The sequence below is a fragment of the Vipera berus genome (assembly GCF_964194415.1).
Source record: "Vipera berus genome assembly, chromosome: 3".
NCBI classification, from domain to species: domain Eukaryota; kingdom Metazoa; phylum Chordata; class Lepidosauria; order Squamata; family Viperidae; genus Vipera; species Vipera berus.
In genome coordinates, this window is record NC_138204.1 from 108,690,254 (window position 1) to 108,762,342 (window position 72,089).

Sequence of the window (72,089 nt, forward strand, 5' to 3'; positions counted from 1 at the left end):
CAAGGGGTGGGAAGAAGTTTGGAGAAACACAAAAGCTGCTTTGAAAAAGACTTCTGAGACTTATAAAAAGAGAGCCCCTCAAAGAACATTCCAAGATGGGGAAAAGGTTTATCTGTCAACCAAATATTTACGCCTAAAATTACTCAGTAAGAAATTAGGACCAAAATTCTTGGGGCCTTTCCCCATCATAAGGATCATCAACCCAGTCACAGTAGAATTGAAACTCCCTAGGCTTTTAGGGAGAATTCACCCTGTCTTTCATTGCAGCTTGTTGAAACCTTTTCGAGAATCCATTTTAAGACCTCCCCCTAAGAAAGCACCTGGGCCCCTCATAGTGGCAGGTCAAACTCATTATGAAGTAAAGCATATTCTTGATTCTAGAATTTTTAAAGGGAAATTGCAGTACCTAGTACAATGGAAGAGATACTCGTTGTCTGAAGCTACTTGGGAGAAATCTAATGATGTGAAAGATGACTGACTCATGAAAAGATTCTATGAGAAACACCCCAACAAACTGAGAGACAGTCCCTAACATATGCTTTTGTTTATGCTACAGGGTCTATCCTTTTGGTAGGGGGGGATGGATGTCAATGCTACTAATATCAGATGTTCTTGCTTTGACAACATGTGGAGAGGCAGCTTTGCTTCTTTAACTTGTGTGTTACTTTTAGAGTTAGAATTATTTGATGCTGGGGGGGGAGGAGGAAGAATGTCTCTCAAGGCTGTTTTGAAATAAGAGAAGATAAGAATTTGGCTGAAGCTATGCTCTTTTGATTAAAGACTCCTTAAGGTAAACAATGCCTCAAGGTTCTTTGAAGAATTGCATCTGTCGGAACCATGACACCTGTCCTTTCACATTAGTTTTTAAAACTGTTTCAGTGGTTTCAATATGTTTTACAGTATTTAATATTTCATGAAGGATATTTTTTAAATATTTTATCATACTCTTGATTTGAGTTGTCCTATTCTTTTGGGGTTTTTTTAAGTTTAGACATACTTCTAAACAGATACAAAAATAAATAGCTTGTACATTTAGCAGATGTCCTCTTTTCCAATAGTAAGCAATAAAGCCTATTCTACCTTTTAATATCAATGCACTGTATGTGTTTTTTGCACATACCAGTTAATGTTTAGGTCAGAGGTGCTGCTAGGTATTAAAATCAGAGCAAAGGGGAAACTGCCAGCAAACCATTAGGCATTCTTATCAATGCCTCAAAATTATTTCTGGCATGTCACTTGTCAAATTGTATTCAAGCAGTTATGGTTACTGAAGGCTTATAGTTAACTGCATATTCAGAAGCTAATGGAAATGAATATCACGTGATCACACGATAATCACATCTTAATATTTTTTTATAAATTTTTACCAACTTATATATTCCAAATATGTTTTACTATAATTCCAATTTTCACTACCCAGCAACTAAAAAACATCAGATTGGACGCAGCTGACGTACAATGCAGAAGACAATATGTGCAGGATTTTAAAGCATATTATTTGCTGTTACCATGTACTCTTTGATCACTGAACGGACATTAGCAAGAAATTTAAGTCTTAGTGGATCCAAAAGAGAAGGCAAGTGAGCAACTAAGTCTGACTGGTCAATAGAAATACCTAAAAATGTCTCACAGAAAAAGATATATAAATGGTGAGCTCTTGATTTAAAATCCCATTCAGTCATTATATTTAGCTGGCCATTGGGAAGCTACTGTCATTGCACCCTCCCTTCCTCCAGTAATATATTGACCCAAGTATTATATCCCCCAGTATAATAATGGTATATTAATTATGCAAGATTCATTGCAAAGGTGTTCAAAGTAATGTATGCGTCAGAACCCACTTCAGCCCACATCTTAAGAAAGAAGGACTGTTGGAGACAAGATTTTCCAAGCAGGAACTTTTACTAAGAAATAAGAGATAGCAGGCATAATAGACAGGATCTGAGGAATCCCCTCACAGATCAATATTTTTAAACGTTCCCCAAGCAAACCCCACCCCATAGTTCATTCGGTCAGTTCCGGATCAGCCAGGCTCCAGGTGGTAAGCCCATCGTGGGAGAGGAGAGATAACAGTCCGTTTGCAGCAGGATCATTTCCACTCCCCTCACAATTCATTCAGAGAAACAAACCAGATTCCAGAGGGTTTCATTCCTCCCTTTTCCACCCCCTTTCCTAGCTGCCCATAAGATGAGAGGGAATGCCTAGTGAGAAAGCAATTGATTATATTGTGATGGATAGCAGGCAGGTGGAATAAACAAAGGTTACATTTAACGGAGGAAGTGAAAGCCATAAAGCTCTATGCCTGTTCCCTCTCCCCCTTGGGAATGGCAGAATCCAGGGGAAGATGAGATTTGGGTTTAGCTCAGAGGAGATAGTTAGAAATAAAATATAAATGGATTCTGACAGTATGTTTTACTTTAACAACTCCAGAACTATTTATAACCTTGGGCATTACCTTTAAAGGAAGCATAGAAACACACATAATCTAAAATCAGCCAGGAAGAAATAGCTTACTAAATGGAGATTCTCAGCAATCCAGGTCATGGTTGTTCCAAAAGGTGCTTTTTCAAAAGGCAACTGGACTTTGTTTTTCCTTGACTTTTCAGAACTGAAGAAGCTTGGATGAGAATCAAAAACGTATTCAAGGAAAAATAGATTACTAGTTTTAGTGTCAGTTAAGGAGTGTTTTCTCAACTTCTTGCTTTCTTTGTGTTATAATTTCATTTCTCATGAAGTTCAACCAGCACTAGTCCTATCAGATGCCCATGATTTAGGAAAGATCCATTGTGAAAACTGTTGGCAGTAAACCATAAATGTCAATCAATCAAACAAAACAACTGTGTGTGTGTGTGTATGGGGAGAGAATAGGTTGGAATAGTATTTCTTGATTTTTTGTCTTTCAGACAACCCTGCTAGCAATAGTACAATATCTTATAATTCTGTGTGTGTCATTTAGTCGAGGCGGGGGGAATAGATTTTGTAGGTTTAAGATTTATTTTGCTATACAACTTCCAATATATTTTAAAAGGAGATATCTCACAACCAGTTTCTCCCACCACACACCCCTCCCTTACAGTGGCATTGATAAATTGACAGCAGCAACAGAACACTGTTGGAGAGGCCAATATTAAGCTGAACAGCTCAACATCTATCCCAGTCTTTTCACTCGAGCTTTTCCATCCTGTTCACACTCGCTTTCACACAGAGTTAGTACATTTATCTCCATAGGAGCCTTGCCAGTCTCCTCGAATGGGCACTTCCAAAAGCTGTCATCCAGATGAAATGTATTACTGAGGAGCAGGAAACAGAGTCCTGGGGGAAGAAGACAATTGTTTGCATTTCAGTGTTATCTGTCTGTACTGTTTCCACTACCTGGCTCTGAGGTGGAATGAAGAAGCCAGGATTTAAGATCCTGCCTTGGCTGTCTGTGGAAAGTGAGCAAGATGTCTGAGAATGCATAAGATTAGAAGCCAGGAGGAGCCTTTTGGTGGCTTTAACTTCAGTTGTGATGTTCAGCCCAACTCCCATTGGCACAATACTCAAACTCCACAAGCTTCACTGAGCAACATAATTGGAAGAAAATAACTAGTGAATTTTTGCCCTTGGACCTATGATCTACACAGGGCTTTGTCATATACAGCCCAAAGAGAGTTTATTGAAATAGCCTTCTCAGAGTACTGTTAGCTACTGTGTTTCCCTGAAAATAAGACCTAACTAGAAAATAAGCCCTAGCATGATTTTTCAGGATGCTCGTAATATAAGCCCTACCCCCAAAATAAGCCCCAGTTAAGCCCCAGACAGACAGACATTTAGTACCGTATTTCCCTGAAAATAAGACCTAACCAGAAAATAAGCCCTAATGCATCTTTTGGAGAATTAATATAAGACCTGGTCTTATTTTTGGGAAAACATGGGTATTAAGGTCAAAGTGGAATCAGGATGACAGCCATATATTTTTGGAGCAAACTAATTTCCTAAAGACTAATCCATAAGCAAATTTCTTTCCTACTCCTAACCTGCAAAGACAAAGCTATATTCTAAGAATGACATGTGGTTGACAAACCCTGCAATTTTTATAAGCACTCTATAATCCATGGATGGTAGGATGATTTTTTTTAATGACCTCCTTTTGGGTTACTTCTCTAGCCAGTGCTCAATAGTCATGATAGAGAACAGACCTCTATCTTCTCTATCAAAGCGACTCTGATACCCATATAACTCCATTTGTGATTGGGTGCAATGCTGTCACTTGTAAAGATTTGATCTGGGCAAGCCCAAAGCAGTTGTGATATTTTGGGTAAGCAGTGCAGCAAACAAGGAAGAATACAGACTGAAAATTTTCCTCTTATATGTATTCATAGCACAAGCATGCCCTAGGACATTTTTTTTGTTTTTTGCTGTGTCTCCATGATATAGCCTTCATGTATGTATGTAACATCCTTAAATTGTCTTTTGTTATTATTAAAGTGGTGCTTTCTGACTTGGGCTGTCAGCATCAAGGGACAACTGTGAGGTGTGCAAAATCTGTTATGTTTTACCATTATGTTGGAGGTGAAAGCAGGTGATCAGTATGGGGTAGAGTCACAGTAGAGCTGGACATTTCAGATGGATAAAGGCATGCCCAACAGTCAGCATTCTGTTTGGTTTTTTCCCAAGAAGTTCTGGCCACAGCAATATTGTGGCAATCAGAATTGCAGAACATCACTTTGGTGTTCACACCATCAAAGCTGGCACCAGACAGAGCATAGAAAAACTCAAAAGACATAGTGCAAGATTGGAAGATGTGGAGAGATCTGAACTATAGAATCACCAAGAGTCAGACATGACTGAATGGATATCATCATCATCATCATCACCACCACCACCACCACCATGTTGGTGCTCAGTTAGTAGTTACATAAATGTATTACCTCTATCACCTTAACTGAGTTAGCAAAGGGCTGAAATAATGTAACATCTCCATCCTTTTCTTTTTCTCTTATTTTTCTGATGCTGCAATAATTTAAAGTAACACAGAACAGGTTTTTCTTTTCTTTCTACTTCCTCTGTAGGGTTCCAAAGCTCTACAGCAGACATGTCAAACTTGCGACATCACATGACATTGCGCAATGTATCAGGACAGTTTTGCCATTGCTGGCAATGGGGAGTGTGTGGCTTCCACATGACGCATCTGGCCTGCATACTGGCAGTTTGACATCCTGCTCTACAGTAAGGAAGAACTGATAGTTCAGCTTGATAGGAACAAAGGAGCAATGTTCTTATTTGTAACTCAGGAAAGGGAAGCTTTGTGGTATTGTGGGCAGGGGATGGGAAAGCAATAAGAACATGTGTCATTCTAGCCTGTGAAGAAATGGAAAAGAAACTATGGTGTGAAGTAAGGGTTGAATGCCACCTTAGTTTCCAGGTTGAGTATTGTTTATTGACTTAATAGGCCATTAAGTTTACATAGCAGTATGGGACCAAATGGCTGCCCAGGAGAATGGGTAGCTGCTGAATGGATCAGGGAATGGCAGGCACTGCAGTCAATTGGAGCAGAGTCCGCTTGTAGAATGGACAGAAGTATTGGAGACCATTTGCTCTGAAGGGCTTAAGACAGCTGAGGTTGGAAAGGAGCACTTAGGAATTGAAGCTGAAAAATGTAGGCACAGAGTGTATTTGCAAAGGGCTGGAAGGAAAATAATGTTGTCTGTCTTTGTACTCAAGTGGGGAGGGTGGCTTGAATAGAAAGTATGGATCTGCCCTACTTGCCTTCTCCTGGTGCAGCATATCATTTATGATTTAAGCTGGGCCATGAGGAAACTAATTTAAAATGATTGCTTGAGAGATTCACACCTTTTTCGAGGGCATTATTGAAACATTTTTATTATTATGGTTGTGTTATTGAAAACTATTAAGTAGAAGCTGGTTTTGTAAGTTCTCCAGACCAACGAATAAATCAAACCTTAGAGAATGTTGGGGCAGTCTATGTTAGCATTTTCTATATATTATTTTTCTTGCTTCAAAATAACATATCTAAAATATTGGGAAATGCCAATCTGGTTATAGCAGGAGTCTTCAGACCTGGCCCTTTTATGACTTGTGAACTTCAACTCTCAGAATTCTGGGAGTTGAAGTCCACAAGTCATAAAAGGGCCAAGTTTGAAGACCCCTGGGTTATAGCAACAGCAATAGCACTTAGACTTATATACTATTTCATAGTGCTTTTACAGCCCTCTCTAAGGGTTTACAGAGTCAGCATATTGTCTCCAGTAAACTGGTCCTCATTTTAGCGATCTTGGAAGGCTGGAAGAGTGAGTCAACCTTGAGCTGAGTCAATCCTTCAATAAGGATTGAATTTCTGGCAGTCGGCAGAGTTAACCTGCAATACTGCATTCTAACTACTGTGCCACCATTAATTACATTTACCATGAGACTTGCAAATACTTGTGCATCATTTCAATCCTAAGTAACTGTACTCCTAAACTAGTGAAAGTGAAAAGTAAACATTTTGGATTACTGCATAGATATTTTTGTTTAGCTTCCAGGAAGCAAGCTTCCTTATTAATCATTAATACCTACAGATATAAATATTTAATATTTGTGTGACTACATACACACACATACACAAACACATATCACATAATTTTTATGTTTTAGCTTTTAGAGATGTCATTGTTGCCTTGCAAATTTAGAGTTATGATTTGGATGAATTGGCTGAATTAAATACATACAAGAACAGCTCATATCACCAGATCTCTTTGCTTTCTTAGCCCTAAATTTTAAGAACAAATGAGATATGTTGTACGAGCCAGTTTAGGAAGAATGGGAGGAATGCTGTGGAGCAGAGCCCAGGGAGACATGCAGATTTACCTTCATGCTCAGTATGAATTCTCAGTTTAACCATCTTTATCTGCTGTGCTGCCCTGGATGTAATTTCTCTTTCAGAAAAAAAAGAGAAAAGCTTCTGTATGCAGTTTCAGATACATCATGTTAAATTTAGCCCTTTAGTAAGGCAGCACATTTGAAGATTTGGGGAGTGTTATTTCAGATGTAGACAAGGCTCAAATAAATTTTCCATTAAGAAATCCTATATAGAGTGTGTTTTTTTCTTAGTGTAATGATCTTGTTTTATTGTTTGCATGTACTACAGAGGAGCATTCTATATAGACCTGAGATCTTAGTTTCCATCTGAAGAGTTATAGTGCCAACACAGAGTTACCATGAGCACAAGGGCCATCTCTGCCTCCTGCCCTTTCATCCCTTTCTGCCATAATATGACTCTACATGTTATCTTGCTGGTTCAATCCACTGCATGGGAACTGAGTCTCTCTTTGAGATATCAGCCCTCTGCCAGGCTTCCTTTGGTAAGGCACACTGGATAAATTTTGGTACCAGCTTATCATAGGGTGGTGGTGATATCTCTGTCACATTTGTTCCTCTAAGGCAGTAGCTCCCAACCTTTTGAGCACCAGGGACCGGTTCCATGGAGAAAGGTTTTTCTGTGGACCGGAGGGGGTGTGGTTTTGTGTGTTGCCTGCATCCCACCGATGGGGGTTTGCTTTTTTGCACAGTCTGGTTGCTGGCATGCCATGGCCCAGTACTGGTCCACAGACTGGGGATTGGGGACCCCTACTCTAAGGGGTGGCCAAGCTCCTAGGGCCAAAAGGACAGAAAGCTCATGCTGGCTGTCCAGTTTGGACAGGTTTACACTGACTGCACCACAGAAAAGTAGTAGCCTAACGTGGCACTGATCCTTGTGACTCCCTTGCATAACTACCGTAGTATGCTTGCACCAAACCAGCCTAGTTCACCCTCCCACCCCACCATCCCTTTGGAAGTTCAATGGGAACAATAGAGTGTTCTGAATTATCCCAACCACATGTTAGATAACAATGATATGTGTGGCGTGGTTTTTTTTTAGCTTTTTTCATCCATCAAAATCCCATCACTTCTTCCTTGGTTTAATTTAACCTCTGTTTGGGTTCCTAGGTTACTTATGTTGCTTAGACATAGCGTGACTATGTTTGAGTATAATGGGACAGGCTCACTTGACCAAAGCAATGATGAATCTATGAATCCACATGGAGGATTGTGACATGGAATGATAGAGAGGTAAATGGCAAAGAGCAAAAGGGAAAGGGAAAGGAAGCAAACAAGCAAGGAAGATTAATGGATTGTGAAATAAAAAAGAAGGGTATAAAAATATTACTGAAGATGCTCTGATATTATGGAATTGGGTTAATGAATACATGTAGAGGAGTGAAAGTTCTGGTTCAATAAAGAATGAAAGGACTAGAAACGTATATCAGAACAGAATAATTAGTGTCATTTACTTTGTTGTGGGTACATAGGAAATAGTAATCCATAGACTGGAGATAGTTTCATTCTATGCATCCGTGAGTGGTGATGATGAACTGGAGATCTGCAGGTGACATGAGTAGATGGATGGGAATGAGCTGAGAGAGTGCAAAAAAGGAAATTGGGACATCCAGAGTCCTCAAAATGAACAAGAATATTAATCACTATAAATGTACATGCTAAATGCATAATTAAAGAATGATTCTATAAATATGCCAGGGAATTTAATTAATGTTAATCTAATTGACCGGTTTGATTTCAATTATGAAAAATGGAGGCAATTAGTGAAGGATACAAAAGATATGGAAAAATGAAGGTGACAGAAGAAGAAAGTAGAACAACTGCAGGAAGAAAAAAAAGTTCTATATAAAAAGGAGCAATTCATCTGCCAATAGAATGAATGGAAAAAGAATCTGGAAATTTCTTGGATAGAATAAATGAATGAATGGTTTGTGTGTGTGTGTTATCAGAATACGCCTGAGGTTTTTGGAATTTTTTAAATAGAAAATATGGGAAACTGCTTAATGGAACACTAAAGTGAAATATGCCATGAAAAATGTATATATGAAAATGCTGCAAAACTGAGGCTGATAGAAAAATAGTGTTTAATGTAGAGAGAAAATGATAATCAAAAGAATATTGTCAGAAAGACAATCTACATGGAAGGAAGTGTGTAGTGGGGTGCCCCAGGGCTCTGTTCTGGGCCCAGTGCTCTTCAACATCTTCATCAACGATTTGGATGAGGGGATACATGGGGAACTCATCAAATTTGCAGACGACACCAAGCTGGCAGGAATAGCCAATACTCCAGAAGATAGGCTTAAGATACAGAAGGATCTGGACAGACTCGAACACTGGGCACTATCTAACAAAATGAAATTCAATTGTGAAAAAAGTAAGGTTCTGCATTTAGGCAGGAAAAATCAAATGCACAGGTATAGTATAGGTGGTACCTTGCTCGATAGTAGTAACTGTGAGAGGGATCTCGGAGTCCTAGTGGACAATCACTTAAATATGAGCCAGCAGTGTGCTGCAGCTGCCAAAAAAGCCAACACAGTGCTAGGCTGCATTAACAGAGGAATAGAATCAAAATCACGTGAAGTACTAATACCACTTTACAATGCCTTGGTAAGGCCACACCTGGAATACTGCATCCAGTTTTTGTCATCACGATGTAAAAAAGATGTCGAGACTCTAGAAAGAGTACAGAGAAGAGCAACAAAGATGATTGGGGGACTGGAGGCTAAAACATATAGGGAACGGTTGCTGGAATTGGGTATGTGTAGTTTAATGAAGAGAAGGGTGAGGGGTGACATGATAGCAGTGTTCCAATATCTCAGGGGCCGCCACAAAGAAGAAGGAGCCAAGCTATTCTCCAAAGCACCTGAAAGCAGGACAAGAAGCAATGGATGGAAACTAGTCAAGGAGAGAAGCAACCTAGAACTAAGGAGAAACTTCCTGACAGTTAGAACAACTAACCAGTGGAACAACCTGCCTCCAGAAGTGGTGAATGCTCCAACACTGGAAGTTTTTAAGAAGAGACTGGACAGCCATTTGTCTGAAATGGTATAGGGTTTCTTGCCTTAGCAGGGGGTTGGACTAGATGACCTCCAAGGTCCCTTCCAACTTATTATTATTATTATTATTATTATTATTATTATTATTATTATTATTATTATTATTATTATTATTATTATTATTATTATTATTATTATTATTATTATTATTATTATTATTATTATTATTATTATAGAAAGAGCATGAAGCCATTGAGATCAAAGCCCTTAAGAGGCATAGAAAATGCAGGGTGATTTTGAAATGGATGAAAAACCCAGCAAAATGAACTACAGATAAAAGCAATGAAATTATTTGGTATAAAACTGAAATGAGATTTCAGAGATTTAAGAAATTTGCACGAGAATGATGATATGTCAAAGAAGAGTATTAAAATAAATGCTATAAATGACTGTGCAAGAAAAAATTGATGAATAGGTATAAATTCTGGGGGGACTGCTGAAAATTAGTAAATGCAGATGGAGGTGTTCTAACTGGGAATGTTAAAATATAGGTATGGTTAGTTTACTGGACTGGTTGTAGAATGTATTTAATGTGTGTGAAGACTGTGTTTGTGTCTCGTGATTGGAAGAATGCTGTTAAAGGTAAAGGTAAAGGTTCCCCCGCACATGCGTGCTAGTCGTTTCCAACTCTAGGGGACGGTGCTCATCTCCGTTTCAAAGCCGAAGAGCCAGCGTTTGTCCGAGGACCTCTCTGTGGTCATGTGGCCGGCATGACTAGACGCCAAAGGTGCATGGAATGCTGTTACCTTCCCACCGTAGTGGTCCCTCTTTTTCTACTTGCATTTTTATGTGCTTTCGAACTGCTAGGTTGGCAGAAGCTGGGATGAGTAACAGGCGCTCACTCTGCTACGCGGCACTCGGGATTCGACCCGCCAAACTGCCGATCTTCTGATCGACAAGCTCAGCATCCTAACCCACTGAATGCTGTTACTATTCCCCTAAACAAATAGGATGGAGGACTTTTTTTTTGCTGTCTATCAGGAAACTGAGTAATGTATGAATGTGATGAAGAAATCTTCTGTTGCTTCCTGTTCCTGAATTTGGGCAGTAAGATCCCAAACCCCTTCTCTTCTGTTTAATTAGAACTCAGCAGAAAAGGGAAATTCAGGATACAAGGCTCAAAATCTCTACAATGTACAGAATACCTGAACAGGATGTCAGGAAGATAAGCCTAACTGATGACAGTTTATTATCAATTTCTTATCAGGGAACCCTTGAAAAAAAGGGGTTACCAGTGAGATGTATGGGAATGTCTGTGAAAAAAATAAATATGCCCTCTCCCATTAGAAAATTGATAAAATTACAGCTTTCTTCTTCTCCTCATGATTACTAGCAGCAGTACAAACTTTAAAGAACCAATTTTGCAAATAAGTAATTATTAATTTACTAAGTGTCAGAATACATTTATATTTCATTTCTAACTCTCTTTCTGTGCAAACCCAAATCTCACCCTCCCCCTTGGATTCTGCCATTCCCAAGGAGGAAATGGAATAAACAGGGGAGTTTATTGCCTCCATTTCCTCCCCTTAGATGTAACTTTTTGTTTATCTAGCCTTCCTGTTGGCCATCCCAAAAAGATTGATGAAAGGCATTCTCTCTCTCTGATGTTATGAGCAACTAAGAAAGGGGGTGGGGGAATTCTGGTTTGTGTCTCCGGATGGAATGTGAAGGGGAGGGAATAATTGTGCTGCGAATGGACTGATGGTTCTCCCTTTCCCATGAGGGGCTTGCCACCTGAAATTTGACTGATCCGGAACTGACCAAATGAACTGAGGGGTGGAGTTTTGCTCGGGGACACTTTAAAAATATTGATCTGTGAAAAGGCTTTTCAGATCCTGTCTGTTATACATTCTATCATCCATGTCTTAGTAAAAGTTCTTGCTTGGACAATCTTGCCTCCAAGAGTCTTTCTTTCTTAAGATGTTGATTGGAATGGGTTCTGACAGTAAGTTTACAATTTATTTAGAATTGTATGCCTATCCATTTCATTACAATAACTCTGGATGGCAAATTTTAAACAAAAACTATAATATAAAACCATTCAAACATGCAGTTCAGAACATACAGTTGATTAAAAAAATGGTAGCCAAGAGTAAAAGCAATATAATATAAAATCAACCCAGCCAAACTTCAGTAACTTCACAAATCCATGCCTGGGCAAAAAAAAAATCAGATTTTCAACACTTTCTAGAAGGGCAGCAGAAGGCTAGCAGGGACCGATTGATATTAATATTATTGTGCTTTATTCTATCTATAATACCTTCACACACTGGTGACTTTTTATAGAAAGATGATTGGATATAAGGGAACAAAACTCAGTAGTATAGAACAGGGGTCTTCAATCTTGGCAACTTTAAGACTTGTGGACTTCAACTCCCAGAATTCCTCAGCCAGCAAAGCCAAGGTTGACGACCCCTGCTATAGAAGTCTGTATATAAGTTTGCCTTCTTTAAATGTCACATTTCATACACACATTATGTTAAATAAAACTATTATTATTGCTCCTACAATGAAGTTTCCGCCTGTGAAACTCTCACCTGAGTTGATTTGTTTCCTAATCTATCTGTGTTGTATTTTGGGTGGGGTCGCAGTGTCAGTGTCAATGTATACTTTGTATAATTCCTAGAAGTATTTTTGTGATTTGCCTCCACAGTGTGATAATGATGATAACGATAAAACACAATGCTTCAAGAATCTTGTCCCAACTTGCTGGTCTCCTTCATAGCTAATTGCATGGGTATTACAAGATGTTAGTTGTGATGACTTGTGTGTTTGTATCTAGCTCAGCAGCCCCCAACTTGTTGGGCACTAGGGACCGGTTTTGTGGAGAGTGTTTGTTCTGTGGACCGGGAGGTATGGTTTCATGCAATGTCCACATGTGTGCAGATGGGGCTTCACTTGCTTCCGTGGCCTGGTTCCTGGTGGGCCGCAGACTGGCACTGGTGTGCAGCCTGGGCGTTGGAGACCCCTGATCTAGCCTTTGAAATCACACCAGAAAGAAAGGCCAAGCAGAATTTGGACTATTCCTGGGGACTCTTTTACAAAAGAGCCTTGGTGGAGCAGTGGGCTAATGCCTCCTTAAGTAACACCAGCTGCCTGCAATTAGTGCAGGTTCGGGTCCCACCAGGCTCAAGGTTGACTCAGCCTTCCATCCTTCTGAGGTAGGTAAAATGAGGACCCAGATTGTTGGGGGCAATAAGCTGACTTTGTAAAAATGCTGCTGGGGGGGGGCACGAAAGCCCTAATAAGCAGGCATATACATAGAATGAAGGCTATTGCTAAGCACATTGATTTGTGCTTCTTAGATTGTAAGCCGCCCTGAGTCTTCGGAGAAGGGCGGGATATAAATGGGATTTTTTAAAAAAAGCATTATCAGTCTATTCTATATATACAATCTCATCATTTAAACAGGTAGAAATTATTGACTGTCTTGTAAACTGGAATCATGTTGTCTCATACAATATCCATCGTATCAATAACCACATAGATTATTATTGATCATTATTGTCATAGTCTAGTTTTATATATTAAATTATGTAACTGAATCAATAATTCAATTGTTTAATTAATGAATTTTAAGTTTTATAACAATTGTAATTTTTTTCTTTATTTACTGATATTTTCCATCCGCTATGTCCTTTTTCATTTTTTCCTCTTTTATGTACTCACTTTGTTCCTTAAATGTTTTAAATCAATCAATCAATAAATAAATATTCACAACAAAAACTGCAGATTGTTGGTGCATTCAGGATGTTACCAAGCAACCAAGTATGCAACAAATCTGGTTTGATTGAGAACTTAGGTACCAAAACAACATTGTTGGTAGCTTCAAGGCTTGTTTTATTACTCTAAAGGAAAAGACTGATTTTTGAGTTAAGTTTAACCTTGAGTAACTAGATCAAAATGCTTGCTTTGGTCATAGTGCAGGTCAGAAGGGAATCAACACTGCTGATTGGTCGGCAGAATGGAGGGATGAGACTGCTATTCAGTCTTGACTTGAAAAATATTAACTAGGAGAATTACTTGAGTTTGAGCCAGTCTGAAGCCAGTCAGAATTACTTGAATTTGAGCCAGTCTGAGTCCTACCTGTAGGACTCTTTAGTCAGTGATCTTAAATTATTTCTCTTCAAGGACCAAAATGTTTTTCGTTCAAATCTTGGCCTTCTGTTCTTGCTTGTTCAATCCTGGACAAAGCTTCAATTATAGTTCTAACTAGGATGAAGGTATACAACTTCATTGGACTAATGGCAGATTTAGAATTGAAGAGCATGTCACGGGCATTATTTATTTATTTTTATTTATTATATCCCACCATTATTATTTTAATAAATAAATTAAGGCAGTGAACACACACAATACTTCTTCCTCCATTTTCCTCACAAAAACAACCCTGTGAGGTGAACTGGGCTGAGAGAGAGTGACTGGCCCAAAGTCTCTCAGTCAACTTTTATGCCTAAGGCAGGACTCAAACTTACAGTCTCCTGGCTTCTAGTCTGGTGCCTTCGCCACTAGTTCAGACTGGCTCTATCACAGAATGTTGGTATGGAAGCTAACAGAATCTGGCAGGCAGACATTAGAGTGTTGATTTACTCTTAAATAGAGCTACTCCTTGAGTGAAAAGACATCCTTTTATCATCCAATAATAAAATGTTTGACCTAACTATAACAAATGTCTCATCAAGCTTGGATTGTCATTAGTTTGCAGGGTTTTTCTTTCTTTTTAACCCCTTTAACTTTTGCATTATTTTAAGTATTCAGAGCCTGCTCAGAACCGAGTTAATATAAATTACAGAAATAAACAATAACCAAGCAAACTGTAGATAGGGTGAGTGTAGCCAACTGAAAACCCTTGTAAAAAGGCTAAATCTTGGGAAATTCTCTTACTGCAAAGACTCACCATCAGAATTCTTTCCAGTTCTCATTTTAAAAAATAATAATAATAAAAGGAAGAGAAATAGGTGCACCTAAGCTGGCAGGAGATCTGCACTGATGATGATATTCAGGTGAGAGGAAGCATAAGGAAATGTGAGATAACACCAAGCTGAAGTGGGGAGGAATTAACACATTTCTCTTTATTTGACTCTATCTTTTATAAAGAATTGGCTATGCATTTATCACATAGCCGTACCCAATAAGAAACCTTCATTGTGATTTAATAGATGCAATTTGACTTTCCTGACATTGGTGCTGTTTAAGTAAGCTCAGTGATGTTATTCTTCTCTGCTTGGCTCCAGCCTAGAATCTCCATGGATCTCCCATCTCACCCTAAATCCACCAAGGACTTACATTAAACACTGCAAGAAGATGCTTTATTCTAATCACTGGGATAACAATTGCATGGAATGCTTATGGGAAAGGAGAACTTCAGTCTGAATCAGCTTCAGTCTGCAAATGTTTGCCAGGCATTTGGTGAATACTCCGAGCAAAGCCTTCATTTAGCAGAATCAAAACAGATTTGCCATCAGGTGGAGAAGTAAAGAGCAAGATGAAAGAAGATGCTTCAAAAAGCTCTGATCAGGTGGACACTTCTCAAATCCCACCCAGGAAACATGTGAGCCGGCTTTGCAGTGCCGGACCTCAAGCCTGCTCAGTTAAATTGCTTTAGGGTTTTGTGAATGTGATATGCAGACGGGATGATCAGAGCTTTCAGCTGAGCTTTTGCTCAGGGGGAATACTGGGGAGGGGGGGGAACTGGGAGGTGTGTCTGTCTCTCTGTGTGGCTTTTGCCCCTGCTTAAGAGATTGCTCTGTTCTCTTCCTAGAGCCTGTCTGATCACACGCTTGGCAAAGATCTCCGGAGCAGGACAGGTCAAAGGCAGTGAGTATCTTTTCTTCTTCGTCTGTTTATTAGTGTGTCTGAGATGCTGATCTCTATTGAATTGTTTGCTCTCCCTATGTATCAGCCTTTGATACGTTCTCCTATATATATTTTTTTAAGCAGGAGTGTTTGTTACATCATTTTATTCTTCATGCTTCTTTCTGTACAGAGTAATTCCCACTGGATTTAATATGGTAGGCGACTAAATAATAACAACTTGATCTTGTTTAATGGGAAAATTACCAGCAACCTCTCACTCCCCTTTTCATTCCTCTGTCCTCAAAATCAGCACCTGGAATCCACTGGAAAGGTGTCTCTCTGCACCTATTCTGTTTACTACAATGAGGAAAGCCAGTGCTTCTGTTGAGGAAAGGACAGGTCAGAGGGGTGGAACCACCCTGGCCATCACCCAAGCAAAGTTGAAGTGACCTCTTCCATTGTCCTTCTTGTTGTTTTGTGAACGGTGATGGAATGAGCTATATGGAGCAGAAAGAGATTTCATCCAGATTTTAGCATATTCCTGCAGTACCTGAGAAATCAGAAAAAGATTAAAATCCTTATTGAATCCGAGAGGAGCTGGAGAGATAAATAATAAAAAAGGGGGGGGGAATAATACAAAATATGGAGATTATTCACCTGAACCCTGGCAAATAGGGCACAGTTTAGCAGAGAAAAATATGAATGGAAATTATTATGGATGGTATGAAGCAGCAGAAGAGTTCCCCCTCCCACCCCCACTTAGTGAAATGAGACCCAAATGACACCTCAGCAAAAGTTTGAAATGTTTGCAAGCTGATCCTGCAGAGAGAAGAACAAGGTTGTCTCTCTCTCTCCCCTGCCAACCTCCAAATCCAAAACCAGAGTGACAGGGAAGGTCAAATTCTTGGTCAGGCATTTGGAGCACAAATGGAGACATGGCAGAGGAGTCAAGCCAGTTTTTCTCACTGACTGTGGAATCCAGGAAGCAGCATTAGATGCTCCAAATGGTTAAGGTGGGGAGCTGGGTTTATGTTAATGAAGGCTTTCAAAGGGACTTCAGAAATTGCAGGGATTGATTTCAGCTAAAGCCAAGCCAGGGAGTTGGGATGGGGGATTTAAAGAAAACCATTTGCTGGCCAGTAGTGCTCTCTCTCATTAGGTTAGATGGAATGAGCTTCTCTATGTGTGCATGTGTGTATTTTAATTTAATCAGATTTTTAATGGATGTTGGAATTAACCACTGGGAACCCACTTTAGATTTTTTTTGAATGCCTTGAAACCCCATCTCATTACTTCTCTGCTGCCCATCTTTTTTAATCTTTGTTTTTCTCTTGGAGCAGCAAAGGAGGCAAATTATGGGATCATTCTAGCAGAGAGATGCTAAAAATACAGAGTAACTGCATCCATTATAAATTGGATGCAACTAACAAGACAAATAGATTGTTCCATTCCCAACAACTCACCAGTAATAACTCTGTGCCATTTTGAAGCCCTTCACATGTGTTCTGTCAATAATCCCCAGCAAGCTAACCCTCAAAGACAGGCCAAAACCACATTCTTTTTACAGGAAGCATAGCTTGTCTAAGGTTGCTGGTGGTTTTGAACCCAAGGCGAGATTTAAGCCAGGGATTTCTTTTACCTTAATTTGTCTCTATATCTCTCTTTTTTATTACTGGCCCTCAGCTACCGATAAGGGACTGCAGCTGAGAGATACTATTTATTCACCTTTAAAAAATGTCTGCAATGCTCTTCCTTCCCCCACCCCCCCAGAATCTCAGTCTGTCATTCCTGTCTGCAACATTAGCTCCATTCTTAACTTGTTTTTTTTTAAAAGACATTATTTCTTGATTCTTCTTATACATAAGCAAGAATTCTGCACTTGGAACTGCATTTACATTCTGGAGAGATATGATTTAATGTCAAGCATTATTCAACTTTATAAAATATAAAAGGATCTACCTATACCTCTGGTTGATGATTTCATCCCCACCTGACTTACTTTTAACTTCTTAAGAAAAACCAAGTTGTTAGCATGAGGCCTCTTGGGTCAGGGGCCAGCTTCATATTGGGCAGAATGAGATGACTATTTGAAGTAGTGAATGTTGCCCAAGAGGCAGGAATTGACATGGCAGTCTTGAAACATAGAACTGGGTATGCTTTGCAGTTTGTCCTATGTTTGTTAAGTTGTACTTGGACATAGAGGAGGATGTTAATGTTGAAGTAAGATTCAATTGCCAAACTAGTTGCATTTTGTACATAGAACAGGAAGGAGGAAGTGTCTCCCTTGCTGCAGGCCACAAAATTTAGAATAGAATAGAGCTAGAAGGGACCTTGGAGGTCTTCTAGTCCAGCCCCCTGCTCAGGCAGGAAAACCTATACCATTTCAGATAAGTGAATATTCCAGGGTGGGAAACCTTTGCTCTTTTATGACTTGTGGACTTCAACTCCCAGAATTCCTGAGCCATCCATTCTGGCTCAGGAATTCTGGGAGTTGAAGTCCACAAGTCATAAAAGAGCCAAGTTTCTCCACCCCTGGAGTCTCTTCTTAAAAACCTCCAGTGACAGAGCACCCAGGATTTCTGAAAATGTCTTTAAGGTGGACCTGCTGGATGAGAACTAAAGAGAAACATGGAGGTAAGACCTTCAGGACCAAACCACTCAGTATGTAGTCCAGCTTCCTCCAGACTGAATATGTGAAATTCTCTAGCTATCTTTTCCATTGCAGAGGATGTGAGCAATTGATATTCATGCACTAAATCTCTCAGGTTGAGCAAGGGTGTGCGAACCTGAAATAGGCTTGATTGCACTACAAAAAGTCATTGAAGAGAGTCTTGAAGGAGAAATTAAGTAGGTGTGGATAGAAGTAAGCTTTTCCCACCTGTCTATTTAGCTCTGCAAATGCCCCACTGAAGTGCCTCCTTCTTTGCCAGGGAGATTTCTACTTTAGGATCAGCTAGATGTTTTTACAGACAATGAGGATATTTGCAAAAGAGGGAATAATGGAAGTCTGAAGCCTCTATCTTTTCCTTCTTTTGTTGGGACAGGATTGGAAATCTGAATTTGCAAAGGTAACACACAATTGCATCGTGTGCCATTACCTATTACTGTGACTCTCACCAGTTTACTTCCAGGTTATTATTTCAGCAATTGCATTTCCTTTGCTCTTAATGCCTTTTGACAAATGTCTTTGTCAACATTCACACCCAATATATTGCCTTGTTGTCTCTATACATGCTCAGCTTTACTCCTTGCTTGAAAAAACTGCATGTGAATATTTGAAATAATTTAAGAGGTAGAAATACTTTAAGGCAGAGGTCTTCAAACTCGGCCCTTTTATGACTCGTGGACTTCAACTCCCAGAATTCCTCAGCCAGCATGCCTGGCTGAGGAATTCTGGGAGTTGAAGTCCACGAGTCATAAAAGGGCCGAGTTTGAAGACCCCTGCTTTAAGGCCACATGCAACCCCCCTCCCCCTATTCTTTCTTTGACAGGTTGGTTTCAATGCCAGCTTTTCCTTAGCTTCTTTAGAAGACCCTCAACCTTGATGTAAAGAATCAATAGCTTACCCTCCTTAAATCAGCTTGACCTTTGAGACTTCCTCTTCCATTTAATAGTTTTGCTCGCTGGTAACCTATCTCCTGTAGCTTAAACTTAGTGACAGAAAAATAGCAAAAACAGCACCTTCTGCTGGGAGCAATCTTGTGAACAACTACAATGGAATTCTGTGGTTACTTCCAATGGAAAAGTGTATTTACTGAGTTTTATTTTTTTTAATTTTAATTCCATTTATATCCCGCCCTTCTCCGAAGACTCAGGGCGGCTTACAAGCTTAGCAGTAGCCTTCATTCTATGTATATGCCTGCTTATATAATTGCTTTGCTATTTTGCCACTCTTTTTAAACCAATAATTGTCAATATTTTGTATCTTAAATTTCAGCAACTGCTTAAAGACTTTGAGTCAGTAAAGTAAAGAAAATACCCCATTTTTTTAAAAAAAAAATGTCCCAACATGTTTACAAAAATTTGTTGTTACTTAGTCAAATTTATATGGCTACCCATCTCACAACAAATTACTCTGGGCAGCGTACAACAAATATATAAAAACAATCATTATAAAAATATTAACAATCATTATTAAAAATTACAAACCACAAGGCACAGACAGAAACTCTCAAAGCCTCCAGGCACTGGGATAAGACATTCATGACATTGTTTAATTCACCAGGGGCAGAGATATACAATTGGGTATCATCGGCTGATACCTCACCCCAAGGCGTCACCCAGTGGTCTCGTGGATGTTAAATAGGAGAGAAAGCATCAAACTCTATAGCACCCCATATAGCAGGGGCCAAAGATGGGACTTCTCTCCAATCATCACTGACAAGAATTGACCCCAGAGAAAGGAGGTGAACCAGCATAATATGAGCTGCCCATTCTTAATCCTCTGAGCTAATCCAGGAAGATTCCATGGTTGATAGTACTGAAAGCCGTAGAAGGATCAAATGGGGTAAAAGATGGATGCTGAACCCACCAACTAACCATGCCAGAGATCATCCAAAAGTGCAACTAATGCTGTTGAGTCTGAATCCTTACTGAAAAAGATCCAAATACTGTAGTCCACTTCTTCCAAAGTTCTCTGAACCTGCTTAACAACCACCTTCTCAATCACCTTCCCCAAAAGGAGAGGTTAAATATTGGATGAATATTGTCCAGTATGGTGGGTTCCGGTGATCATTTCTTGTAAAAGGGAAAACCAAGGCATTTTAAGAGGTAGAGGAACAATCCTCTCATTAACCACTATTAGACCCGCTTACATAACACCCCTGGTCACTTTTGCAGGCCAGGAGGGACATAGATCAAAAGAGGAGGTGAATGAACTCACATCCTAAGGGCCCTGTCCACTTTCTCATATCCAACAGGTTCACACTGTTCCTAGGTAATTGAGCAAGACTCCTTCTCAGGCATGTCCTCTGGACCTGCAACAAAGTTGGCATCCAACTATAAGCAAATCCAAGCAACTTGTCCAATAAATGCTGAGCAAATTCCTCTGTATGCCCAGCAAGAGGGCTTGTGTCACACAAAAGAGGGCTGCAGGGCAGCAATCTATGAACACAATAAGGATTGAGAAGTATTGAGACTTTGCACCCTTATCACCGCAAGATATGCATTAATAATAGCTTTAATCCCTGTTTGGTTGAGTTCATCTTTTGTTAGTGCTAGTGATGTTCTAGACATTTCTCATTTTATTTCCTTCTACTCCTGTGTGGATCATGGGGTGAGGTTGCATGGATGCACTCTTACTCTAGGTAGCAACCAAGGCTTGGATAAACCATACAGCAAACCAACATGGAAAGCCCCAGCTCTTTCATCTAGGTCCATCAGACACTGGAGGCAGACCAGCTAATGGATCCAACCTCTGTGCAGTGGATAATGGCATTAGAGAATTCCATGGAAATCAGGGCATTATCTTACCATGACCAGGAAGACATCATGAGCTTCTGCAGTTTCAGATCACATACTACTCCAACAAGAACACCAAATCTGCAGGGTTGGGGTTTTTTTTGTTTACAATAATTTTAAAGACTTAATTCAAATTTTGTAAATGAATTGTGTCCCACCATATTACTGAATTCCGCTTGTGGAACATTTATCACTGGACGAGGATCATTATTTTAAATAATCAAAAGCCATAGTAGTCTTTTCTCCCCTGGGGTTTTGAATTCTGGAATATATATTGATGCCCATCCTTACAAGTGAATCGTATGAACACAATATAGTAAAACTGCTGTTGACACAACAGTAATAGTTAACAAAAACACCTTTTTTACTTTTCTCAAGCTTAATTACCCAATTTTCATTCATTTTCATAAGTTCCACAGTCGTGGAATTTGACATGATGCTCCAAAGGTCAACTTCCAAAGATCATAATTTTCTATTTTTTCCCCTCTGTGTTCAACTCTAGTCTATCCCCAGAGAGAAAAGGAAAAAGATAAAGCTCTCATAGGCTGGGAAAACAGCAGAGCAGTACATTTTAAACTGCAGGTGGAAGAATTGTTTCTGTAAATATAATGGAATATTAGCACATCAAGAGCTTGGACATCTCTGTGATGTGGTATTTCACTACATAACAAAACTTCTCAAGTAGGGTCAGCTCAACTATCATTTGCTTTTGGATTGAAGTTGTAGACTGATGGGAACACTGTCTCTGTCCCCCAACTGTTCTTTTCTCTTTCCACTTCACACATTTTGAGCTCCTGCTTCTCTGTCTTGGATATTATAACCATCCAAGGTGAGGCATCCTACAGCTTTGCTGCATCTCTCTACATATTATCATTGCCTCCTTCAGTTTCCTGCTCTGACCCCAAAGGAATTTAACCAGCACTGCAGTACTGCATGTCATCTGCTTTAAATAAGTGATTGTGAGCTTTTCCCAGTATTTTACCTACAAAAAGTGGTGGGTGGAGAACTTTATATTGAAGGCATCAAATTCAGGCCAACCCAAGGATTTGAATAAATCTCTACTAGGTACTTTTCCATAAGAGTCACACAGCATTTGTTTTTCTGACTTGGTGGCTTTAGTGCAGGGGTGTCAAACTCAATTTCATTGAGGGCCGCATCAGCATTGCGGTTGTCCTCAAGGGGCCGGGTGGGTATGGCCAGGGTGGGCGTGGCCTACTGGGTGGGCGTGGCTAAAGTGCGTATGGCCTACTGGGTGGGCATGGCCAGCTCTACATCGTTCGCATCAAGGGTGCCTATGGGGGCCTGGGCAGGAATGGGACAGATCTGAGGGTCTCTGGCAGAAGGAGGGTCTCTGGGCCAGGGCCAAGGCAGTGGGGGCCTTTCCCTCACTGTTTCCAGGATGGCTTCGCGGGCCACATGAAACCACTTCATGGGCCGGATCTGGCCCCCGGGCCTTGTGTTTGACATGTCTGCTTTAGTGTAACCTTGTCCTTTGGTGACCTCTTTAGACTAGGGCATTATGCAGTTCTTTGTATAAAGGGTATACCCTGCTTGGGCCATCACTATGCCAAAGTAGGACTAAGGAAACTCGGGTTCAAAACCTGGTTCACTCACTCAGATCAGCCTACCTCATAGAGTTCTTTAAGCAGAAATTGGGGGCTCATGAACTTATTAAAGAAAAGGCAGATATGTATATAATTAATTGACACATATGTTTTTTTGCTAAATGAACAGATTATACTGTGATAACAACCGAATTAGAACTTACCCATCTTTTGGGCTGGTAAATACAATATAATGTGCTTGGGATGGTTCTTCTGATTCTGTTATTTGTTACTTGGTGTGCAATTATGCCAATGCTTGTATTAGTTTGAAGGATACTTTTTGCCAGCAAGAAAAGAACAGACTTGTCATCTATCTGCAGACAATGCAGAGAGTTCTTAAAGAGAATATCTGGGTAGACTAAAGCTGCACTTTTCATGGATGGAAATGGATTTTAACTGATGCTGCTTTGAGTTAAACATTCGCTGGTTCCTGTTTTATGAAGCCATTTTGGTGATATGAAATTTGATGTAATAGCTTTTTCTTTCAATTTTTAAATCATAAATTTTCCAGTATTACAAAGAGTGATCACCTGATGATATGCAAATATATTTAAATCTAAATTTATTGTTGTATGAATATTATTGGATGGAAAGCCAGCTAAATCACTTTCAAATTGCACAACAATCCTAACAATAAGCTTTCATGACCGTAGAAGAAATAGTTATCATTTTGAAATTCTTTAAACAAAAGGATCTGACTGCTCTGTACATTTTTTTGGCTACTAGCTACTAAAATCTTATTTGACGAAGTACAGGTACAAGTGCTGGAAATAATGCTAAAGCTATTTCTATTGTTATGAAGGAGCTAAATGCTGTGGAGCGGGCTGCATGGCTCCAGCCAGATAATTAGTTTATTCAGCAACATTTAGATTTGCTCTAAAATTACATTAAAATATTCAATAAATAGAAACTAGCCAAGAATGCTGATAACAGAAGGGAGATGTGGGCACAGTGAAATTATCTCAGAGACAGTGCCAAAGCTTTCTGCAGAAGCTTCCCATATGGCATTGATAAATGTCATTTTATATTTAACTGTGCAGTGGTACAAAGTTCTTGTAGGCTGTTTCAGAATGAAATTAACAGAAAAAAAATCCTTTGAGGTTAGGAAAGGTCAAGAGAAGGAGATAATCGTCTGTAGAGATCTGGGACATTTCTGAGCTGATACAGTTTGGGCCTGTAGTTTTCAAGGTTTTTTGAGAGGATCATTGAAAAATGTATGAGAATTCCTCAACAAGAACAAAAGCCCTAGTTTCCTAAAAAAAAGTAGCCTATATGAACTTCCTCTTCTTTGTCCAGCACAGTGGAGAGGAAGCCAGGGTAGATTCTGAGAAGCTATGCTCATCCACATACAACTGAATCATCATAGCTAACCAAACAACCGAGCTCACTTGATCACTGTTTTTGTTGTCATAGTTTCCCTAACCCTATCCAAAAGGTTTTTCTATATATATTTTATTACTGTCTATAAGAGGAGGAAAATTTGAGGTTTGTCGTTAGGACGCTGAGCTTGTCGACCACATGGTCGGCAGTTTGGTGGGTCGAATCCCGAGTGCTGCGTAACAGAGTGAGCGCCTGTTACTCGTCCCAGCTTCTGCCAACCTAGCAGTTCGAAAGCACGTAAAAATGCAAGTAGAAAAATAGGGACCACTACGGTGGGAAGGTAACAGCGTTCCGTGCGCCTTTGGTGTCTAGTCATGCCAGCCACATGACCATAGAGACGTCCTCGGACAAGCGCTGGCTCTTCGGCTTTGAAACGGAGATGAGCACCGGCCCCTAGAGTCAGAAACAACTAGCTCACATGTGCGGGGGAACCTTTACCTTTACTTTACCTATTAAAAAAATGTGCACATGTGTATGTGTGTTAAATCCCCTCTGGGTTTGCCTGCATTGTGACCCCTTTCAAGCAACCCTTACCCAGTTATTCTGGAGCACAAAAGAAGGGGACAGATGCATAGATGTATGCTTCTTTAACCAGTATATATTTTGTCACTCTGTGTCATGGAGAGAAATGGAGATGACTCCCTTTTTGCCCTCCACATTTGCACTGGCTTACCTAGTTTGATTTAGCCAACTATTGTGAAGGCAAAAGGCTGAGGATCTTATGAGAGAAGTGGAACTAGGCCATATGGCCTCTTCTCACTTTCCTCTCTACTTGAACTGTGGCTGGGTCACATTCATTAAAATAGGACATTTATTACTCTGTCTTTCAACCTCAATAAGAAGGTTCATACCCATTCAGCTTTATAAGCATGATGAAAAGGGAAAATGGAAAGAAAACTCAAACCTTTCAACCTTATCTTGCTCTGTCTATGGGGTTGCTTAATAGTTATTTCTAAGGTTGATTCATTTCTCAAAACTGAGGGAGACGGTGTTGAAAATGAAAAAAATAATTTGGATTGTAGAGCTTTTGGCACTCCATCTGCTTCAAGAGTGATCTCCCAGGTGTAAAAAGAGCCATATTAAAGTTTTTAAAATAATTAAATAATTTAAAAGAACATCAATAAAATTTTAATTGGTTATGACTTAAAATAGAGATACAAAGTAGGTCTTTGTGTTTTCTCTTGAGCTATAACTTATTCTTTCTAATGTCTCTCTAGAAGCCTTGGGAAAGTGGAGGGACATACATTCAATCTCAAATTATTATGACCTTATATTTGTCATGATTTCTAAAGTCATGATTACATAAATCTCTTGGCTTCCATAAACTAGCTGCTTTGGATCCATTGTCCACAATTACTAGGATTTTGCAGCCCTCATAATGCCAGTCTGAAATATAACTTTTGTTTTAGACTTTATAGATGCCAGATAAAACATTTCCTCTCCCATGTTGGTCTTCAAAAATGAGAGTTTGAGCTTACATGGTAGAGCAGGGCTTAACCAGTAAATAGAATTTCAGTAGCACAAGGCTAATAAAAGCCATACATCTTTTTGAACCATCAGAATAGGTAGCAACTGGTTTCCCTGTATCCAGTTTTCTTTAATGCTTTGCATCCTTTACAATGTGCAGTACAAGGCACACTTCCCTTCCCTCTCCTTCAATGCTTCCTTTAAGGAAAACCATTGGAACTAATAGAATTAGAGTTCTATTTCCTGCAGGCAACAGTCCAGAGAGGTGTATCCATACATGTAAAATGCACACAAACACAGGGAGAAGTACGATTTGCAAGTAGACTTCACTTCCCCTAGTCTTCAAGTTATTTCTTAGAAAAATGTGATAGTAGCTTGGAGGGGTCTTTTTAGGCCAAGAAATCTGAGAGATAACCAGAGGCAGATCATGTCTAACAGATAATGCCTAGCTTTATTTATTTGATTGTCAAATTCTATTTTCCAATATTCTTATTTTAAAAAGTGTTCCTGTCAGTGCTTTTTTTGTAAAAGAAAAAGGTGCCGGAACTCACACATGTCATACAACCCGCCTTGCCTACCCTACAAGGTTCCATCCAAAAAAGGTGCCGGAACTCCGTTCTGAGCGTTCTATGACCAAAAAAAGTCCTGGTTCCTGTCATTCAGCTGAAATGTATCTTGCTATAGTTCAGGTCTATTACATCTGCTCTGAGAAGCTGATAAGAACAAACCTTTCTTCTTTTCTACTGGTCAATTCAAGAATTAGAATAGTTGAAAGAGTCCCTACAATAAAAAGGAACTTTCTGCTCTCATCATCAATTGCTATAATTTCTTTTGTTAGTTAGTTCCTCAGTAGCCTATTTCTTAACCCATTGAAAGTTTTGCAGTGCCCCTAATGAGTGGTGAGTCAGCAGTTAAAGACACTGAGCATGTCAGCTGGAAAGCTGATAGTCTGAGTTCGAGACCTGAGCACTGCATGATGGAGTGAGTTCCTGTTACTTGCTCCAGCTCCTGACAACCTAGCAGTTTGAAAGAATGCAAATGCAAATAGATAAATAGGTACCACTTCAATGGGAAGGTAACAGCATTCCGTACACCTCACCTTATAGTCATGCTGCCCACATGACTATGGAAATGTCCTCAGACAACGCTAGCTCCCTCAGATAAGAAATGGAAATGAGCACTGACCCCTAGAGTTGGACATGACTGTGCAGGAGAAACCTTTACCTTTAATGAGTGATATATCAGTTTTATAAATAGAATAAGTCAAAGTTATATAACATAGTCAGCTTACTGAACCTAAGTAGCTCTGATTGGTGCCTGGGTTGGCTTTCCATATATTCTCAGAAGGGAAAGACAGCACCAAAAATATCTTCCTATTTATAAGGTTATCTTCCTAAAATTGTTTTTAAGACCTGTTTTAGCCCATTCCTGAAGCAAATATCTCAGTGAAATTGACTGGCAGTAAAATAAATTAGAAGAGACAAAAGAAAACCTTTTTTTCTCGGTGACTAATGTATGGAATTTGTTGCCAGGAGACAAGAGGTGGTGCCTTTGGAAAGTGTTAGTTAACAAAGCTAGTAGTTAAATGGAATTTCTGTTTAGTTGGTTGGTTGGTTGGTTGATTAGTTAAAAATATACATGTGCAGGCATCTCTCTCTCTCTCTCTTACTTTAACAACACCACAGAGATTTAAAGCAGTTGTAAAGATACACAATAAAAAGATCAAATAGATAAGCAGGTGTTTTTAAATTATAGAAATAGTACAAAAAACAATAACCTGGAGCAAGCATTAGGAATGAGGTTTTAGGGCTTAAAGTAAAAGCCACTGTAAACATGATTTTGTAAAGAACATGTAAAACGTATCAGCTTTGCAGCTTAAGGTATTATACAACTGAGGTCCCTCAAGATCCTAAGTTTCTGTGAGGCTGATGTAGGTAAAGATGCTCTTTTGGGATTGTTTACCACTTTCAAGTAAATGAACAATACAAAACGACTTTCTTGCTCTTCTTGTGGGCTTTCAGAAAGCATCTGGCCAGCCAGTATTTAACAGAGAATACAGAGATAAATGGAATCAATGTCTGATGAAGAACAGATCTTTCTTGTGTTCTTATGCACTAATGTTAATTGTTATCCCTTTTCCTTCTCTCCCATTTGCTCCCCTATCGTGTATGACCGACTGCAGAAACAGAGGGATGAGGACTCGCCTGGGCTGTCTGTCTCACAAGTCAGACTCATACAGCGACTTCACAGCCATCCTTCCGGATAAACCAACTCGAGCTTTGAAGTAAGTTGGGGCCTTTGTTTTCAGGGAGGGATCCCTTTCTCCTTTTTTTTCTTTGCCAATGACCTACTGATTAACCATTTTCAGGAGACACAGGAGGAATCTTTAAAAAGATGAATATTTAATGATTTAATGAATGAGAATAAAAATATTTACAAATTTCCACTGACCACAGCAAGCATGGCTTCCTATATACCATTTTCAAGAAGACAATTGGAAACTTACCAAGATAGGGAGAAATGCAATCACTGGCAAGAAGGACTATATGGGAAAAATGGTATCAAAAAGATGAGAAGTATGTAGGAATGCTCTGATGCAAGGGCTACAATTAAGTACCTGCATCGATAGGAGTCCCCTTCATGGATTACTGCCTTGTCCTGGTGAAGGGGCTTGCATAATTCAATGAAGCTATGAGCGATGCCATGCAGGGCCACCCAAGACGGACAGGTCATAGCAGAGAGTTCTGACAAAATGTGATCCACTGGAGAAGGAAATGGCAACCCACTCCAGTATCTTTGCCATGAAAACCCTATGGACAGTACCAAAAGGCAAAATGATATGACGCTGGAAGATGAGCCCCTCAGGTCGGAAGGCATGCAATATGCTACTGGGGAAGAGCAGAGGGCTAGTACTAGTAGCGCCAGAAAGAATGAAGCAACTGGGCCAAAGCCGAAAGGACGCTCAGCTGTGGATGTGTCTGGTGGTGAAAGGAAAGTCCGATGTTATAAAGATTTTTTCTCCATAGGAACCTGTAATGTAAGATCCATGAATCAAGGAAAGCTGGACGTGGTTAAACAAGAGATGACAAGACTGAATATCGACATCTTAGGTATCAGTGAACTAAAATGGACAGGAATGGGTGAATTTAATTCAGTTGACCATCAGGTATACTACTGCAGGCAAGAATCCCTCAGAAGAAATGGAGTAGCCTTCATAGTCAATAAAAGAGTAGGAAAAGCAATACTGGGATACAATCCTCAAAATGACAGAATGATCTCAGTTCGAATGCAAGGCAAACCATTCAATATCACAGTAGTCCAAGTCTTCCCCAACCACCGGTGCTGAAGAGGATGAAATTGACCAGTTCTATGAAGCCCTACAGCACCTTATAGAACTAACACCAAAAAATGATGTCCTTATCATCATGGGGGATTGGAATGCTAAAGTAGGAAGCCAAAAGATAACCGGAATAACAGGCAAGTTTGGCCTTGGAGTACAAAATGAAGCAGGACACAGGCTGACAGAATTTTGTCAAGAGAATACGATGGTCATAGCAAACACTCTTTTCCAACAACCCAAGAGACGGCTCTACACATGGACATCACCAGACAGTCAACACAGAAATCAGATTGACTATAGGGACCTAACAGAGGCATAAGAGATTAAGAAGAGGTGGCAAAATTACACAGAAGAACTATACAAGAATAATCTTAACGTCCCTGATAATCACAATGAGGTGGTCACTGACCTCGAGCCAGACATCCTAGAATGTGAAGTGAAGTGGGCCTTAGAAAAGCTGAGCAACAACAAAGCTAGTGGAGGTGACAGTATTCCAGCTGAGCTATTCAAAATCTTAAAAGACAATGCAGTAAAAGTGCTACACTCAATTTGCCAGCAAATTTGGAAAATTCAACCGTGGCCACAGGATTGGAAAAGATCAGTTTACATTCCAATTCCAAAGAAAGGCAGTGCCAAAGAATGTTCAAACTATCGCACCATTGCACTCATTTATCATGCTAGTAAAGTTATGCTTAAAATCCTACAAGCTAGACTCCGGCAGTATGTGGATCGAGAACTACAAGAAGTACAGGCAGGATTTCGAAGAGGCAGAGGAACTAGAGATCAAATTGCCAACATACCCTGGATCATGGAGAAAGCTAGAGAGTTCCAGAAAAATATCTACTTCAGCTTCATTGACTATGCTAAAGCCTTTGATTGTGTGGATCATAACAAACTCTGGCAAGTTCTTAAAGAGATGGGTGTACCAGACCATCTTATTTGTCTCTTGAGAAACCTATATGTGGGCCAAGAAGCTACAGTGAGAACTGGACATGGAACCACTGATTGGTTCAAAATTGGGAAAGGAGTCTGGCAAGGCTGTATACTGTTGCCCTGCCTATTTAACTTATATGCAGAACACATCATGAGAAAGGCAGGGGTAGATGAATCAAAAGTTGGAATTAAGATTGCCGGAAGAAATATAAACAACCTAAGATATGCAGATGATACCACTCTAATGGCAGAAAGTGAAGAAGAACTAAAGAGCCTCTTGTTGCGGGTGAAGAAGGAGAGTGCAAAACTTGGGTTGAAATTTAACATTAAGAAAACCAAGATCCTGGCATCCGGCCCTCTTAATTCCTGGCAAATAGATGGGGAAGAAATGGAGGTAGTGACAGATTTTTATTTGCATACTGATATCATAATGCATGTGTCATCATTGTCCCCCCCTTCCACACACTCCTGATATCCACAAGGAGAATGATATGGACATTTTAATAGCAAATATAGCTTTATACTTTAAATGGGTTAACTTACAGAATGCATCCAAAATTCAGCACTCATGATTAGCATGGAATTGAAATTTGGCAAATTTTATAAAACATATGCCATAAAAATGATCATAAAACAGTTTATGACATTATATAAAATGTCATAAAAAAGTGTTTCTCAGCCTCTTTTTCACCATGGACCCCCTTTAAATATCTTTTGTGGCTACAGACCATGGCCATGGACCACCAAGACTTAACTCAAGATTTAAATCATAACTTTTCTTCAAGCCTTTGTGGACCCCTTGTGATAACATCAATGCCCCCTAGAGGTTGATGGACCATAGGTTGAGAACCACTGTTACAAAACATTTCCTGTGGTAATATTTGACTGAGTTATACAATTAAACATGGTCTATTTTCAAGGCAGATAAATCTTTGAATGTATCCCACCTTTTCCATGCATTAGATGTTCTGTCAACATTGAGGAACTTGGTAAGGAAATATCTCTGAAAGGATTACCCAAGGGATTGGTGGATGAACATAGAGGCTTTGGAAAAGAGTAGTTGGATTCATAATAAGTAAAGTGCTAGCCTGAGATATTGGTATGTATCTTGTCTCTTTCTCCTTCATAAATCTCTTTTGGAATTCAACAAGCTTCAGTTCTTGTATAAGAGATAATGTAGAACAAAGATGGGCAATTCATTGTTGCAGATTTTTATCTTACAAGAGGTTTAAGATGACCCACTTAAACTCAAATGAAATAATACAGTCTTGATGAATCATTACTATTAGAGACTGAATGCTTCTAAAGCTATTTTCTCTCTTCAACCTCTCTTGTGCCAAAATAACAAGTGAGGAAACTTATTTCAAGACTAGCTGGGTGATCCTGCAAAGACATTAAAAGTTTCTCATGGATAGGTGGCCTAACAAACCATGTTTAGTTCAAGAATTTATTCAGAACTGAGATCAAAATTAATTCACCACAAAATCCACTCCTGGGTCCTCTCCTCCCAGTTTCTTTGCTTGAGCAATATAATTTATTAAAAGTTGGGCATGGTAGGATCTCTTGTTGTTCAACAATTGGGAGTCTAGAACTTTGTGACTATATTGTGTGTTTATCTTCTGCCGATTTCTGATACAAAAGAATAAGTTATTAACTGATCTGTAATATTGTCCAAATTATTTCAGGTACAGAATATGGACACATCAGATTTATAGAATTTTAATAAATTATTTTTGGGCAATTGTTGTAGCTCTTGACTTTCCCTATTTCCCCATAGAAGATTATCCACAGAAGAAGCTACCAGGTGGGCAGATTCTTTTGATATCCTCCTGACTCATAAATGTAAGTAGAAAAGCCTGTCCTTTACATTGAATTATTCGTCCTCATGCTTTAAAATGTGCCTATAGTTTATTAATAAAGAGTTATTGTGTAATTGCAGCAGGAGAGGGATTTAGTTCTCTTAAAATCTGTGGTGGACTGAATACCATGGGGATTTTCTTTACATGGGTGAATTTTAAATTGATTATGACAAGTCCAGGAGGAAATAAATGTGACTTTTACAATTTCAGTTGCTATTATTCTCAAGTGACAAAACGTATTTCAGATTTTTTTTTAAAGCAGAGGTGGCCAATTTCCTTCCAACTGTTTCTGGATTCCAGCTCCTATCAGCCATAGTGATCTCCCCCCCCCAAATTTACAGCCATTACAGCTATAATACAGTGATAGAAATTCCAAATCAGGAATTAAAAGATAAGAGATAGGGAAACCATATTTATATATTATGTGTTATGTGCATTTCCTTAGCCCTAGTTTCTACATGAACAAAATAAAGGAAGCAGAATGCAGCTTCTAGAATTCTTTCCAAACTCAATTATAGCACATGCAAGTGATCCATTTAGGAAGGAAGAGGAGGGATCTCATTGGGGGATTTTTTAAAATGGATTTCTTCTCTTTGCAATTCCCAACCTTCCATTTTCAAATTTGATCTTCCTTTTGTTGGCATTTCCACCAACATCACATTTAGTCTTGTTCTCTTAACTTTGGTGAGAGTTATCTTGCTGATGGATGGGCAGATGGACACTTGATTTGAGTCCCTTTATAGAATGTATTTCCAACATTTGGGGGGATGCTCTAGTTGGCTACCATGGAATTTTTCTGTGCTGAGTGATTCACCCAAAATTATTCTGTGAGTTTCCATGGCTGAAGGTGCACTAGAACTTGGGTGTCCTCAGTATAAACCAGCACTTTTTGTCACTAAACCAAGAGGGTGCTCCTTTTTTGCCACACTCATCTTTCTTTGACAGCTGAGCTGACTGATTTGTGGCTGAGTTGTTTTGGAAGAGGAACCATTCTGAAGCTAGGAATAACAGAGCTCCAGTCTCACCTTCCCTGTGGCAGCTCACTCTTTATTCCAGCAAAATGAAGAGATAATATATTAATTTTCAGCTGTATTTAAAGGATGCGAGTGTGAATTCTGGCCCCAACCTATCTATACTATCTATATTGACCCCAACCCACTTATACTGTAAATCTTTCTTTGAGATGTCACCCTCTTTATTTGATCAGACATAATAAAAAAACCTCTTAAGGGTTTTTATCAACCCTTCTTTCTCCTGAATGTAGTTGTCAAGCTTTGGGAAACTTTACAGCATAATGGCATATAATGTAACAATTTTTGCTGAAAATAACATTGGAGGCCTAAAAGAGACAGATGCTATTTTTCAACAGTAACCCCACATGTTCTAATTATTGGCGAGAGAGGAACGTTCCCTCACATCATGAGTCTTGTTCCCTCTTTATATTCCCATCTTAACAATGAGCTTTGGGATTTTTTTAAAGTTATCTAATAAGTTAATTAAAATGGGTGGAAATTGGGCATTCAGATCTCTAAGTTGGCTGCAGATTTCCGCCCACAGCATTGTTTAGCATGAAAAGCTACTTATTTCGGATGGTGCACAATATAATTTACGTTCAGCAAGAAAAACCTACAATCTGCAATTTCCATATAATTTTATATGAATCTGTGAAGCCATATAATCAACTTGCTTTGTGTCATTTATAATCAATCTATTATCCCAGTGGTAGTCATGAAAATATTATTTTGGTACGCTCACATATTTCTGTTGATACCAAGATTTTTGCTGATACTATACACATAGGTAATTATTATGAACCTGCCACATGTTTTAGCTAACCGTAGTTGGATTGTTAACTTATTTCTTTTAAAGAAATATTTGATTCTGCATTTGCTTAATGTTTGGTATAGTAGTTAAGGCACCACGGAATTTGAAATCTAGTTTCACCTTAAGCACGAACTCAGCTGGTTGATTTTGAGCCAGTCATTTCTCTCAGACCTAGAAAGCAGGCAATGGCAAACTGCTCCCAAAAACCTTGTCAAGAAAACTGCAGAGACTTGTACATATACATATTAAGACTATTTTTAACAAGCTTAAAATAATCATAAAAGCCAATTAGTAACATTATATATATATATATATATATATATATATATATATATATATATATATATATATATATATATATATATATATATATATATATATATATATATATATATATATATATATAATTAGCTTTAAGATTTATGATTGCTTTAAGATTGTTGAAAATAGTCTTAATAATTGATTATGCTTTTTATGCTTTTAGCTATTATAAATTGCTTTGACTAATTTTGTGAGAAAGCGGAATAATGGTATGTCAATTATCTGTATAAATGATAGATATACTTTGTCACTGCATGTATGAAAAGCATAGAATAAGATTTTGTGTAGGTTGTGCTCATATCAATTTGACTAAACCATGCATTCTTGCAAAGTATATTGAAAACTAGAAAACATTTGGAAGCAACTCAGCTAGATACCTCTCTAATTCACAGAAATATGAGGAAGTGTAACACAATAAGATTTGCAAGATTCTGTTATAGCCATTGTCAATAAAGTAGTTTTAGCATACCTGCGGAATTGATTTCATTGTCTGGTCTACTTGATTGGGCTGACCTGAATCTTGCAAGCCTCATTGTGCTACACCTCCCCTTCCTTCTTCTGTGGAATAGGGAGCTGTCTGTTTGAGCTGCTTCCAAATGTTATCTGGACATTGTGGATGTAAAAAAGTGTTTTAGCACCTTTTGCCTACGCAACAGCTTTTGCATATCAAGGTCATCATCCTTACTGTCTACAAGAACATGCTGAATTATTCTCATCTAGTTGTAACTAAGGCATGAGTTATTATATTGTGATCTGTAACCAAGGCATGTGTTATTATAGCCAGAACTGAGTTTATTGGGGATAGAGGCAGCTGGATTACTAGTTTAACAGTGCTGGGTACAGCTGCACACTTGTAAAGTGAGTTCAGAAGTATTCTCAGATGGACACCTGATTCCAACAGGTTAAACAATGTCACAGACTACAGGTCTGGAGGAGGGGGGAAGGAGCATCAATAATTTGTTTGATCAAATCCCAGTTTATTCACTTTTAGCAAGCCCATTATCACCCCAGAAGCAGTTCAGAAGATCAGTTTCTATGAAGCTGGAAAATGGAGGAGGAGAGTTGGCTGGAAGGAATGCTTAACCCATAAGTAAATTTTACTTTTTGAAAAGAGGGGCATCACTGCAGAAGTGGAGGAAGCCTTATCAGATTTAAAGGATTTCATGGGATCAAACAGGGAGAACCTCTATTTGGGCTGGTAACAACTGAATTAGTGAATTAATCTTCTGTGTCAGTTTCTTGTTATTGACTCTGTCCTTTATTTCACCTAAGCATTGTCATAAGGATTGAACTATTGGAAAACAGGCAGCCTTAAAAACTTGCAAAAAACACTATCCATAAAAAATTAAAGGAAGAAGTTACTATACATCACTAGTAATGTCATAGCAGGGTTTTTTATTTGTATCCTGCCTTTATTATTTTTACAAATAAGGCAGCAAATATATCCCCTATGTTTTCCTCCTCCTATTTTCCCCACAACAACCACTCCTGTGGGGCGCGTTGAGCTGAGACAAGAGTGATTGGCCCAAGGTCATCCAGTTGGTTTTATGGCTAAGGTAGGAACAGAACTCACGGTCTCCCACTTTCTAGCCTGATGCCTTAATCACTAGATCAAATTGCCTTTTTCTTTCAGCCCCCCTTATCATCCTGGTTGTCCTCCTCTGATCGTGTTTATCAATGGCCTTCCTAAAATGCAGTTCCCAGAATTGGATACAATATTCTAAATGTGGTCTGGCCAATGCAGGTGTCATGGTTCCGACAGATGTTACTCTTCAAAGAACTTCAGGCATTGTTTACCTTAAGGAATCTTTATTCAAATAGCATGGCAACAGCACGTACATAAGCCAAAATCTGAATTCTCCTCCCCTAAACACATAATATAAAAGCACAATTCCCTCCTCTAATTAACAGTTATAAATCACATTCTTCAATTGGTTTGAAATGCCGACCCTCGTTCCAGTTCTCCCACCGGCCATTCCTTATCACCTCTTATTTCAAACAGCCTTGAAAAAAAACCACACACTCTACTATGAGGTTGTTATGTCTAAGTAATTCCCATACACATTCTTTCTTCTCTCTCTCTCTCTCTTCATTTAATTCTAACTCTAAAAGTAACACACAAGTTAAGGGGGAAATGGCTGCATTTTCATATATTGCCAAAGCAAGAACATCCAATGTTAGCAGCATTGACAGCAGGATATAAAACATCAATACTTTCTCTTGATCCTAACATGGTACTTCTGTTGCTGAGACTCAAAATTGCATTTAAGGTTTTTTGCAGCTCATCATAATGTTGGCTCATGTTCAGCATATCAAGACGTTAAGATCTTTTCCACATGTATCGTGACCCAGTGTGGTTCATCCCATTCTATAAATCTTTGATTTTTTCCTATCCAAATGAAGGATTTTGTGCTTGTCTCTATTGGAATTCATCTTACTGAATTTTCCTCAGGGTTCTTAGCTTGTCAAAATATGTTTGAATCTTGTTACTTTCCTCTCTGTTAACTATTACTTTCATGACCTTGGGGTCAGTTGTGAGCTTGATAACCAGATCCTCATTCCTGTTCTGTCATTTATAAATATTTTGTTAAAAACATAGAGCTGTCCCATACCACTCCATACTTCCTTCCATTTACTGATATGCAATATATTCTTTGGATATGATTGTGCTACCAGTCCTATAACCATCAAATGTTATCATAATCAAGTCCACATTTTGTCATCTCATGGACATTTCATTCAATAGCTTGCTGAAACTAAGGGAATCTATAACCATCACATTCCCATGGTCAATTAAATTTGTAACTTTATCAAAAAAGGAAAATTGGGATGATTTAGGATGACTTACTTTCAGCCTCCTACCAAGCAGTGCGTTCTTTTCTAAATAGTCACAAACTAACTGCTTAATAATTGCCAGAAGAATAGCTAAGTATTCAGTTTGCCGTTCTTCAGTCCTATTACACTGCCTGCCACCATACACCTGTTTCTCCATGTTTCCTAAAAGATCACATACAGTATGTCATCTGCAATCTCCTTGAAGACTCTTCTATATAATTTTGTCTAATCTTAAGACTTAAATACATTCATTGTAACTAGGTGCTAGCTAACCATCCTTTTACTTACCTTGGATACCTCCCTCTTGTCAATCATTTTGCTTGAACAGAGATGAGGAGTGCTTCTCTCTATTACTTTTTCTACCCTACCATCTTCTCTTGGTTCATTCTTTTCTTGAAATCAAGATGAGGCAGCAGCTTCCAAACTGATCTACCGTGATCTCCATACTTGCTGCTGGTGTGTCTCTCAACATCACATTTTATCTTGTTCTATTAAGTTTTTGGAGTCATCCTGCTGTTGGAGAAACACATGGACAGGGAAGTCCAAAGCCTTTGACATCATTTCCTTCTAACTATAAATAATGTATATGGATATGTACACACACACATACATCCCATTAGGTTGGACTGAATAAAAATAGTCCTGTTAAATTTAAAATATACCTCAGTTTGGAACTTGGAAGGGAAAACTCCAGTGAGAGACAATTTCTTGTGATTTTTCCAAGCTCTGTAATAGTTTTGCACCTGTTTGGTAAATGTTTGTGTTCCAAAAACCAATTGAAAAATGAGTGCCTGCACATTAAATAGAAAATCCTTCTTGAACACAAGAGGTCAGACAAAACTGAATGCTGCACCAGAATTTCCTATGCTAGTATTTCTATTATTAAAATTGCAACATTAGACTTCCTCTAAATAGGAACAACCCCCACAGACTACATTTCAAACATTACTTCTTTACCATTTGATGTCTTTGATAAACTGCCAATGACAGTTCAGGAAAACAACATTTGGGTTGTTTCTCTTCCAACTTATTTTAACAATGCCTCAGCTTTTCCTCAGTTAACTGGAAATGGAATAAAGAAAGCTTCCAGTCATGAACTCTTTTGTGTCTGCCTTTGAGTCAGCCCATACAGTATTCTTGGCAAGATTTTTGAGAGTGGTTTCCTTCTTCTTCCAAAGGCTGAGAGAGAATAACTGGTCGGAGTCACCTAACTGGCTTCATGTCTAAGGTGCAACTAGAACATATGGTCTCCTGGGTTTTGGCTTGGCATTATATCCAGCTGGTTTCCACAGGTTCAATAATTTTATATAATTCAGCCCTGGACAACATCCTGCTACAACGTTTAGTCATATGTAGATCACACTCAGTAAAAGTTCTCAAGTTATGTTAATTAAAAAAAACTCTACTACCAAGTTCAGCCTGTTTAGTGTTTCCTGTTGAGCATAGGTGGGGATTATTGATATGTTTGCTCTAATTAATGGACAGTATTTCTGGATGTTATTAAAATGACAATTTGTCTTCCTACAGGAAGTAGGATTGATGATTTCTTTTTTTATATAAAGGAATACTATTTTGCTCTAAACAATTGCATCAAGAAACAGTAATGATAAACAGAAATCAGTAACAAAGCCCATTTTCCATGCGGGAACAGAAATAGATGTTGGAGCTATTAATAACTTTTTTAAAATGATAAAATCAAGTTTGATTCCTGGTGATTACATTGACACATAATTAGCTGTTCTGTACTGTCCACCTGTGCTCAACAGGAAATGGGTTACATTCATAAATAGAACAATTTTAATTAAAGGTCACAGATCTTTAAAAGCTTCAAAAGTTTTGTGCAACACATTAAGCAGGTTACTACTATAATTATGTTTTATTATTTTAAAAAAATCTGAAAAAATATGGGAGAACAGCAAAATATACTTATTGTATGGGTACTCTGTAAAATAGGAGTGCCCAAAGAATAGCAATTCCAGAGAAAATTGCTGGTCTGGTCCTTGAAGTCCCTTCTCTTTGCTAAGCACAGCATGAGTAAAGATTATTAGGTTTGAAATAATATCAAAGCTCTATCTGCAGCAGTTGACTAATAAAGACCATTTCATATACACTAGTTATCATCTGATATTTCAGACACTGAGATGAATTTGTCACAGTGAATCTATTCTCCTTTGCTGTGAATTGTTATATTCCCTGTGGTCATATCATTGATGTGAAGTCTCTTATTTTAGATGCTAAATCTCAAAAGTGGGAGGAAAATAGAAATGAAATTGCTCCCAGAAAGGCAGAAAGGAGAGCTTGAAATGTCAGTGAGACGAGCAAACTTGTTTTCCTTGTCCAGTTGATGAGAATATATTTGGCCAAACAAATGCAGATATCTTTCAACAAGATGCTGGGATAGGCACAAAATAGCAGTATAGCTCACGCTACATTTCTTCAAGACTAGCTGGGTTTTTTCCAGGTTATAGCGGGATGAATCTATCCTGAAATCCACAGCCTGACGACAACTTACTGACATAGAGAAAAATCCTGATTGGAATTGTCTGACTTTGCTGCAGGGAGATTTCCCCTTTTCTCATCCTTCCTGTTCAACTTTGCAATGTTGGACATTCCTAGTAGCTTGCCAGTTCTTCTGAACCAAAACTTTTAAACTTTGTATGTGGTTGCCAGGATTAAAAAAAAGAAACACTCTTAAAAAGATAGGGTCAAATACCAATTGCAGGGCTTTGGCTGTTTGTTTTTATTTTAAATAACTGGTTAGTTAATAATGCCAAATCACATTTAAAGGTTTACTTCTGAGTGTATGACCAAATTGCCCATTTTAAAAAATCAATTGTCTTGCTCCATTTACAGAGAAGTGGGGCAAAGGAGACTTGATTTTTAAATCAAAACCAGGCCAATAGGAACGAGCAGCTAAGTTGTCTTTGCCTTTGCAGCCTCAAATACATTTCTTTTAGCTCAGCTCCAATAGCTAAGAAGAAAATGACTTGAAATGACAAATCATGGAATATTAAGGCCAATGTGAGGTGCACTTAGCGTTCTGGAGAGAAAGAAATAAGCTTCTTGTATATGGGAGTTGGGGCAACAAGGTGATCCATTGCTGTTTCAGTTATACACAGTTCCACAGTTCTAAATCCTTTGGGAATAGAAAAGGTTCATGCAAAAATTGTCCTCAGCATGTGAGGGACTTTGCGGAAGTGTGTGCTCTAACTGTATCACCATTGCTTTTCCCTTCCTGGAATGCCTGGGTTTCTTCATGAAAGTCACCTTGCAACTTCCTCTTTTTTCACTGACTGCTATTTAGACTGGCAAGGAAACTCACAACCCCAGAGACAGAATCAGGTGTGCAACTTTAAATATGTATTTATGTGGGGGAAGTTGTCAACTTTAATCTGCTAATGGAGTGACAGCTGCGCAGTCTACATCAGTGTTTCTCAACTTTGGCAGTTTGATGACATGTGCACTTCAGCTCTAGAATTCACCAGCCAATCATGAAGACTTGTGAACTTTAAATTCTTATAGTAGTTGAAGTCCACACATCTTCAGTTTGCCAAGGTTAAGAAACTCTGTCTACATAACAGAATAACAGAGTTGGAAAGGACCTTGGAGGTCTTGTAGGCAAACCCCGTGCGCAAGGAGAAACCCTACACCATTTCAGACAAACGGATGTCCAATCTCCTTAAAAACCTCCAGCTTTGGAGCACCCACAACTTCTGGAGACAAGTCACTCTACTTATTAATTGTTCTCACTGACAGGAAATTTCTCCATAGTTCTAGGTACTGTGGAACACGAATTAAGATGCTTTATAATTAATGATCCAAATAGCATAAACTCTGCAGAATGGTGATAAACAGACTTTTATTGGTCAGGAATCCTAGGCAGACTTACATTTGCTGATAAGTTCATCCAACCATGGCACATCTTTCCATCCTGACAGTGTAAAAGATTGAAGGTAAATTCACTCCATGTTATTTCAGAGCGAAGAAGCGTCCTTGCATGCTTTCGTGAAGAGATGTAGAAGAAAGACAAAGCCCGGAAGTCTTGCCATAAAACTTTACAATCCACCCACTTAACTAAGTAAGCATGGTGTTAACTAAACAGCTAGACTACAATTCCCATAAGGCATCTCTTGAGAACATAACGTTTAACCCTGTAAACGCTGAATACACTAACACAGTTCTTAATTTCTAAACTAGATATAAAATGGAGTAGTTGAATATATACTGGTCCAGCACACTAGGTTAGTTCTCTTCCTGATTAGTTTCCATCGTCATCTTTGCTGAGAGCCTTAGGGGCAGGTAATGTTCCCACCCCAGCTAAAATGCTGAGGCTATTATGAAAGAGTTGCTGTTCTTGTTGTAGATACCTTCTGCTTTCATCTTTCACGAAAGACCTCTGAGGTTTGGTATTTTAATAAGGCAGATTATAAACTATTTAGAAATACAGGACAAGAGAGCAGGGCAGTAAAAACATGTCTGCACAACCTGAGGAAAGAGAGTCCTCCCAAACCATTTCCGGCTTTCTTAAATTTTCAGCTTCTTACTCAACAAGTCACTTTAGCAGAAAGTTTATTTTCTGTCTCTTGAAAATAATTTCCTCTTCCACTTATCCTCTTCATACAGATTCCATCAGTTTCTTTATTCTTGCCATTTCTCGCACATACACAGGAGACAGATAGGAACGAAGGAGATCATTTGGGAAAGACAGGCAACTAAAAAGAACGTTTCATTTTTGAAAGAATTGATAACAAGCTGCACAAGTAATTGTTAAAGCACAAAATAGATGTTACAGAACTTCATCAAGCAGAACATCATGCCTATACGTTCATCGAACCATTTCTCAGCTTAAAAAAAAAGATGGGGAGCATTTGGCACATTTTAAGAAGGTGAATATTACATAAAATTCAGAAGGTCAGAGCATAATTCTAAGGAACCATGTTTATTGCAACAATCGTTGGGTGCCTCTTTCACAAGAAAATAAATGGAAAGCAAAGATTTTTTATAGAAGTTGAAAGCTACAAGGCAGGAAATCCTAAGGATTTGATTTGCTGGTCAGTTTGAGGAAGTCAGGGCGAGACATGTCTGTATACCAGGTGTCGTTTCTATTGCTAGGCAAAAGGGCACTTTCAGGAGGGCAGCAGAGCTGCAGGAGTTCATGCTAACCGAGAGAGAATGTTGAAATCATCAGGAAAGTGTCCCTGCTTGAGGATGGATTCCCTACATTGCAATTCCCTTTTAGGGGCTGCCTTCTACTACCGTATGAACTGTGAGCAAGGCTTCTATTCAGCGGTGGGATTCAGCCGGTTCACACCACTTCGGCAGAACCGGTAGCTAATTTTTTGTTGCCCAGGCCCAGAGTGGTCTTCTGGAAGCTGCATCCACACAGACAACCAGTTGTTAACATATTTGAATCCCACCACTGCTTGCTTCTACTCTTTGATTTAGATAGGATTGCAGGGCCTTTGAAGGTAGGGTGGGTTAATTTGAGCCCAATAGAATTAGACAAAGAAAGAAGCTTTAAAGATGCAACCTCCATTTGGTTTGTTAATTTATTTTCTCCAGCACAGTGGGCAAATGTCAAGAGTGTTTGTTTTACAATAAATACACGGTGGCCGTTTCTGTCTGTTGCAAACCTCAACTAGCATTTTTTTGGAGCTTCAAATAGAGCTTCAGCTACTGCAATCACATTCCATGGACAGAGGAATAAACCCTTGGGAGCAATGTTATATTCTTGTGAACCTCCCTTCCTCAGACTCTGACTGGAGCAGCCAAAGAATAGATTGAATGGGGGGAGGGATAAGAAAGAGAGAGAGAGAGAGAGAGAGAGAGAGAGAGAGAGAGAGAGAGAGATGTTAAATGCTAAATGGTATAAGGCCGTGGTGGCGAACCTCTGGAACGCATGCCACAGGTGGTACGCAGAGCCCTCTCTGTGGGCACGCATGCCATCGCCCCAGAACTAGTCCTTTAGCTGGGTTTTATAAAATCTTTTCACTTTAGGCCTCCACCGCCATGTGCAAAAAAAAAAGGTTCAATCAATCAATCAATTTCAACTTCTCGCAGGAAAAAAAGATCTTGCAAAGTTGGAATTGATTGATTGAACTTTTTAGTCCCACCCAGTCTGCCATTACCACCACAGCCACGCCCACCCAATGGGCCACACCCACCCGGCACCCGACGATACATAAGTGGGTTTTGGGCTGCAGTTTGGACACTTGGTCTTTAAAAGGTTCGCCATCGCTGGTATAAGGTCTCCTGCTTGAGGAAGGGATTGGACTAGAAGACCTCCAGGAAAACTTCTGTTATTCTAATTATAATAATTGTTATAATACAGAACAGATTCTCATCACTCAATGAAGTATCCAGTCTTCACATGCATTCATAGTCCACTGATGGCTTCTTGCATGTTAATGAGAATCCATCCTACAGAATCCTCTTTCAATTAGTTGAAGGAATATATGCAAAATATGCAATCTGAGCAGGAACAAGACCCAGCAGGGAAAAGATTAGGAATTGGGGGGGGGGGAAGGAAGAGAGAGAAGACTAGCTTTCAAAAGCTGCAAGAAAAAAGAGAATAATGAAACAGGTTCCCAGGAGTCAAGCTCCTTTTTCTTAAGATGTTTTCTTTATACAATCCCAGAATAAACTGGGGATGGGAAGTCTGTATTGGATCTCCTACCTCCAGCTGCTTATTCTGCCCTCTGACGTCTCCAAGTTGCCTTCTGGAACAAAGATAGTTTTTTTCCAGTCTATCAAACATGGGAAAGTTTTCCTCTTTTTTTCAGCCTTTGCTCAATTCCTCACGTCCACTGGCAACCCTCCCAGCTAGAAACCCCAAGTTACGTAAGGATGCTGGAAAGCAGAGCATCAGGAAAAAAAGGGACAATACATGAAACTTTATGAGAAAATATTGTAGTTGTAATCATTAATTATTATAGCATCATTATTATTAATTATAATTGCAATGCTTTCTCATAATGCTAGGCAAAAAAAATCTTTTTTCTTTTAAATCTGTTTGATGAAATGCATACGTATATACACGCATACAAATATATATAAACACATATATTAGAAATTATCTCAAAGGAGAAGAAAACTTTAGGAAAAATTTCAGGGTGTTGAGAAAAAGTAGCAAAGGAATTGTGTATGAATGACCTTTATACATTCACTCCCCCCCCAAAAAAAAACCAGCATCACAGGAGTCACGGAGTTCAATTAAATCTCAAGGGCAAACGTGACAGTACTGCTCCCACTGGGAGTTTATTTTTTAAAAAAATTAACCATGTGTCATGGCAGATAATTCCCTTGTGAAACAATTGGAGAATTTCTCCTTTCCTAAAGTAATTTAAAGGCATTGCCATACCATTTGTCAGCCTCTAAATTTGGCAGAGCATTTCAAAATCCCATTTATCTCCTGCCCAAGTTATTCTTTTTTAAAAAAACATCCCAAGACAATTAGAAAAAATAATGATGCTGGGCAAAAATCAGACTGCTGCATTCCTGGTTCCTTTTTAAAGTCAAAAGGTTCTCCTGTGATTGCCAGAATCTGGAATGTTAGAAACGTGCAAGTAGCTACAGATAGTCCTTGACCTGCAACAGTTTGTTTAGTGACCAAAGTTACAACGGCACTGAAAAAAGTGACTTATGACCGTTTTTCACACTTATGACCACTGCAGCATCTCCACGTGATCAAAATTCAGATGCTTGGCATTTGACACATACTTATGATGGTTGAAATGTCCCGTGGCTCATGTGATCACCTTTTGTGACCTTCTGACAAAGGATGTCAATGGGGGAGCCAGATATACTTAACAAATGTGATACAAACATAACGACTGCAGTGATTGACTTAAGAACTGTGGCAAGAAAGGTTGTAAAATGGGGCAAAACTCACTTAACAAATGTCTTGCTTAGCAACATAAATTTTGGGCTGGATTGTGGTTGTAAGTCAAGGACTATCTGTACTTGTATAGCCTGATAAACTACATGCATTGGTCGATTCTCAATCTCCAGGGAAGCAGTATTTAATCTGATCTGCACAAAATGGATGCCTAGTGGTTAAGGCACCAGGCTAGGAACTAGGAGATTGTGAGTTCTACTTCTGCCTTAAGATGACTAGAAAATTTTGGACCAGTCACCCTCTCTCAGTCCAACTCACCTCATAGGGTTGTTGTTGTGGAGAAAATAGGAGGATGAAGAAGTTTTAGGTATGTGTGCCACCTTCAATTATTTATAAAAATAATAATAGTGGAATATAAATAAATAAATCATATTTCAACAAAAAACCCACTTTCACTATTTTTCAGAGAGATAAAATACTGCTAACCATATTTCAAAATACTACACAAATTTCAAAACAATAAAGAGTGGGGGCTTTAGTGACAAAGCCTGAATTATCTTACCAAATGAAAGAGAATTGCACATTGACAGTTTCCAAATTGTGGAGATTTGGGAACTGATTTGGCAGTTGCTAAGCATGCCTCCCACTTTCATGAGCCTAGCAAAACAATCATTATTTCACATTAATTATATAACATTTAGAAGTAGGCAAAACTAAGCCCAAACGCTATTTGTAGTCATAATTCAACCCACTGGAACTTCATTATCAGACAGAGGAGCCTTCTAAAAGAGGAAAGACAAAAAAAATCTTATTCACTCAAGGTTTGAAAGAAGATTGAATACAAGGAATTCTTTTCCTTTGCTTTGCAGTTTCTTTGTGTTAAGGAAGAACAGGGATGAATGCCAGCTCCACTTCCTTCACAGATGGGGTGGTTACCTAAAGTGGAGAACTTTTATCTGTAAAGCTCTCTTCTTGATTTAGGATAGTGATTTTCCAGAGTCATTACTCCCAGGAAGAATCTTTACTTACAGAAGAGGCTGTCCACTCCATTGACTTCCGGTGGTTGTAGAGGGTAAGATGAAAAAAAATGGGTCTATTGCACAATCTCTTAAGCCAACCAGAACATACCAGTTTTGTAAATGCCTGAAGTGGCCCTTTTTACTGGAGGTAACTCATTCCATGTGCCTCAAGAAGATTTAGGATTGATTCTTTCTGGCTGTGTTTACATATTGTGCTAACAGGCCAGAGTGATGGCTATGGTTTTGGGAGTTAGACCAGGAAGATCAAGGTACAAGTTCCCATTTGATCATGGAGCTCACTCAATGACTCTGAACCTGTTATTTTCACTCAGCCCAAACCCATCTTACAAAACTGTTATTACAGGATAAAACTAAAGAGAAAAGTTCCACTTAAAGAGGAAAGGTAGGATATAAAGTCAATGAATATATAAAATGGCAAATAAAATTAATATTATGACTAATTGAACGTACTGGAGTCACCTAATATATTCAATCATTGGCTAAGCACATTGGCTGACCTGTCACAACACACTGAGCAACAAACAAGCCAACCTCAGCTTCTGAAGTGATAAATCTATGTATTTTCAGGTAAAGAATGACAGGGTTTACTGCCTTTTTTTGATGTAATAACAGCAACAATCAGACTCTCTGGCTTTCTGGGTGGATATGTTTTGTTATTTGTAGAAGCCCCACTTATAACTCACAGTTGTACACCCCAAATATAAGTTTATTACCTCTGAGAGAACTCAACTGAATCACAACTAATTTATTTTAATAGAAAACCAGTGACTGTACTATTTTGAGAGATTTTCTTAGAGCCTGCTGAACAGAAAATGCAAACACTGTTATTAAAGGCCTATTTCTCTATTGCTCAAAATATCAGTTACCAAGCAGTAAAGAGGTAAGGACACTAATATCACTATCTGTAAAAAAAAGGTAAAGGTAAAGGTTCCCCCGCACATGCGTGCTAGTCGTTTCCAACTCTAGGGGCCGAAGAGCCAGCGCTTGTCCGAGGACATCTCCGTGGTCATGTGGCTGGCATGACTAGACGCCAAAGGCGCATGGAACGCTGTTACCTTCCCACTGTAGTGGTCCCTATTTTTCTACTTGCATTTTTACGTGCTTTTGAACTGCTAGGTTGGCAGAAGCTGGGACGAGTAACAGGCGCTCACTCTGTTACGCGGCACTCGGGATTCGACCCGCCAAACTACCGACCTTCTATCTGTTAACCCTCGCTCATCAGTTTAAGGATTGAAATAAAGGTTTTTATACATAGTAGGAATTAGAAATACTTTATAAATAATCATTCAGATTCAGGTACAATATTCCATTCAACCACAATCTCCATTTCATTTTATTTTGATCTTTGATCCAATTATGCTTCTCAAATGGTAAGCATTTAAAACCTATTTCAGTAAGATACTCATGCTTGTTTTTCCTCAGAAAGACATAACAGGATGTTGAAGTGGTAGCGTGGGTTGTATTCTACCATTTCTGATTTAATTCTCTAGCTACAGACCGAATGGAAGATTTGATTAAACATATGTTGCTATTCACTTTCTCTATGGATAAAGAGGAAGTGACTCACTGGTGGGATTCCCTTGAATAGTACTGTTGGCCTAATCAAGCACCTTCAACAGAAACCTTCAAGGTGAAACCCCTGTCAAGCCTTTGCTGAAGTTCCAATTTTAAAACAATAGTGGGAAGGGTTGTGGCCTATGCCTGGAACAGTGGAAATTGTTGGAAAGGAAATGTACCGTATGTCTTGATATAGCACTGAAACCTTCAGTGAGTTAAAACAGAAAAGTCAGAGTCAGCAGGATCCACTTCCCCTTCCAAATTCCTTTCATCCAAGAGAACACAGATAGGTTTCTCTCTCTCCAGAATGCCCAAACACTATACTTGGCTTTTCCATGAATATTTTTTTAATGTTTGCAAATAATGTGCTTATGGATTATCTTGATCTCTCATCAGAAAGGGCAAGGAACCATTTTGAATAATGGGCTTCAGTTTGTTCCAACACCAAGGGTGCACTGGCTACCTCAAAGAAGCAGAATACCATTTCAACTAACTCAGTGCTTACCATAATGTCTAGTGTCTTTTATAATTACATTTATCATGAATGCTGTAATGCTGAAATGGCCATAATTCTTCTCTTGTAAAAGGAAGTTGCTGGTTAGAAATCTGTCAGAAACTTTTAAAAACTTTTTTTCTCTCCCCCACTCCTCTTCCTATTTTTTAAAAAAACTTTCCTAGTGTTGTACAATTTCATTTTTCCAGTCACTTGAAATATAAAGGTTTCAACCACAGTTCACAAATATTCCAGACAATTTGGGTTATTAACAAGCTGAGGGTGATGCCCTCATACCTCAACTGATGTGAAGAATGATGAAATAGTACAGCACTGGACTTAGTTTAAAAAAACACACCCTCATATGTTCATATAGGAAAAGTAGGAAGTTCAGGGAGTAAGCACTAAGTGTGGATATATGCATGCTCCCAGTTATTAGCAATATGGACTGAATCATGTTGAATGGCTAATTTCTATTGTTTTTCTCTGCAAACATTGATTCATACAAGGATGCCACAATAGAAAATAGCACCCACCTTTATTTCTGAACCATGTTAAAATATTTTTGCCAGATGGAATGGCTGCATTTCGTGCCTTTCTGAAGACAGAATTCAGCGAAGAAAACCTGGAGTTCTGGCTGGCATGCGAGGAATTCAAGAAGATACGATCAACTACCAAACTAGCTACCAAGGCCCACCGGATTTTTGAAGAATTTATTGACGTGCAAGCACCACGAGAGGTGAGCAGATTTTGAGATAATGATTGGCTCACAGTCAACTACGTTTCAGCGAAGTCATTAATATACCAGCAAGCCTGATATCACATTTAATTTTTCAGATGAAAATACTTGTTTCTGACTATGTGACAAAACTGCTACATTCAAATGAAAGGAATAGGAAAATAATTATTTTACATACATTATTTTCATATTTTTCTCTCCTTAGGTAAACATAGACTTCCAGACAAGAGAGGCAACAAGAAGGAATCTAGAAGAACCATCACCATCATGCTTTGACCAAGCTCAAGGGAAAATCCACAGTCTTATGGAAAAAGACTCTTACCCCAGGTTCCTGAGGTCCAAAATTTATACAGACCTGTTGTCTCAAACCCAGAGGAGGCTCAGCTAGGGCAGGGATCAGGAGGAGGAGTGCCCTCCTTAGATACCACAAGCTTCCTGCACTAGCCACATCCATTTCTATGTGTGATGTTAAATTCATTTTCTTACAGCAGCAATAGAAGGAGAGGAGAAATGGAAAAAGCATGGAGAAATTGAGTTGTGTACATGGATAAAACATTTCACAGTATGAATCCAGTGCTGTCTTTGGATCCTCATCGTTCTATGTATGCATGTCCATATTTTAACTGAAGACCATGCATATGTACAGCAGTAAAGTCCTTAGTCCAAACCTGATAGAAGCTTCTAGCATATTTCAATATATCTCGACAAATCAATGAATTGAAGTGAAAGTAGGGTTAAGAACAATATTCAAATTGGACTACTCTCTGAAATGTTGCTGGAAGGAAAGCATATAAGAGAGAAAAAAGTTATATTTAACATCTCCAACCTTTTTGTTTTGAGGTTGCAGCTTCTGTTATTTCCTGAAGCCCAAACACATCCAGTGGGGACTGAACTGGGGAATGCAATTTTGAATGAACATAAAATGATCTTGCCAATTTTTCTGTCCAAATAATTCAGGTTCACATAATTTCAGTTTATAGACTAGGGATAGAAAAACTCATAGCCCTCCAGATGTTTGAGCATCCTTTACAATTGCAATTGCTGGAAACAGCATCTGGGCGGGGGTTCCTATCCCCATCCCACTTTATCCTCTGTATAAAACAGAAATGCTGAACTAATGACAACTGGATGCGAAATTCAATGTCTTTCCATCAATATTTTGAAGATTACTTTTTTTAAGAAAATAATTTGTACAAATGGACACTAGAGAAAAGAATGTGTAATTTAAAGTAACTCCTTCACGTTGCCTGATAGCAAGAGTGATCTTGGCAAGGATTTCTGAATACATTTTTTATATTTTAGACTAAGGAGGCAAGTCTTTCTTCCTGGTCAAAACATCTGTTTCCTGCACAGAAAGGACCAAGCAACCTTGATTAATATGGCTAGTTCTGTTACTGGACTAATTGTCCAAGGTGCTAGATTTTTTTAAATGGCAGATGGGTATTAGAATAACACTTCTTTTGTAAATAGGAATTTCTGGGAAATCCATTGGGATTGGATCTAAACTATTTTGTTAATAAGTAAGATCACATGACTGCAGCTTCCCTCACTTGATTATTCAAAAACCCCGAATTGGGTGTAACATTTCTGGAACAAAAATAATAAGTTTTGTTGGGTTTTGCCCCGAGGAAGGGCACTTCTGAATGTGAAGCCCAGAAGTCTTATTCCTTTAAGAGCTTCAACCAGAAAGAGGCAAAGCTGCAGAACATCCCAGACTGATGAAAATGTTGATGTCCTATTTTCATTCACATTGGGGGATTGAAGTGGCAGTTTTTCCCCCCTTCCATTGCTGTTATTTATTATTACCAAACTAATGTTGGTGCTCTGACCCTGTTTCTAGGAAACCTGCTTTGCAGGGGAAAATATCCCTTTGATGAAAAGCCCTATCTTAAAGCTCTGTTTGCGTGAACGGATAGATACTCGACATCATACAGCTCACATTTCTCTTCTCTTACAGCAGCATGCCCAATTATGTATATACAGCAGATGTTGTATTTCATAACTTGAGATTTGCAGCTTAAAATAGACTTCACTTAGACATCTGCTGTGTCATGATGTTGTCAGGCTTTGCAGAGAATAAATATTTCACGACAGACTTTGTACTGGATGTGATTGCAGGGAGGCAGTTGAGCTTATTTCTACTAACAGGACCTATGTTGGGATATCAAACAAAATTGAGATAGGAGGAGGCAGACTGGATGAAGCAGAAGCAATAAATATAGGTGAATTACTATATATAAATTGGATTTCTAGCTGCCACCATCGAAACCAATCTGCCAGTGTTGTCTGAGAAAATATAGCACATTCCTGAAATTTTATTTTTCTGACAGAGGCAATTTCAAAGCATTGGTGTCTGGTGCTCTTCCTGATAATCACACTGGTGGAGGCCCCAAAAATGCTAAGCCACTCTGTGTTGGGCTTAGTTTTGGCTTAGCAATCAATGCAGTCTGATAAGTTTATGCATTGAATGAATCCAGTATCATTCTCTGCAGTTGAGAATCTCTGCAATGTAACCCAGCAAAATAAAGATACGGAATTGCAAATATGGATGGAGGAGGAGGAGGAGACGGCTGCTGGGATTTGCATTTATTTCTGGTGTGAGAGCTTATTCAGATATGCAGTCCCCCCATCTGTAATAAGAACAATAGACTTTTTTTAATAAAGAAGAAAATAAAGTAGAAAAGTGAGCAATATGATGGTGCTTTTGTAGCTTTGTAGTTATAATTCAGAAGGACTCAAATGTAATGGAAGGAAAATGGGTTGCCTAGTAGGGACATTCTAAAATTACAGACTAAGAATAATTTAGGAGATTTCTTAGGGAATCAAGGTTGCGTTTTTTGCAGGGGGGTTTTGTGTGGGGATATCAAATCTCTGGATTTTAGTCATGTAACACCTACAAACAATAAGATTATTTAGCAGAGGAGAAGGGTATCTATGGCACTTCACAGGTTTCTATGTTGGATTATTACTCCCAGGATCCCATGGTAGATACTGAGTTGTATTGCAACTACTCTCACCTCCTCACTTAGCAAATGCTTAAAGCATTCCAAAGCAAGATTTAAAATAGACGCTCATTTAGCATATAGTACAGAGTGGAAAAATACTGCACAAGCTTATGTAAGGTGATAAACTAGTAAATAGTCACTCTGATGGTTGCAAGACTGTTTCATAAATATTATTCTTTGTTTTATGTGGCTGTACTTTGGGCTGCAGTCTTCTAGCCCTTGAATAAAAGTAAGGGTCATTCATTTTAATAGTCTTACTTCTACATCCCAAGATTTACACTAGGATTGCTATGAACTTTTCATTATGCTGATAATATTCTTCTGAAGAAACAGTAGAACCTTAGATGAGCTTTCTATCTGCCTTCTGCCTCTCTTTCAGTCTCTGAAAGCTTACCTCATGGTTTAGACCAGGGCTTTTCAACCACTGGTATGGGTACCACCTCTGATACATTGGCACCTGGCAGGTGGTACGCGACCATCCTAGAAAAGTGGTAATGGGGGAGGGGAATGAGCTGAACTGGTGGCAGCACCACACAAGCCTGAACGAGAGACGGCTGGAGCTGCAGGGCTGTCAGGGTTCAGCGGAAGCGCCAGGATCAGCGCTTCTTCGGGGCTGTCAGGGCTCAGTGGAAGTGCCAGAATCAGTGCCAGGCTCCAGCTGGAGCTCGGCGCTGATCCTGGTGCTTCTGCTTAGCCCAGAAGAAGCGCCGATCAGCTGGAATGTTGCAGCATCCCCAGGGTCTTGTGATTTACATTCAGATGCTTCGCAATTGATTCATATTTATGACGGTCAGTGTCCCAGGGTCATGTGAAGTGACCAAAACCTGCTACAACCACCCAGCAGATGGGGGGAATAAAAACCAAACACCCCCCCCACCCCATCCCCACTGCCAATCCTCAACAGAAATGCTCACAACAATGAAAACCTCAGACAGGATGAAGAGCGCCGCCGGGCGGGCAGGCGTCTTGATCGGCTGTGGCTTGGGGGGCACTTTTTTCAGTGCCATTGTAACTTCGAACAGTCACTAAGTGAACTGTTGTAAGTCAAGGACAACCTGTACTTCATAACCTTTTTCCTTTTTTTCCAGTCATCAAGTTTTTGCCACATTGCTAGACGACTGGTGGTACTCAGTTGTTGCCATATCCTAAAAGTGGTACAATGGGTGAAAAGGTTGAAAAGCCCTGGTTTAGACTACAGGAAAGTGAACTGTATTTGTTAAAATATAATGAAAGAAAACATCTGAAAGCAGTATAATTATTTTGGTGACTGCTTTTGTGCAAGGAAATTCTTTTTCTTGGAAATAAAAATTATTTAGACCTTTATTTTAATGGAAAAATAGTTACCCCTTGTAAATATCATGTGAACAGTACAGCCTCATGTGATGAATAGTTTCTTTCCCTATTAATAAATTCAAGGAAATGGATGCAGGGCATTAATTTTCACAATAATACTCCCTATAAGAGAGGGAGAAATATATGCTTACTTTAATTTAACTCTAATGGACAATCCCAGGAAAAAACATGCTCCAAGCTCTATTGGCCTAAATATATTAAACAAAAACAATCTGTTATTTATAGTTAAAGGTTTCTATGCCCCAAATTCTAGTGTCACATGAAAGCAAGGGGAGGGGAGAATACACATTATGTTCCCCAAGTTCCTAGAAATCTGTTTTGAAAGGTTTTTAATTTGTATGTCATTCCTGTTGTCTCAGGCTTCTCAAGAAACCTTAAAATAAGCACAAATACTGCATGATGTGGATAACATGAACAGGCAGGAGCTACTTACCCAATGAAATTGAATCCTGGAAGAACCAAGACAAAAGGGTTTTGTTTTACACAGAATGTAATCTTTAGATATTAGAATACACTATTAGAATATACTATTACTACCAGCTTCAAAACAAGGTTGGACCAATTAATGGAAGTCATGAGGATCAATGGCTATTAGCCTTGATGGTGTGACTACCTCTGAAGGCCATTTATGAGAGAGTAGTTGACTACCTTTGCAGTTGGTAAGGCCACTGTGAGAACAGCTGCTGGACTAGATGGGCCAACGTATGAACCAGCAAGACATTACTTTTGTTGGTTCCATGTAGATTCTTGCATGTGTAACATGGCTGACCGGCTGGCTATAGTTGGTTTATTCACAGCTGGATCTGTTTGAGGTCAAACTTAACTTCTTGGAGATTCACTTTATTCCTTTTTGGTGTTTCATAATACACTAATGCATCAATCTATATATTAGAGTGGGCTGTCAGAACAACAATAAAACCCAACCTGAACTAAAACAATGACAAAGAATTTCACCACAGTTACAGGGAAAATTACATGGATGTGTCAATGTAATTACTAGGAGTCAAGCTTGGCTTAAAGAGATCTTATTCAGTTAAATGAGTTATGGGAAATGGCCAGTATGTTCACTTTATTCCTAGTATAGATATTACTTCAATATACATGATTTTGCTGCCACATCAGCAAGAACATATTGCTGTGCATGCCTGTGCCCCTGAGAAACAGAATAAACTGCAGGATATCATCCATATTGATTTTTGGGTTATTATTTTATGTACAAAACATTTAAAGAGAGGACATGGAAAACATTATTTGTACACTCATAACTAAGCTGGTGTATTTATTTAGAAAAACATGTAGGAATAGATATGTCATAATCTTCTGATTATATATCTGATTACAATAAACAGTATAAACATTCTTGCATATGGACAAACTGCAGATTAGAAAGTGTGATTATTTGAATCTCCACACACAAAGTTTCCTTCAGCAGTCCTATTGTATATTAAATCAGATCTTTCATCTACAATTTGAACAGTAGAGTTGCAAGAAAACCAAGCCAGTTGTTGACAGTAATTGCTTTGTTCAGAAGGAAAAAATGGATAGGACTGAGAGTCTGCCAATGGGAACTAAAAGATGAATGCTAAGATAGGATGTGATCACTCACAATGGTGAGGTGGAAATTTTACTGGCTGGTCCCAAGCCTGGAATTATCGTGTCTACCTCTGTCTCCTGGATTTTTTTTGGGGGGGGGGAGGGGGGTTGGATATAGGAATATTAGTCTTCTGGAAAACCTATATTTGTCTTTCATAAGAGTGATATTTTTCAAGTCAACATCTCTTCCCCCTAAAAGAACAAAAATAGACTGTGTAAGCCAGATGTCTGCCCTGTCTCACAGCCAAAACCAAATGGACCACAGAGGATTTAAACAGCCAAAAGTCTTCACCAGCATGGTTATAAGTAGCAGGCTAGAGACAATATATAAGGAATGTCACGGGAACATGTCCCTAAAAAGTAAGGTTAATAAGGTCTTCATGCTATTGCAAGCAAGACATGAGTATGAGCCTAAAAGATCTGAAACTTGCTGTGTTTGACTCTCTACGTATGGCTGGTGATCATCTGCTAAATTGTCATCTAATCTCAATGGACCAATTGCTTATAATAGATTTCACCATGCAGCAGCTACAGCGAGCTGCTGTTTGGGGTCTTTGAACCAGGGAACAGTTCAGAGATGTAACAAATGGAGGAAAAAAGGCTGACTTGAAAACAGTGAAAGCAAAATGGACCTGAGAACAAGTATATCTGCACCAGCTGGACATGTCAAAAGGTGCCAAACTGATCCCACTCTCCAATGATCAGCTGACTGTAGTACCAACAAAATAAAATGGCAGTGTAATGCATCAGATTATATCAACAACAAAATATATCTCAGTATAAGGAGAAACCCACTACCTTATCACCAATGCAACTAAGGATGATTTAAGGCTGTCTCAGACATGGAGTAGAGATTAGATGAAGGCAATAACTTGAGGGCACAACAGAAAATAGAGGTTGCTGGGGAATGTTGTGTAGTGGCTAATGCAAATAAAGAAACAGTTCTGGTACAACTCTGGATTCTTTTCAGCTAATAGATCATAAACATGTATACCTTATTCCTTTCTTTTGGCCCTCACAATTTACATTTTAAATAAAAGCCCTATGTGAAACATACAGATATTTATTATTTCTGTTGCTGAGTTAAAATGGTGCACGATCCAACTCAGCATCTCAGTTGACCTGGTAATGTCAATGCCCATGATTTTAACTATACAACTTCAAACTAAACAGATAATTGTTAGATAGTTTAGATAAGTCCAGAATCCCTGTGCAAAATTGCTTCTTGTACCTAAGGCTGATGACAAATTTTTATGCTGCTTTTCAGCTGTGTTCAGCTCCCAAAACCAGTATGTAGAATACTGAAATGAAAAAGTAAAAAATAAAAGTTCCATTAAATAAAAATAAGAATATTACAGCAAAAACCATTGAGTTTGAGTAATAAAGCTTATTTTTCTACTGCTTTTCAGCTGTTTAGACCCCAAACCAATAAATGGAATAATGAAACGCCCCCAAAAAAGCTACATCAGATAAAAATAAATATTAGAGCAAAAAATATCCTGCATAAGTAATGAAAACAAGTCAGGATGTAAATTATCCCATACTAAAAGTGTATCAGGGCTGCCTGCAGATATTTTGTCTAAGCTGATTCAGAAAATGTAGAAGCTCTGTGTGTCTTCAGCCAAAGTTTGCCCTGTGTACATATTGATCACATTTCAACCAGGAGTAGAACATTGGAGCATTCTTCCCAAATAATCACAATTGTGGATAAAATTGAATAGACTAAGATAACTTTCAGATAAGAATAAGGCTTTAAAAGCTTGGATTGTAGCCCAAATACTTTTAGGATTAGACTGAGATAACAACACTGGAGCCACTGTAGATTGAATGCTATCAGAATAAAATGCTCTATCCTGGTAAAAATATTTTGAACTATCAGCAGATTTTACAGATAGTTCTGTGGCATATCAAAACAACCAAATCTGAAGCCTGCTGGACCATATCTAGATTATGTTTTTCTACAAAAGGCTACTGCTAATAAGCAAACCTGATTTGCTAATATGCAAGCAGATGCAATATTTATGCTCTGCTTCTGGTTCCAAATCTCATTCTCACAGATGAGGAACCCAGTGTAGTCTCTTGCAGACACCCTTTATCTTTATCCACTCCCAGCTATATACCAGTCAGGTACTTGATAGGTTATGTCATGTTATTATTGTCAGGCTTATTGGAAGACTGTGGTAGAATTTTTTAGCCATTGATTGGTACCCAAGTGGAAATGGATACAATTAAACAACACTGCAGGAGGCCACACTAGATTCTCCATTTAAGCACTAGACCAGGGGTGTCAAACTGCATCATGCGGAGGCTGTGCCCACCTCAGCTCCGGCAATGCAAAAAAAGTCACGATACGGCGTGACACATCATGTGATGCAGCGAGTTTGACACCCGTGCACTAGAACTTTATTTCGGTTATGGCTGCCCAACACACGACAGAATCTTGATTGCATATTGTGATGAATCTATTAAATCAATCTGCATGGAAATAAGTGCACCTCTTCTATATAGCCACTGTCTTTTAATTCTAGCACCTCCTTCCATTTCTCCCACATTCCCATGTTAATTGCCTTTTCTCTGCTCTTCTTGATTTGGGAACTGTTGATTATTCAAAGCCTAGAATCACTTAACTTAATTCTCACACTTATTATTTTTCCCCAGCTTGGCAGCCCTACTTTGCAGCACATTAAAAAGCTGATGAACAGATGTTTTATCGTCATGTTATGTGCTATATCACAGTAACATTATTTTATTATAACTTTAACACTAAAGCAACTTCTGTTAGAGAAGAGAGTCCTATCATGGTGTATGGCATTATACTGCCATAAAGCTAAACCATTATAGTGCAATTCCAATGTAATGCCAAATTGTTTATGCTCATTTCATTTTATAATAGTATAATAGTTTACTGTTGTGACAGTTCTAGATACCCACCAATTAGCAGTTTAACAGGCTGTAGGATAATATAGCTTTTTTTTAGGGGAGGAAGATAGGAAGGTCTATGTATGGCTATGTCTGCATGCATACCATACATGCTCTGTGTGAGTGCATGAACCTACAATATGCACCTCTTTATATGACACTATCTGTTGCTCTTAGTGCTAAAAGGTTTTATCAATCTTGATTTTCTGGATTCTGGAATAAAGTGAAAGATGGTCACTGGCCACTTTCAGGTTTGGCTGGCTTAAAAAATGGGTTGGACCAATTCATGGAACTCATGGGAAATGGTGGCTATTAGCTTTGAAGGCAGTATATTGCCTCCAAGGTCCATCTGTTTGTGCAGTTGTTTGGCCACTGTGACTGATGCATCAGAGTACTAATCCAGTATGGCACTGCTTATGTTCTCAGATTATCCAAAGCACCTGTCTCACCTGGACAGCTAAATCAATTTGTTAGTCCATTCATCAATTAATGCACTTATGTCCATGCAGAGAGTGAGTGAGTGAGCCTGTGTAAAGTCTATGAGAATGAGCAAACTGATGCGTTTATTAACAGTTGTGCTGTTAGTGTGCCTCATCTGTTTTTACAGAGCAAAGGTAAATGCTGCCTGTGCAGATTGGGAAAAACAACTTTTAGTGCATTAGTTGTACATAGCCTAGAATGTTCTAGATGCTGCTTTATTTCATTGCTGAAATTTATGTTTAAGGGGGGGGGAATGGGAAGACTCACTGGCTACAATATGAAAGTGGTTGTTTGAGCAGCATTATAAATAAGCCAACAGAAATTACAAGTCTGTTGCAAAGGCAGGTTTCTGGTTTATTGACTTCTGGAATTGATTTCCTGCATGAGCAGAAGTTTGGCGCAGAAGACCCCCAAGATCCCTTCCAACACTGTTATTCTATTAAAGTACGCTTCTATTAAAGTGATTTCACTGGTCATGAAGAAAGGAAAAAGAAATGTGCCTCTTATTCATCTAAAGCTATGGGGCTCTCAAGAGAAAGAGGAAGCAGCTCAGTCTTCTCCAGAATGTCTGTCTCCCTTTCTCTTGCATGCATTTGTTGATTGCCAAAACTACCAAGCAAATTGTTCACTGCAAAACTGACAGGCAGCTTTACCAAAGCTAGAGACAGAATGGGAGTGCAGCTGCTGTCTGAAATGTCTTCCTACTTGCTATTTTTGTGCTTATTTTATGAGTAATATCCTTAATATATCAGTACAATAGCTCATACAATGTATACTTTATATGATTGAAGATCCCTTTGACATCATCAGTGGAATTGTCTTGTAAATATGAAAATGGAATATTGTTATTTGACTTTTATTGTAAAGATGGGGGAGGAGGAATATTTTCCTTTGGTTAAGATTCGGTTCCCAGAATGAGTCAGCAAATTCTATTTCATGCATGTTATATTTCTCTAGAGAAGTGTGGGGTAGAAGACTGAAAGTAGAAGCAATTTTAAAGGAAGAGAAGCAAACTTAAAAGCAGAAAGCAACAGGGCTAAGTTTAGCCGAGAATGGATGCCATATATAGGGCACAGCCTGGTTGATTGAAGGTTATATAAAATAGTGTTTTTTAGACTTGATGGGTTCACATGTCATGCTAAGTCACAATATAATTAGCTTGATTCTGCCTTAGTGTATTGCCTGGATCCAGCCATTGTAATTTGGAAACCGTGGTTTAAACCTGCCATGCAGGAAATGAGAAACTTTTCAGGCATCCTGAACTATTAGTCTTTTATGATAGAGTGCACACACACACACACATACAAAATTTAAATGGAAAATATTGCAAAATCATCACATTACACAAGGTCTCAACAATCTCAGTTTGGAAGATCATATAGGAGCCGTGGCCAGGGGGGCTTTTGCCCAGGTTCGCCTGGTGCACCAGTTGCGGCCCTATCTGGACCGAAATGCCCTACGCACAGTCACTCATGCGCTTGTGACCTCCCGGATAGACTACTGCAATGCTCTCTACATGGGGCTGCCCTTGAGGACCACTCAGAGGCTTCAGCTGGTGCAGAATGCAGCTGCGCGAGTTGTGATGGGGGTCTCCCGATACTCCCATGTAACGCCTCTTCTCTGCGAGCTGCATTGGCTTCCAGTTGCCCTCCGCGTGAGATTCAAGGTGCTGGTGATGACCTATAAACCCCTAAATGGCATGGGTACGGATTATCTTAGGGAGCACCTGCTGCCAGCATCAACTTCCCATCGTCCTGTGCGCTCCCACAGGGAGGGCCTCCTCAGGGTCCTGCCGGTCAGGGAGTGCCGGCGGGCAATCCCCAGGGGGAGAGCGTTCTCGGTGGGTGCTCCTGCCCTATGGAATCAACTGCCTGTGGAACTCCGGATCACCCCCGACCTTTGCTCGTTTCGCCGGGACCTAAAAACTTGGCTATTTGAGTTAGCCGGACTGGACTGAGGGATTTTCAGGTTTTAAATTTTAAATTTTTAACTCTTTTGGGGCTATTAATTTAATTTTATTTAAATTTGTACATTGCACTGTTTTAATTTGCCCTGTAAACCACCCTGAGTCCCTCGGGAAAAGGGTGGTATATTAATCTAAACAAATAAATAAATAAATATATCTCAACTTTAACATTTTGTGCAATCCCATTGGAGAGCCCACATTGTTGTTTAATTTGGGGGGAGGGATTAACTGTAGAGAATAGAAAAGGATGACTCTCCTTATTCAGGGACCATTACGTAGGCCACGGGTGTCAAATTTGATCGTGTCACATGATGTATTGCAATGTTTTTTACCTTTGCGTAGCCAGGGTGGGTGTGGCCTGTGTGTGATGCAACCAGCCTGTGGGCTGCCAGTTTGACACCCCTGACACAGGCAAAAGAGGCTGAATCATTTAATAAGTCCAGAAAAATGAAATAAAATTTGGTAAAAGTCACTTCCCTGATTCATTGGGTATGAGAAAAAGGAGATGGATAATACAATCAGAATTGCAATGTGTCGTTATTATAGTCAACCTCAATAAAAGTAACTTTAGCTTTGATTTCTTGTTCAAATCTACCTAGTGGGGCTGATACCAACTAATGTTTTGCAGGTGTCATATCTCTGTGGTACCCCTGAGAGATGCTGTGACAATCCTTGGCTTAACATTTTATTTATTACAAATATTTTTATATGCCATCTACTTGTACATGTCTACCCAGGCACTTAAGAATTTATTCATTAAGCCAGGGGTCCTCAACCTTGGCAACTTTAAGACTTGTGGACCAATTCCCAGAAATCCTCAGCCAGCAAAGGGCACTTAAGAATGTATTCATTAAGCCAATAAGACATCTCTCTTTGCCTGGATTATGAAAAGATTTTCCCCATAAGTAGAAAATTTGGAAAGCCACGTGCTTGAAGGAGGTTGGGGCAGAACTTCCACTCTTTCACTTGAAAAGAAAGCACCATCCAACTTACAGAACAGTTGGCAAATGGTATTGGACCGTAATGATAACCTACACCTCAGCCATGAATAACAGACGGCCCTCTGTTTGCTTAGCTTACTCTCTATAAAATCTCACTAGGCAGGACAGTTGCTACATCTGCTGAAGCAGGTAGTAATGTATTTCTTTCTCTGGAGAGCTACCTTGGGACACATTCTATAAAGACTAGATGTTGCTCCACAGAGAATAATCAGAGGAGCAAATGAGGCGACAAGAGAGCAATCTAACTTTACTGGCTCTCCAGTTTAGTCAAGCGTAGGATGAAATAAAGATAGCCCAGCTGAGCCACCAGAGCTTCACGTGAACATTACAAATCTCCTTATTTTCCATTTCATCTGCTTCCTTGGAGACAGGAGTGTAGAGTGAAAAATACAGGCATACTGGACGCAATATGTGCATTATGTTTTTATTCCACCTTCTTCTATGGAATTAAAAATTATCTTCACACCATCCAAAGAAAATATAGGTTGAATTGTAGTGACTGGCCCAAACAAGAATAAAAGGATAGGAAATCTCTTAGAAGTTTCAGATACTTCGGAGATGAAAATAATTTTACCAAGAGACTTTTTCAAGCAAGGAATATTGAGAAGGTAAATAGGCAACTAATACTTACTACTGAGTTTTTCATTTTACACCATGGAAAAGACAGGAAGGGAGTTAAATTCAAAAGAATGTAAGGTGGAACATCTGCATTAAATATCTGAAATCCTGATTTGATGCTTCCTATCCTTTATTTAATAAATACCGGTACCTTAATCAGTGATCATTCACTAAATTATATTTGGCAAAATGGAAATGAAGAGCTCTACTCTACTCTAGGGGAACAGACAGCAAACCAGAAATTTCAGGATTTATCAGTGCAGGAAGATACAGTGCTTGAAGAAAGCATACAGGCGTGTATTTATGAAAAAATCATTTTTACAAAATTCACTAGTACTGATAATATTATCTAGTTTGGATAATGAAACATCTGCAAGAAAACAACCAAGCCCAGAGAGAACCAGGGACCCTCATCAAAAAATTATGGGATGGGTCTAAAAAGATTAGAGAATCTCTGTGCCCTGACAATCTTTTTTGTCTCCACAGCAGGAGTCCCCAACACCTGGGCTGTGCCCCACTACTAGGCCATGGCCCATTGGGAACAGGGCCATGGAAGATGGCAGGCAAGCACACGTGCGCAGCTCTATTTGCACAAGTGGCAGGTGAGCGTGCCAGCTGCATGCACAAATGGAGCTGCATGTCCCAGCTGCTCACCTGTCACTTGCACGGAACCGTCCTCTCTCCCCCCCCCCAATCCTTAAAGCTGTAAAGACTGGGGACCACTGATCTAGAGTTGCATGTGATATTTAATGGAGTCAGGGGATGTAATGATATGGGGAGATGACCTTGGGAGACAGGAGAAAGGGCTGCAAACTAGACAAGAAAACAATCAGAGAAGCAGCAGCTGAGTCACAAAAAAGATGGGAGTGTAGGAAGTCAGCAAAAAAAAAAAACCCACCCCCCCAGAGAAGGAAATATTTGAGGGGATATTAAAAAGGGCAGAATATTATATTTCCCCAAAGGAATAATAGAAAATTATTAGGCAGAAACTAGACCCCAGTCAGAGGCCAGCTTTTACAAATGCAGATTGTAAGCAAAATGCCTTCAGCCCCAGCCCCAGATGTTTGAGCTGATGGGATTAGAAAAACAAAGACTCCCAAGGACAGGAACATTTATTTATTTTTATTTATTTTTATTTTATGACCTTTAGGACATGATAGGATTAACCCATCACCATTAGAATACCAAAAGGGCACACTCAAGCTCAGGTCAAAGTACATTGCACAAGAACAGAAAAAACCTCAAATACAAAACCACAGGAACAGGAAGAACCTCAAATACAAAGCCCAAAGAAGGTATAAAAGCCCACCTATTCCAACTCCATTTTGTCAGCTGTCCCTGAACCACCTGCTGTTGGTTCTGTTCAATAAACAACCTTCTTTCCAAACAGCCTCCATTTTGTTTATTCCCAGTTTGGACTGGACCTGAAAATTTTTCTTTCAACAGGAGCATGGCAAATGTCTCAGTAGGAACTCTTCCTAGTTTCTGGGATTGTAAATGTGAGGGGAGGGGGAACAGAGATGTAGTTTCAGACTTGCAAGATTCTGTTAATGTAACCTTACAATAAATTAAGAGTTGGTACTTTTTGAGGGTGCTCCTTGTCTGGATTACCTTGCAAAACTGACAGGGGCTATACACAGATAAGTATTCTTCCCCTTGCTATCTTAATGCCACTGAGATTGCTAAGGTCACATAGTTAAAATCTCTTCCTACCTGATATGCTATATTCAACCTATTGCTGTTTTGCAACAAGGTCTGGTGACCACTGAGGTTTCACAGTGAAGACATAAGAGCCGATACTTTATCTTATGTTCTTAGAAGGCTCTGTGGTAGGTGGATCTTGGGAAGGTGCTAGTGTCATGAAAACTTCTGTTTTCTTACCATACAGCCCACTAAGAGATTGTGTCAAATGATCTGGTTTCTCTATTGCCATGATTGTGACTTATAGAAACGGAATTTCACATAACCAGCAGCTATGACAGCACTTGAAATATCTGGAAAGAGTAGTCAGCAAGAATGGAAGTCACAGGAGGGCTATGAACATCCATGGAATGCTACATATGGCTGCCATCTGCCCATCTTACCTCTGGATAGTACGTTGCACCTGAAAAACATCTGAAACAAAAACAATTTTCTTTCTTTCCCACCATTCATTAACAAAACAGTTGATGGGAAGCCTTTATCAATATCCCATCAGGCTATGCAGAATACTTTCTTTCCTTGTCAATCTCCCATTTATTCAACTGGTCTTTTCAAAGAAGATATCAGCTTCATTTCAAATTCCTCTCATACAGTTTCTTTCCTGTTTTTCATTGGACTGAAATCATTAAACCAAAGCTAGTCTGTCACTCCTGAGATTTCTCCTCCATGCTTTTCCTTTTAATCTACTCCTATACCTCTTGATTTTACTTTCCTTCCTCTCTTTAAACACTTTATATATGATTACAGGATTCTTCTTGGTATTCTGGTGTCATGGCTTTCTAATTTTAGCCACTCTTTTCACTGTTCCTTACTTACTACTGTATTTCAGTTTTTGTGACCACCCTCTGATACAAAACCCTTGGTAACTTTCAAACAATATAAATAGGTAAAATAAGAATAAAAATGATCAGGCCATTGGGAAGGGACTACATCAATTACCAATACTATATTCTTAACAATCAGCTCATATAATGTCCTGGCCCAGTGCATGGGAAGACTGGGTCTTTAAGTCTCTCTTGAAGGACAGCAGGATTGGGAATATTCAGATCCTGGAGGGAATGCTATATCAGAGAGCAGATGTAGAGGCAGAAGCCACACATCCTAGGTCCCTAAAGATGAATTGTTTATCAGATGGGACCAACAGTATGCCAATCCCAGCTGATATTAGCAGGCAGTATTACAAAAGGACAGTTGTAGAAATAGACCTATACTACAGAGATTTAATGGACATCGTTAGCAGTAATGTCTATGACTTCAGCTTCCTTGAGGGTGGAAAAAAAGCATCCTTTGATTCAGATTTTGAATTTGCTTCATGGAGTCACTAAAGTGATAAAGTCATACAGCACTTTAGATTCAAAGTCAAAAAGGTGTTTCAGGGTGGGCAGGTATGCAGACAATGCAGCTTCTTGCTTCCATTGCTAAATTTTTCCTGAGATCATGCAGAACAGATGATGCCATCATAGGCTCCTTAGAATTTAGTGAAATTTTAACTCCCATACCTGTCTACTCCTTTTAACAGTGTAGCTCCATATTCCCTCCCAGTGGTGTTTGATGGACTTGAAGCAGTAGAAAGCCAGTTGGGAGAATAATGCTGTGTGATTTTTCAATCTACTGACCATTTTGTTTTCTAAAAGGAAACAATGCAGAACTTAGTAAATGGGGTAGGAAAGAACTAAAGTTTTATTTAACTGGCAAGAGAGAAAAATGAAAAAGAAACAACCCAAAAGTCAAATTCTAGTCATGCCTCAGAATATGTGGAAACTCTTAATAAATAATAAAATACTTTTACTACAGGCTATTTTGAAATTGGCACAGTAATTCCAAGAAGAGCAAACTGGGATCCCGATCCTTAAACAGTTTCTCCCCATGATTTAGATTTAATTTGGAGGTTCTAACTTCATGTAAGTGGACAAATGATCCTTGCCTACAGCTATATTTCTGAAAAACATTAGATGGAAAGCATTACTCTTGTGCAATTATAATCAGGATTTAACATCAGCTTACAGACATTTTTATAGCTTCATTTGTAATTCTAATTTCAACTTTAGCAACCTCCTTCCACATACCACAGTGAATTCATAGAGCAGAAGGATTATTTCACTCACAGACGTGAGGCTAGAGCGAGCGCTTTTGTTTTCAATCAGTCAAATGGACCGTAACTGATTCTGAGGGGGAACACTGAAACAGTAGCTGTCAGCTTCAGAAGCAAATCTGCTCTACTTCCAGATTTGATCCCAGAAAATTTAATTTCTGAGTTCCCTAGGGTGAACCATGTAATATATTCTGAAAACAGGAGAGAGGCACAATCATTTATTGACTGAACATTCATTGTTCCATTTTCACTGTTTTATCATGGAATCCCATGAGTTTTCAAGTGTTTAGGATCCAGATATGCAATAAATATGTGTTGATGCTAGACCTAAACCATTCTGCCCAATGATAGCAGAACTACCTTTTCAGTTACTGATAAAGTTCAACATTCTCTACCACATATTGGGTCTCCTGCTTGAGCAGGAGGTTGGACTAGAAGACCTCCAAGGTTCATTCCAATACTGTTATTCTGCTTTTCCCTAGTGGCTAGTAATGACAAACAGGCCAGCAAGCCTTAGAAAATATACAAAATATCATGTTCATCTTAAGCAATCATATCACAAACAACAAATGCTATATCATACTTGCATTTTCAGACAGATCAACTGCAATTCTAAGAAGAAAATGCCCTTTGATTCTGACTCCCAGCACCATTTATTCTTCCTAAACAAGAACACTCACAAGAACTCACATTTGTTACAATGTCTGTTTCCCTTGAATGTCACCATGATGTTGAGTGCCATCATGCTTGTACAAGATTGCCACTAAAGGGTTTGTTTTTTACTGATGGAGTGAAAGATTTATTAAAGAAACAGACCAAAGGGTTATCCCAAATTACTGCTCCCCACTGAACATCACGAGGGTTGGGGTTGAGAAAGCGGTGGGTCTGGCAAATGGCTAGACCAATGGGCTTAGTCAGCTCTCAAAATTCACTGCTGGCTTTGGCCGTGGATGCATTGAAAAGGAGCCAACTAATATGAAATTGGCAATAAGTGAGAATTATATGCTGAACAGCGGGGATCTGGACATCTCCCTACCTATTCCTGAAATGCAATAACCCTCCCCATTTCTACTGTTAATAAGTCCTTCCAAAACACCCCTAAACCCGTGCTGCATTAAAGCCTGAACAACAGGCAATCAGCAGCCAGAGGGGTGGCTCTCTGTTGCTTCACGGTGCAGTGACTTGGCTGATCCTACATCGCAGATGGTCACCTGACCATGCCAGCAACAGAAAAGCAAGTGGAGTCCATCAGAATATATTCATGGCAAAAACTGTGCTGGAATATAATCTTCATTTAGTAACTGTTTACAGTGGTACACTTAACAACCGCACAATTTACTTAACTCCAGTGATTCCATTAACAATCATGGCAAAAAAGGTCATAAAATGGGCTGGAACTCACTTAACTGCCTTGCTTAGCACTGGAAATTCTGATCCAAACTGTGATCATTAGTCAAGGACCAACCTGTAAAAGGGAAAACCCTACTGTCACAGATGTATAGCTAAGAAAAATTTAAGGCTGCCTTGGGTATCTGAAAAGCAACATCATAAGGATCCAAGAACATATTGTGCTATGGTTAGGTGTAAGTGAAAAAGGTCTTACTGTGTCAATTCCTTACTTACCAAGCCTGGTATTTTCATTTTTTAACATTGTTTTCCATTTCCCCACCCCCCAGGATTTCTAAAGTTTGCTTGACTTAAACTGACCATGTCGACAAAAATAAGGAATTATATGAATTTTTATAGCATGGGTTAGGGTGGAAAATCTGGATTTTCTAATTCTATCATCCCACCGAGAAGAATTTGGCTAGTTCATGAATTGGCTGTATCTGGTTTGTTTTTTGTTTTTTGACAGTCATGCAAATAGCAGGATTAAAAAAGCAATGGAAATTACTGTTGTCACATTAGAAGGAATTTTTCCCCCTTTGGAGAAGGATGGTGTAAAAGTAAAAAAGTCCTCCCACTTCCAGCAAGCTAAGATCAGCAAAAAAAGGGGGGAGGGGTGTGTGGGGGCATTTGCTGACTATTATTTTCACCCTGGTCCCCTTCACCCTTTTGATCATATTCTTATTTTCTTTTACATCCCGGATAAAGCACACCCACCTATTCTGCAAGTTGACATTCAAACCTTGAGTCTTGCTTAGACAGTTTACCTTACAAGCCAGTGACTTGTGTTTGTGCTGCCTTCTCTACACTCTCTACTTAAAGAGAAATTGCCAGGACTTGCATCATTTCAGGGATGACGTCATGACTTGTATAGTAACTCAGTGTCCTCTAGCCAACCCCTTCACCTTCTTGGCCTGTGAGGGTCAGGGTGACATATGGATGACAGAGAAACTGTAGGACCATGGATATGTCACAGGGAAGGGAGATGTGTGCCATCCCTTTTAAAAGTGAAGGGAGCCATGTAAGCAGGCAACTATCCCTATTTTCATGTCAGTAAAAGAACAAAAAAGTCATAAATGCTGTATTCCCAGAAATGTTATATAAATCACAGCCCTGTACATGTCTTCTTGCACAATGTTTTTCCTCTTGTTGTTTTTGACACTTTCCATCACTTTAATTCTACTCCATCTACCTGATTAACCATCTAACTTTCATCATTTTTTCCCTGCACCATCTGTGCTCACTTTTTTCCCCCTTCTCAAGCCTACAGACTTTCTCCTCCCTCTCCAATTTTATAAATAAAATGTGGCTGGCGGGTTTTTAAACTTTTTTTTGGTAAATGAATTAAGTTCTGCATCAAGAGCCTACAGCTTCCAAAATTCATACTTACCTGTAGTTGTTTTGCAATCAAGATTTGTAAGACTGTGGAATAGTTTAGACAAATAAGTTTGATATCATCCAATTTGTAGCAGTTAAGCCTCCAGAACTATAAGAAGGGAGAAAGATGACTCAGGTGTCTTAGTTAAAAATACCATAGAATTCAATGACACTTCTGAGTAGGTACTTCTCATACTAAAATATGGAAGAAAAAATAATAGAGGCAAAGACAGATTTTATAAATCAGCATGCTTGGAACTTGCCCAAGAAACAAACTATCTTACTTTGGTCTCAGAAGTACAATTTGTATTTATTTATTCAGCTACAGTATTTCAAGCCTTTCTATGCAGAATAACTGCAAAAGCACATAAAGCAAAAATACGAATATAAAAAAGGCTGCAAAAACCATACAGCAATATTAAATCAGCATAATAAAATGTACAAGGAACAGCAGAGTAAAAACACATTGAGGGTGAAAAATAATCAGTGAAAACATATTTTCCATCAGCAAGTTGAATCCAGAAGAAAGGAGAAACAGGGGTGTGCTGAAGATATGTAATTAATGTAAATACCAACAATTAATGTTAGGGAAAAATATCCCCCGGGAACTCTTATTCAGCGCTTTCTTTAGTTCTTTCACCAAAATGGTTCTTTTTGGGAGGGAGGGAGAGAGAGAAGTATTGAAGAAATAACAGCTCTTGAAGAAGTTGTTCTATGACTTGTAATAGGGGCTTTCAAATAACTTTTGACTCCTGATGACTACTTACAAAGTCCCTGCAATTTTTTTGACAAAACTTTCATAAGTGATTTACTATGCCTTCTTGCTAGGGCTGAGAAAGAATGACTGCCCCAGAGGCACCAGCCTGTAATCCAGTGCCTTTAAAGTTTAAACCACTTACATGAAACTGGTTCTCTTATATTACACAATTTAAGAAAAAAACACCCATCCATTATTTGCCCACAATGTGACTTGGAATGTTACCAGGCCAAAACATGATCCAGTCACATTGTACTTGAAAACAAAGTAAAACTAAGGTAACTTAAACATATCTTTCAGTTTCCTATCTCAGTATATTGATGCTTTTTTGCCAAAGTGCTACAATTATACTAACTGAAGATCTCTGACTTTGTCTGTGATATAGAAGGCTTTCTTACCCTAAATAAATTAAATTGGTATGTTTATGAAAATGAGTTTTTTCTAAATTTTCTAATACTGTATCTCGGTTTTGTCAACAGATATGCTTTTCCCTTTGTGAAACACAGGGCTTTTTTTGTCATAGAACGCCCAGAACGGAGTTCCGGCACCTATATTGGATGGAACCTTGTAGGGTAGGCAAGGCAGGTTGTATGACATGTGTGAGTTCTGGCACCTTTTTCTTTTACAAAAAAGCACTGGTGAAACATCTCTACTTTCTACACTTAGAAAATAACGTAATTAGGGGAAAAACAACATTTAAAAGGTTAAAAATCTTTTACAAAGTTTTAAAAAGAATCCACTGGAAAAAGTAGCACAAACAATTTAAAAAGTTTGACCTGGTGATGATAGAGAGCGCAACGTACAGCTGTTTGATCCATTAACATATACACATTTCAGAACATGAATCTTTTCTTGGTCTATTTATAGGAGATAAGTTAGCTTAGTGCAGTCAAGGATGTTTAGGAAACACGGGGGGGGGGGGGGGGGAAACAATCCCAAATGCAAAACAACCACGATGTTCCCAACTAGTTATCAATAATAGATGAAGCTGCTAAGTGGGTGGGTGATTTGCCTACTAGCACAACAGTGCATTAAACAGGTATCTAAGAAATAACATCTGAAGTTGCACAAAAAGGGCAGGATACACAACAGGCAAACCTGATAACATGGTTTTAAAGAGTTATAATTGAAAAAGAGGTCCTCAAATATAGGTCACACTGCAAGGAACAATGGCTTTAAAAATGCCGGGTCTGCTTTTAATGTCAGAACACAGGATTAAAGCAGCTCTTGGTACAATTGTATTATGTTCACAAGCAGGTTGCAGCTTTCCTAGCACCTGTTCACACAATGTGGGCATTGGGTTTGCCTTTAAGTAGTACTTAATTTCTAAAGAAACAATGCCAAGTATTTTATCACAATCTGCCAGAAGAGAACAGCATTAGTAAATGGAATCAGCTGGCATCCATTAATCTAGGCTAGAAAGGAAAAACCCTGCTTTCCACAAAGTTGTATTAAAATTAGAGTGTTTGAGAAAAGTTGTGCAAAAATTAGGATAGGGCTCAGTCACATTAAATAAATGGTAAGATAGAAAGAGCTTTGGGTATAAAAGTATTGGAGTATTCACATATGGTAGTGTAAGTGGGTACTATAATCAGGCACAACTAGATTTAAACTTGTGTGCATGCATCCATCACAGTAATAATTTATTTCCATTATTTATAAAAGAAACAAGAGACAGAAGAAGACTTGTAATTTTAGACCCACCTCCCTACAAAAAGAATAAAAGCTAGCAAAATAAAATCAGTCAGTTCAGTTCACATCCTCCAGCAATGCTGGACAGGGAAATAACTAAAATGGGTTAAAACTTTTCAGCAGAATAAGTAGCTATTTTTAAGAGTTAAATCAGTCTTCCCAAATCTGGTATTCTCCATATGCATTAGACCACAGCTTTTGACATCTCCAGCGATGTCTAAAAAGTCCTGGATCTCATGTTCTGGAAAAGGTGTTGTTGCAACTGCATTTTGTAGAAAAATGTAACTATGTAAATATACCTGAAAACAAATCTTCAAAGACAATATAAAAATGTCTATAAACCACTGAAAGGGTTTCAATGTTTTTCTGATTTACTTCCCTTTGTTCTGGCAAGGTCTGAACTGGGAATGCATTGGAGAAGACTCTTCCACTGGCAAATCCTCACTGAAATATTAGGGCAAAGCTTTTCTTCTCTATTATGGGTGGTTGCATAGTCAGCCAAATATTAAAGGCTGAATTTGGTGTTTTTATCCACATTCTGAGTCCTTCCCAAAAAAACTTGGGATAGGCAGATATTGTTTGATGGTGTAAAAATGTATCATCAGAGGAAGTAAGCTGTTCCAAGCAAAGCTGCCTTTTTCAATTGAGTGATAGTGATTTTGCAAATGTTATTTATATTTTGTGATTTTCTCCAGTTCTTTCTCTTCTGTTCTGCTGTCTCCAGGGACTTCAACACGGGTGTCAAACTCGATCGTGTTATGTGAGGTATCGTGATGTATCAAAAAGTTTTTTGCCTTTGCGGAGCCGGGGTGGGCATGGTCTGCGTGTGATGCATCCAGCCTGTAGGCCGCCAGTTTGACACCCCTGTACTACAACATCCACTCCTTAGATTTATCTATATATCAACAATTGTTAAGTCTGTGGCAGGTGCTTGTCTGTCTCAGTTCTAAAGTCCCAAAATAATTTATCTTTTTCAATTTCTAATACTTTGTCTAATTATGGTCTCATCAGCTCTGGCTTGGAGGCAAATTATAATATTCCAATGCACCATTGTTGACACCATTTGCCATGCTGTTCTTTATAGTCAGTCTGTGATCTTGCAATAGCTAACTAGATGGTCTTGGTAGAGGTGGTATTGCTTTCTGTTACTGTCTTCTCAATTCTGGTTTTGAATGCATTAAGGCTTGGTCTTCTGCAATCAGAATTAGCCCGTTTCTTTCTTCAAATTTCTTGCTCTTAGCCATTGTCAGATCTTGTTATTATCTGTTCTGTTTGCTATGTTTAAAATGTACTAACCATGTAATACTTTTCCTTGGCATGTCTATTTTCTAAACTTCATTTCTTTTTTCTTGTAGGCCAATTTGGTCTCTCCAAGTACTCAGTTAGCTTTCATGGTATGCTAGCTTTCACTCACCTTCAGATATTTTTCCAATACCCTTTTTTCTTCTTCAACTTTGTGATGTACTTGCAACACTCTATGCCACCTTCATGCTCCTTGGTAAATAGAGTATGTCAACTTCACTGTGTAAATGAAGGGCATGCTTCACTGCCATTATTTTTCTAGTTTTCCTGTTCAGGGCTTTTGGTTTGCTGAGTCCAAATTCACTATTTCAGCTCTGTATCTAATGTCTGGAATTGTACACCTGTTAATTACATTGATGATATTTCCACCGAGTTTGGACTTTAAGATCTTTTTCACTCTCATGATGTATTCAGTTCAACTACTTCTTGACTTCAATGTGCTGGATGT

General features: G+C 38.9%; 1 protein-coding gene across 2 annotated transcripts; it reads left to right on the forward strand.

Annotated features, from left to right (window-relative positions):
- Positions 1–15,616: 15,616 nt before the first annotated feature.
- LOC308666886 (regulator of G-protein signaling 8) lies at positions 15,617–49,102 on the forward strand (the record flags this gene model as incomplete). 2 transcript variants are annotated; one of them, XM_081325882.1, is made up of 5 exons in its annotated part: positions 15,617–15,731; positions 27,804–27,905; positions 31,672–31,736; positions 48,233–48,399; positions 48,605–49,102. In XM_081325882.1, 4 exons carry the CDS (start codon positions 27,814–27,816, stop codon positions 48,785–48,787), a joined length of 507 nt encoding a protein of 168 aa, XP_081182008.1. In that variant the 3' UTR covers positions 48,788–49,102. The 2 variants fall into 2 exon arrangements, with proteins under 2 accessions (XP_081182008.1, XP_081182007.1); XM_081325881.1 differs by lacking the exon at positions 15,617–15,731 and having other exon boundaries at positions 27,790–27,905.
- Positions 49,103–72,089: the final 22,987 nt, after the last annotated feature.